A 72,089-nucleotide genomic window follows, 5' to 3' on the forward strand; every position below is an offset into this window, starting at 1 on the left:
ATATGTATTGATGTACGTACAAACTTTATAAACATAGTGCATACATTATGTTATAATGAATTTTTTAAATCACAAAGGAAGAATCACACATAATAAATTTATAGTGAAGAAACTAATACCACAGAACCTTATGGTTACAAACCATTATATGTTACACAACAAACCAATTGGGCTCTAATAAAAATATTTAATTATAAATTAATTTGATGGATTTATTTATGTGACCATTTTGTATTAAATCCTCATTCATAAAAACTTATCATATTAATTAAAAAAATTATATTATAATTACACAAATAAATCTCTAATCTAATAATAAGATTCTTATAGAATCATTAATTATTACTTGGTGATATCATATAAAATATATTGATGGTTTTATTATGAAATTTTTAGTACACGAGTAACTATGAAATCAACATTCAAAACACATCTTTTTCTACAAAATTGAATAAAAGCTTTATAACATAATTACTCTATTAAATGTTACCATCAAAAGATTAAAAAGATGCTACATGTATATACCATCGATCGATGATTGCTTAACTCAAACGCCAAAATGCATCCAGCAATAGCCTCGACGAATCTTCATAGACATATTATGGGGACGGAACCTGCATCAAGAAGGGGGGCATGTTAACCCTCGTTGGATACCTCTCCCCAGTGTCAACGCCATCCATTGGCAATCGTCACTTCATTTGGCCATTGACATTAAAAATGCTAACATTATATATTTAATATGTGCGATTGCCGTTTGTCTATGAAAGGCGCGCCACGGAATTAATTATGGAGACCAGGCAGCCCTGGATAGCCATGGACCTATATTTTATGTATGGCCGCCCAAGGTGTGAAGGTTGGGGGGCCAAGATAAGGGTAATTTTGTATTCTCACCATTCATTCTCTTATTATGCAACTAATTGAGTGCTCTTATTCTCTAATCTCTTGCTCTCTTTGTGTGTCTTGCTTGCTTGCTTAATTCAATTAGAGCTACTATATGCTCATTGTATATGTGTGAGTGCATGTGAGAGAGGGAGATTGAGTGAGGAGGGTCGAGCTTCCATTGGAGTGCGGTGGCAGTGTTAAAGTGGAGATTTGGAGTGTGGTTGCATGGCAACATCATCTCCTACAAGAATCCGAGCACAAGTGTTCACGAGGTGAGTGACACACATTGCCCATGCAATTGTGACCTAGATTATAGAAGATTAGCTTTTCGGTTTGAGCTATTTTATGCTCTTGAGTGCAGTTGGGAAAAGTCCCATGACCTTGGTTAGTTCTTGCACTCTTTCTATGGTGTAAGGGCTTCCCAATCCCCATTAATTTAAGGGTGCACATGCACATGCTTTCCTTGGGGCCCATAATTCTACCCGGTGACACCCCCACCCCAAAATCTTGTTAGAGTGTTCAGCTCAAGTTCACAAGGATTTCCTTAATTATTCCCACATGTGATATTCACATAATCTAGCTTTATTAAAGTGACTATTCATTGTATTTCTCACACACTTTCACAATCGTGATGTCCAATCTCAGGAGCTCCGATCTTGACTTTGTCTTTTCCAAGGTTCTCAAAAGTCAAGAAGATAAAATTTGAGAGGTTGCATGCCCCAGATTCATTCTTCGATGCCTAGTTTCTAAAATTTTATCACATGTAGACCTATTTACAATTTTATAAAGTCCATAACTTTAAAAATATAGATCAAATAAAGTCCAAACCGATTTTTATTGCATGTGGACCCATTTATGGTTTTTTTAAAAGTCTATAACTTTAAAAATATAGATCAAATGGAGTCCAAACCAAGCATATGCACAAGTTTCTTAAACTAAAGAGAATTTTGCAAAATGATTATATTATTCAAGAAAAATTTTCTCTCACTAACCTATCATTTTTCTCATCTACTTGTCTCTTCTTGCATTCATCTAAAATGTGATGAGGTCTTTTACTGTGGTAGGAAATTTCACCTTCTTCTACCTTCATTTGTACATGTGGAGAGAATGTAGGATCCCCATCATCTCTAGTCTTTTGATGCATATCCTCCTCCAAGAGCATAGAGCTAAACTTCTCATTGCTACATGTCGACCTTTATCATGATAATGAAAATCCATGAGATTATGATCAAAAGACTCCTCCTTATCTAAGTGCTTTATGGTTGAGTTCCTCCAAGTAATAATATTGTACTCCATGCAAACATCGCCTCAACACTTGAAAGAAGTAAACCTAGTAGAAGAGCACAATGCAAACATCGCCTCAACACTTGAAAGGAGTAAAAAATCCCCTCAACACTTGAAAGAAGTAAACCTAGTAGAAGAGCACAATGCAACATCGTAGTGTAGCACAAGTAATAATATTGTACTCAATGCAAACATCGCCTCAACACTTGAAAGGAGTAAAAAATCCCCTCAACACTTGAAAGGAGTAAACCTAGTAGAAGAGCACAATGCAACATCGTAGTGTAGCACAAACCTTCTCATCCTTATCATCCCATGAGCATTTACCTCATCTTAGCTTACATAGGCCACCCCCTTCTCTTCTTTATATTCCAGCCTTTCTTTATCCTAGAATGATTAATAAAAAGATTAATTAAACTTTTCTTTTTGTTTATTCTCTTGGAAATTGAAAATTGTGTAGATTAGAGTCCTATACATCTAATTGGGGTTAATTTAAGTTGAAAATAGAATGATAAAAATAAGAAATGGTCAGCCATACAAAGGAGGTTATGGCAAAATTTTCTAGAATTTTGTGGAAAAGAAAGTATTTTTATGTTATTCCAAAAGAGTAATTCCCACCGTTTGTGCATTCTAAAAGAAATATTCTAATTTACTCCATGTGCATATTCACCTATGAATATGCATGAATATCACTGATATTAATTATTAAAATTGATTTCTATGCATAGAAAGATGCATAATGGAAATTGTTTTATTATCTACAAAGAGTTTGATTAGTCTTCTTGACCAATCCATTTGTGCTAGGTTTGTAAGGTGTGGTAGTATTCTATTGCAAGGGAATGAATGTGTATTGCTTAATATCAAAATTGACTTATACAAATGACTAGTTGGTAACTTCCCTATTTGGCATTAAGCCGAGGGTAAGGCCACTTTATAAAGTCTAGGGCCATCTTACAAAGATGGACTTCTATTCCCTGGTCACACAGGTAAGATGGCAAAGTGCTTTATGGTAGGTCGAGTGGGGGAAACCGTGTTAACCTACAAAGTGGTTAACTCACACACACCATACAAATTCCTAAGGGCCTGTAGACCTCCACATGTTCACATGTGCTAAAATAGAAGGCTCATGTGCTTCCCCTTAAACATACACATCGTTTATCACCATAATTTTCAACAAATAATAACATTGGTAATGGTACATTTGCTTGGGGAAAATTTATTTCATGCAAACCACAATAAGGGAGTTTGGAAAGGTTAGAGTTGCTGAAAGAAGGGATAAGCGTATGCTCTTTGAAGAAGATTAGGAAGGCTTCTTCTTACAAGGCAATCCATGCAATTGCCCTTTAAAAAATGCTGCTTCCGAGGATATTTAGGCCAGTTAGGAACACATGGACTCAAGTGTGGGGTGGGCTCTTTAAAAGGTTGCCACCTTCAAAGTTTTATTTTAATCTTGGAAAAATAAAAGCCAACACAATTGCATTTTTGAAGGTAAACATGGTGATGGCATTGTCATCTCTCCGGCAGTCTCATGGTAACTTTCTAATAAGTGGGTGCTCTTTTTGGGTTCACACTTAAGATGATTCTAGAAAAAGATTTGAAGCCAAGGATTGGATGCTCTCTTGTTTTTTAGGGTTCAAATTTTGGTTTGTGATGAATAGGCTAAGTGGATTTGAAGCCAAGGATTGGATGCTCTCTTGTTTTTTAAGGGTTCAAATTTTGGTTAGTGATGAATAGGCTAAGAGGGTTGAAAGAGACATCATGGCTTATGAATGATTTGAAGCCTTGAACCTTGAACATGTTTTTTAAGGGTTCAAATTTTGGTTAGTGATGAATAGGCTAAGAGGGTTGAAAGAGACATCATGGCTTATGAATGATTTGAAGCCAAGGATTGGATGCTCTCTTGTTTTTTAAGGGTTCAAATTTTGGTTAGTGATGAATAGGCTAAGAGGGTTGAAAGAGACATCATGGCTTATGAATGATTTGAAGCCTTGAACATGATTCGGTAATGACAACGATGGCACTATAATCTCTGATCTCATGAAACTTGCTAATAAGTGGATGCTCACTTAGTCTCAATGAAGATGATTCTAGATGCTTTCCAAATTAGGTTCAACACTTGTTAGTGATGAATAGGCTCAGTGGGTTGAAAGAGACATCATGAGGCTAATGAATGATTTGAGGCCTTGAAGACTATGGGTAAGGACAAATCTCTTGTTGTGATAGCCTAAGTGTTAAATTTTTCATGGAGTTCTAGGACCAACTCTGCCATCCAAACAAAGGTGTCTCTTGGCCCCCGTGCTCTTTGTTGTTGCTTCACATACTTTACTTGTTTCTCCTTGGAACTACCTAGAAGGTCAGATTATTTGGCTCCAAATTAATAATGATGATCAACTTCTTCTTTAATGCTTTGATGATGATTCTTTTGTTGTTTCAAGAAGCCTTAAATGACAATGTTAGGAAACCTCTATTTCTTGTGTAATGTTTTGCAAATGCCTTTGGGTCTAGATGTAATATTCACAAATAAAGTCTATGTAAAGATGATTCATTCAATGTTACTTGATGAGGGTGTCGGGTGATTATTAAAGGTCGAGTCTTTAGGGATCTTGGTTGTCCTTTGGGAGTGGAGGTATTTGACAAAGCGATAGTGGATTGGTTTATGGGTAGATTGAATATTTTTTTAACAAGGTTAAAAAATATATCTACTCTTTCATTCAGGGATTGCAATATTAAAATTTTGAATCTAACAACAAGATGCAACACCATTATAATAGTTATTGTAAGTAGCATCTTCTCAAATGGGGTTGCTCAACGTGGAGTTGAGCATCTTCTCGAATGGGGTTGCTCAACGTGGAGTTGAAATATTAAAGACAAATATCACCCCTTTTTTTGTGCAGCATGTAAGACGTGCTAGATCACACCTTCTTGTTATAGAGTTTATCTTGGCCATTTCAATTTCCCAATCCCTAAACAATACCAAGGTCCTTGGGTTTTGAATGAAGTCCGTTACCCTCTTTGTGATAATAATCATGGTTTGGAGTAAGGGTTATTAAAGAAGACGTCTCTCACACACACACCACCATGAGCTCCCATGTAGTGGTTTACACCATGAGTTGATATAATCCCCGCCTAACCCCCCTCCCCTCCTCCTCTCACTCACACACGCATGCACACACGCATGCACTCATGTGCAAGCACATGAACCATTGCTTATCATGACATTCTTGAACACTTATGATAAGCTAACCACTTGAATAAGACGAGGAATATGCCTTGATTATTTCCCTGATTTTGGCTGAGCTTCATGCATACTAGGGTTCTATCCCTAATATTGATTTGTTGGATGCAGGTGAGTTGTTGGATTGAGAAGAAAAGGCCTCCAAGATTTGGTCCTAAAACTCAGAGATGGTACCGCAAGGAAAAACAGATGGATCACACTTTTGTGGCCTTTATTGAGAACCTAGTTGGCACTAGACCTACTGTCAAGGTGTGGTCAAAGCATGGGGGAATGTTAAAGAAATAGTCTCCCCAGGGCTGCACCACTGAGGCCATGATGGAGGCTTGCTTATTATTGGGGTATCAGATATCTTGGGATCAATCTCGCTTCTTGTGCGAAGATGATAGATAGGAATTTCTTTGTAAAATCTTAAATGAGATCAAAAAGGAGCAGATAATTGTGTTTTTGGGGGTGATGTATGACTGATTTTAAATAGTTAATATAAATATAAATATATATTATTGGTAAAAAAAAAGACGAGGAATGTCTTACTTTATGTGATCAACAGTCCAGTGTATTATAAAGATTCTTGCCTTTCAACAGTCTAGTCACACCAGTGTATTATAAAGATTCTTGCCCTTTCCCTCTTTTGCCAGACTCTCAACGGCCTGGATTTCTCGTCCTTCAGGGTTGTAAACCCAGTATCGTTCTGCGCTTCGCTGCATTCTGGTGAAGTCATCACTCAGGAATTAGGGTTTCTGCGTACAGTAGCTTGATTTATGGTCGGATCGGGACTTAACTTCATTGCCAGAGAAAAAACAGTGAGGTTCTCTGTTTTTTAAGGGTCTCATTCGGACATTTTCTGCATTTGTGAAGCAGGGCAGTAGCGTTTCTGTTGACTGCTGTTTGATCTCTGGCTGTTGCGGGATTCTATCTTGATCGTCAGGGCAATGGCTTCTCATCATAGGGTCCCTGATTATCTGGAGTTTGGGATTAATTAGGGTTTGGGCTCAGTTTCGTTCGGAGAGCCAAGGGAAGGGGAGAGACCAGGTAAATAGACAAGCAGAAAGTAAGCAGGGTCAATATTTAGAATTTCCATTATCGAGGGTTTCTTCTGTGTAGCTGGAAGTCAGAACAGAAGCAGGAAAGCAGACATGGCGCAGACTGGTAGATTGATCAATCAGGAAAGCACATGGGAGCTCAACCTAACAGTCCTGCAACGTATTGATCACCATGTTGAAGACATCCTTATCACTGCGGGGCATGTTACCCTGTATGAGTTTGATGTGGACAAATGCCAATGGGTGAGTGATTTTTAATTGATTTTGTTTCATTTCTACAGTCCTGGTCATGCCCCACCAGGCCCCTTAATATCTAGTTTTCAAAATGTAGCATCAACATCCGAATATCTCTAATCATGAAAATTTAGTGGAGCAAGGGGTTGCAGTTACATTTCATGCACCTCCCCCAAAGCTCAAAAGGGCTGGGAGGGGTGAGGTAGATGCTCAATTTTGGTGTAGCCAAAGAGCAACACTTGTGTATGCACGAGGGGCATAGAATGTGAGTTTCTTCTAGTTTATGGATTTTGGATTATCTGGGTTGATTCCTTGATTGTCTGATGCACATCATGCATGGTGCATCAAAACTGTAGGAATTATGAGTGCAGATTTATGCATCTTTTTGTGATCGTGCACGTGTCATGATACTTGGGGCTTACAATAACTTTGGGGTCAAAAACTTGGTTCGCCTTTGTTGGAGATGTTAAGGTTTTGTCGGAGTTGTTGACTGGCAATGAGGGGGTCTTTTTTTCTTGGAGAAGTAGTTATTGTATTAATAGAATACCAGGTTTCAAAGCAAGGCATCTCAGTACATCATACAGTAAGTACACCAGTGTCTTAGACCCCTTGACCTGTAACCAAACCAGAAGCAGCAGCCCCGCCAGCACGGCAAGTGACAGATGTACCCATCTCCAAGTTGGTACGGGTGATGAACATATGCATTCCTCTATTGGTATGCCACCCAGCAATCAATATGGATGCACACATCTCCAAGTCAGTACGGATGCATGCATTTATATCGGTTGCCATGGCCATTGTATCCTATCGGTTGCCATGGCCATTGTACCTATCCTATCGGTATGCGTACACATGTAAGATTGGTACAGAAAGACCAATGGGTGAGTAGCCTAGCGGTGTGGGTTTGTGACCTGGAAGGGGGAGGTCATCTGGTCAAATCCCCATTGGCCTGCGATTGCTATCCGGGCTGCTTTGCGGCCACAATTGTACCGTCTTCATGCGGAAGATTATGCTACCTCAGGGCGGGTTGTAATTCACCGGGTCGGATGTGAGTACTACTTGGTGCCGTCTTGTAAATAATTAACACTTAAAACACTTATGAAATGGAAACAACACAAGACAAAGACAATGCTGAAAATGAACAATTGCAGAGTGACACCACGTTGGGGCTGGAACCGGGCTGACTCCCCCCTCAATACATAGGAGTAACACCGGAGCTCTGATAGAAACTAAGTACACAGACCTTTGTATGAATGTATGTTCTTATGTGTGTGTGTGCATGGGGTGTGTGTGTGGGAGCATATATTGATACCAAGTTCTACACCCACTACTGATGACACTAGTGGAGATGTCGTAGTATTTAGTCCATACTATGCATGATGGAGTTGATGGTTTATTGTCTTGTGGATGACTACCATGAGGTTATAAATTGCACTTTCTTATAAGGTGAATTTGGGCATGTTCCTGGATTCATCTGGGTATATATATATATATATTTTGTACAATGGTCCATGGGCTCTTAAGCCAGATTTTCCATAAACAAGAAATATGAAAGCATGTACCAAACAATATATTCGCGTGTGTAGGGAGGTGTAGCAGGTCGCCCTTCTGATCAGGATCACAGATATGTGCCCTGTTTTGCAAATGGATGAGTGTAGCCATCTATTCAAGCAAAAATGATGGAGAGCTTGTGTAGAGTGAAGATGGCGATTTAGCTTGCGGAGAGGGAGGAAGAAGTCGTGCATGCTCACTTAAGTGCGCACACCCACCCTTTGCTCCTTGGGAGGTCACTGGGTGCCTAGCTCACTGTCACATGCACTCTGCACTGTAGTGCATGGTGACAAACTGGCTCATCATCAGCAGTGCAACATCTGTACATTATTAGAACCTAGTAGGATGATATTTGTCGTACGCCATGACCCCATTGTATATCCTCAGTCCAGGATAAGTCAGGCACGAGCTACGTAGGTCATTCTCAGCCATAGTCAGTTAGTCAGTCTAAGTCCCTTAACCCACTTAAAGAGACGCATTCATGCATATACAGTCAGTAGAAACCTTAGGGTTTGCATCAGAAAGCATCTTGCATATTGCACAACATTCATGCATAGCATCTAGACCATTGCAGGAACCTCAGATAGCATCCAAGATTTATATAAGATTTTTTTGGTATTTTTCCCAGCATTTTTAGCATTTTATACATCATTTAGACATTTTATTTGAACATGTGCAGTGGGCCAGCACTGTAGCTAGCCGACTGGCACATCTTGTCCATATAAATAGAGGCTTTGCATAATCATTCATTCATTCATCATATTCAGCAAAGGAGCAATCAAGCGCTTGTCATCTTCAGCCTCAGGAGCATAAGCGGTTGCAGTTTCAGCCCTCTCTCTTTAGCATTTGTCTCCTACAGCCCTAGGTGCCTCAAACGCATAAGCATTTAGCCATCTACATCAGTCAAACGCATCAGTTCAGCGTTCAGCCAGCATTCAGCCTTGCATTTTCTGCATCCACATAGTTTTCAGCATTCATCATATCATCGTTTTGCTCCAGCCTCTTGGTGAAGGTAAAACGCAGCATTCTCATTCATTTACAGCTTTCATATACAGGCTAGAACAGTCCCAAACAGCCCCTCTCTCAGTCCTAGCTTTGCATCCCTCCCTCATACCTTTGGGAAGAGTGCATAGGCTCGAGATTGGACATCTTTGGTGCTTCTACAGCAGTGCATAGTTCAGCCCAACACTTGGTCTTTAGAGGTCTTGCGTTTGGCTTATCGTCAGTCACACGTCAGTCTCTTTAAAGATAATAAAGCAAATACTATCTCGGTAACAGGATAGGGGGCCCTTCAGTGGGTAATTCGGGACCCCATATGGTGTATAGTTCTCATCTCTCTCTCTCTCTCTCTCTCTCATCTCTCTAAAGTTTGAAGTATTGAAGTGGATTGCTAAACTTGCAAAACTCAGGATACAGAAGACGGTGTGAGCATTTGTGTGACAGGATTCTCCAATACGAAGACTTTCGCTGCATGTTACACTCACTTACTGGGTGTCCATCTTGCACACCATACCATAAGGTTGCCCATATACGGTGCTCACCAAGTTGGGCCTAGGCACTTTAATAAATTGTTCACCCAAATTTTAATGTGTGTGAACTTGCAAAGGTTATAAACGTTATAAAGCATTTTAATAAATTAAAACAAAGGTTTGGGGTGCACTTACCACTTGTTCACACGCCACAAAACATGTCGGAATACAGGGCATTCTCACGGTTCTCAGAGGCGTCCCAAGCCCGTGAATTGGACATCCATAGCGAGCAATTGCACAAAAATAGTTCACACAAAAACAATTTCAAACATGCAAACATGTGGAAGCACGGAATTGGGATCCCTGATGCTCCAATCCACACATTGGCCACAAAATGGGCACGAAAATTGGGATTTCTAACAGTCGGATCCACACATTGGCCTCAATATGGGTGGTAGGAATGTTGTCTAGCCCATGTAAAAGGGCACGAGACAGGAGAGGACCATTTGGGTGGCCAAATGGTGACATCCCCTTGGCTTCTAAATAGTTGTCCTCAACTGAAAAGCATCGAGGTATGCATGAAGAAGTTGCGGAGAGCCAATGACGTATTCTTCGTCAACCCACTTTGCATCAAATAGGAAGATAGTTTTTGAATTTCACAGGGTATCGCATGGAAAGCCCTTGCCACCAAGTAGCTTTCTCTTCTTGTGAAATACTATTTGCTCTGGCTGAAGGATCTCTTCAAGCTCATCAATCTTTGATGGCTCTTTTGTGATGTGCTTCTGCGGGTCTAGCCCCATGTACTTCCGTAATAAACTCACATGAAATGCATTGTGAATCCTCCAATGATGTTGCATGTAGAAGCTCTGGGAGTCTTCTTTCAGCCCTAAACACCATCTTGGAACATGTTGATGCAAAACGCACACAGAAGAGAGAGGAGAGACAGAGAGCGATAGCTGAGTTTCCGTATATTCATAATGTACAAAAAGGTAGTACAAATCTTATAGCCATAGGCTGAAAGAAAGTGAAGCAAATATAAAACACAGATGTAGGCCCAGGTACAAGACCTGTAAATGCTGGAAACTGATGTTTATTACTGAAATCTGAGCACGAGGAAAGCCCGTAGGTGCTGCACAATGGTGAGAAGCAGTAGCAGCTGCTAATGACCTCAACTGAATGTTGAAAAATGAGATGAATTGGGGGAAAGGGAGCCAGCCCTTATATATTCCCCCAAGATGCTGGAGCAGGTCGACAGCATGGCAGTAGCATAAAATGCTACAAAAAATGCCTAAAAATACCAAAAAATGGTAGAAAAATGTTGAATAATCTCTGCTAAGATATGCCAATGCAGGGCCTCATAAATGGCCAATACAAGTATGAAAAAAGGTGATGTAGACCCTCTGGAGATGACATAATCCAACACCTCCTCTTCAGAGGGTTTGTCCAATACCAGCACGCTGAAGTAACACCTCCATAGTAGCTCCTGGAAGTGGTTTGGTGAAGATATCAGCCACATTGTCCTTGGTAGAACAGTAGGCCAGTCGAAGAAGGCCCAACTCGATCTAGTCGCGTACAAAAATGATAATGCACTTCATTATGCTTGGATCGTCCTCGTATCACAGGATTCTGTGCTAGAGGAATAGCACTCTGAGAATCCGAGAAAATAGTTACCGGGGAAGTGTCGGCACAGCACAAATGCTCTAGAATCTGATGAATCCAAAGTGCCTCAGAAGAGGAGAGAAGGTAGGATTTATACTCAGCCTCGATGGAAGGAGAAATAGTCCTCTGCTTTTGAGACTTCCAAGAAACCAATCCAGAACCAAGCATGAAGCAATGTCTAGATGTAGACCTCCGAGTATCAATACAGCCTACCCAATTAGAATCTGTGAAGCCAACCAAATCATCACGACGAGTAGGTGATGCCATAATCTGAAGTACCTCGAAGATAACGAAGAACTCTCAAAGCTGCCTACCAATGAGACCTTCGAGCGGTTGATGAGAACTGGCTGAGGACACTCATAGCATAGGAGATGTCTGGACGGGTGTTGGCAAGGTAAAGCAATGAGCCTACAATCTGCCGGTACTCTGTGGAATCCACCAAGGGTGTATCATCCTCCTTAGATAACTTGGCATTCGGATCCATGGGACAAGAGAGAGGTGTACAAGATGACCATTAAATTGGTCAAGATGGCATCCTCCATGGGGCAACCAGAGGCTAACCCTAAGGAGGCAACAAGATAAAGAAGAGAAGATCAGAACAGAACCAGATTTTGGAGCATTTACTGTGGAATATCGTGTGGAGGGACACAGGGAATATTCCTCTCGGTTGCAGCATTTATGTGATTTATTTGACAACAAGTTCTTCATTTCTTGGTCAAGATGACCATTAAATTCAAGCACATGGTGAAGGTCTTTCTTGCACAAGTGTTCAATCTGGTCTTTTTGTCCTTTTTCCCTCACAAGGCTGCCTTCATGAAAAGGTAGACACCCTAGTCTAGTCCTAGATCTATGACCCAACTCATACATAGTTGAATGATCAAAACGATGAGCCCTTGTGCCCTTTTATAGGGCATGAACTTTCCTATGGACTGGCTGACTGTCGGTCGGCCAGGTCCTGGACAAAGTCCATCAGATTTGCTGCAGCTGACATGTGATTATTTCTTCATACATTTGGCCGAGAGCCCTTGACTCTTCCATATGGTCCTTCTGCCCAAACTAACAGCAACAACTCCTAAATCTGGTCATATTCGGGTTCTTTATCTTGTTGCCCCTTCAAGAAATAGCTCTGAGAATAGCCTGCACATGTCTTGCACATGACAAATGATCAGGTAATGCTAACCTGAAAGCAACTTCATCGATCTACTTGATCACCTTGAAGGCGCATTATGCTTGGTAGAAAGCTTAGGGCATGCTCTCTCTTTCCCTGGCCTCTTGCGAAGTCTTGCTTTCTCAACTTTCAGGCTTCAACAATACCCAATCTTCTCTTTAATGTCCATTGGCCTTTTATGCTTGTCAACAGCCCTTTTATGCTTATCTTGAGACGTGGCAATGGCTGTTCCGGCGCCCGCACTTGTGTGCAAAGGCAACATCAAGATCTTGAATATACTCATTGGCATCAAATATCTCATCCTTGGTGTGAAGGATGGGTGGCAAGATCACCTTGCCATAGACGATCTCAAAGGGGGCCTTTCCCATGGATGCATGTACCGTGTGTTGTTGTAGGCAAGCTCTACAAGGGGACTAGCAGTCACCTATCCAATTGTAGTCCAGACAATTAAACAAATAAACCAGAGCTAGAGTGCTTCAAAACAAAAAGGAGAACGATACCTGTTGGCCCCAAAGCTTGGTGCCCCTTTCGGTATTTCTTTATTCAATTTCAATGGAAAAGCTTAACTGAGTACAACAAAGCCAATCAAGGAAAAGAAACCTGCATGTCCAATCTGGCAACCCTCAAGACCTCTTAGCATAGAGGATACACATACAGATCTGTGTCCTACAAAAGCAACACACTGCTGTCTCCTCTAATCAACCAAGACAATGCAATAGGGAAGCCTTGAGCATGCATTTGGCTGTTCGATGATCATAGCCTCAAACTCAGCCAAAGAACAAATCCACCATCTAACTCTGTTTCCACCCTTCAAACTGCCACACCCCTCCTCTCACAAAGGCCCAGAAGAAACAACTCTGAAGCAGTCATAAGCCAGTGGAAACAGAGAGAAAGATATTCAGTAGGTACACTGCTATCCCTCAGTCCAATCCTCCTCAAAAACACCAGCCCTGAGAGTATAGAGTATGCTGTCCTGAAATTGCAGCCACCCGCCTTTGCCCTCCAGAGCTCACATGAGGGGAAGAGAGAGAGAGAGAGAGAGAGAGAGAGAGAGAGAGAGACAGAGAGAGAGAGAGAGAGAGAGAAGGATTCAGGCTGCGCTTGCTGTCCTGACAACCGTTTGTACTAGTTGTCCCGCACCAGCTGTCCTGTATAGACCTGCACTAGCCGACCTCCTGCGCTAGCTGCCTTGTACAGATCTGCACTAGCTGACCTGCGCCAACTGCCCTGTAGCCGACTGTACCAGTTGCCCTGCGCCAGCTGACCTGCAATAGCCGCCTGTGCCAACTGTCCAGCAGCCGCCTGTACCAGTTGGCCTCCACCGCCTGTAGCAGATGTCCTGCAGCAGCAGCCGCTTGCACCAGCTGGCTTACACCGACCTGCACGGATCTCTAAAACCGATATTCTAAGCTCTATTTGACATTCTCCTTTTTAGAGTTCCTTAATAGCTCTTTGTATTCATTTCCTTAGTTATCCAAGTCCTTTGTTGTACCCATGTCCCAGGGTTGTTTCTCGCACCGGTACGAATCAATTCGTACCATATGGTTTGTACGATATTGTACGGTTTCGTACAAAAATATAAATCCTGCTCAATGAAGATCCCAAATGCAAAGTACTTTGCAACTTTCGTGTCCACTCAATATTCCGTATGGGGTTGCTGAGAGACCTAAAAAATCTGGCAAGGTAGATTGGTAGGATGAGAGAAGCTTGCTACATCACTTGGAGATCCCTTGTATAGGTAGGCTAGACAGTCGGATCCTCAAGTTATGTACGAGGGAGAAGATTTGGACAGGGCCATTTTGATCTACAGAGGAGTCCCTAAACCTATCACCCTAGATGCACTGCCTGTATTTGTGCAAGGACGGTCCCTTAGTCAAAAAGGCTACGCCGGGAGACCTTTGGTATCGCATTACCCATACAGGCTCTTTTTTGGAGACAATTGGGAGATCCAACCGGGAGACACATCTCCATATTCTTGTTCCTCAAGCACTGTAGACTCTTCCCCTCCCCAACCTTTCCTCACATTCAAGCTTGAAGCTCCATAGTTTGTAAGTGTAAAAAAAAACCGTATTTTATCGTACGGTATCCCAAAATTCCATATCGTACCAAAAGTTCCCGAACGGTATCGTATCGTATGGTATTGTATTTTCGTACCGTGACAACTATGGTTGTACCCTTGTTTTCTTCATGAGAAATCTATGAACATGGCTAGCTGCTACTTTTGAAAATTGTTCTCTTTGAAGTTTTTCCGAGTTTGTATGCTGTAAATTTATTGCATTCTTTACTCTATTTGTCTATCTTGTAACTTGTTCGCAACATAATTAATGTCTCATTTCTATCTAAACTCTATCTCATGATGACGTGTCGTTCTTGTTCCCATTCCGAGTACAAACGTCCCCGTTTTCCGATCCGAAGTTGGGCCTTGTTCCCGTTCACGTTCCACGTTCCATGTGACTATGACTCCAAGTCTTGCACCTGCTGTACAGATATGTCCACGTGGCATCCAAGTGCGGGATACCCGTGACAACCACCTTTTGGGGCAGTAAACAGCCAGGATTAATGGTAGTATTTAACCCTAGGTAGTTAGAAGCTAGAGGACATAACCTAGCAGTTTGGCATTTTACTGGTATTTTGGCATTTATTTGTCGAAGGACCTAGCTGACTACAGTCCATCTGGCCGACTGCAGCATAGGGGCATTTAGGAGCCTATAAATAGGCAAGTTCACTTCCTTTTATATTCATTTGATCCCTGATAGGTGGGATAGGTCTTAGGCTTAGGTGTTTTCCTTTTGGAGGCCATGTTGGCTAGGATCTATGTACATCTTGATACATATATAGAGAGAACACTGTATCAGCAACATCTCTCTCTCTTCTCTCTGTTCATCTTTGCGTTTTGCACAGTGCTTAAGACATGCAGTTTCCGTATTTTACAGCTAGAGATCCACGCTTCCCATTGACATGTGAATCTGGTTTTGGTTCTTGATTTCTCTCTCACATTGCTATTTCTGCTTTTATAGAGCCGAAAGGATGTGGAAGGGTCACTATTTGTAGTGAAAAGGTGAGCTATGGTTTTCGCAGTTAAATTTTACATCATACTGTGGCTTCTATTTGAATTGTGGAATGTCATTGCAGGAGGACGAAACCTCGTTTTCAGTTTATTGTCATGAACCGAAGGAGCACAGGTGTGCATGGAAGGGCATTCTTTTCTATTTTCTTTGGGGGGAGAGGTTACAAAGGGCCAGATTAAACTTTTAATATTAGCATTATTAAAATCTTGCCTAATTAAGGCACTTTATTGGTGGTTTCTCCTTAACATGATTAGCATTCCTCATAGTGTCTCAACATTTCTGCCATGGCTAAATATGGAGTAGAACCTGTTGCCTGCATTGTCATAGAGTAGCTGCTTATATGTTAATTTACATGCAGAGAATTTGGTTGAGAATTTGCTTGATGATTTTGAGTACGAGGTGCAAGTACCGTACTTGCTCTACCGCAATGCTGTGCAGGAGGTCAATGGCATCTGGTTCTACAATTCTCGGGAATGTGAAGAGGTTGCTAATTTGTTTTCACGGTACTAACAACCTGCTCAATCTCTTTTATATAATGTGGTTTAAGGCCTAAAGTATGAGAGTGTATGGAGGAGGGGGGTGGGAGAGAGGGAGAGACTTTGCATAATTATTGCACTGCAAAATGGTCACCCAAATAATTGACAAATTAGCAGTACAAAATGGTTGCCCATGCCATTTATAATCTTGGTATGCGTCCCATACACTTTAGTTTGCATTATGGCAGAATTCAAAGTGCTTTTCATCTTTCAATGTTGCGTACTGTGGTCACTGGTGATAAGCGTCGAACTTCAAGCTGATGGTTTTGACCTTGGTTTTTGTAGGATCTTGAATGCTTATTCTAAGAATCCCCCAAAGCGAAAGGTGTTCTCTCCTCAGGGGTAAGCTAAAGATCCTCATAGTAAAAGTCTTAAAGTTGTTAAATTGCTGCCAAATTACTTGCTGATAAATTATTTATTTGAATCATTTTATATTTCGTAAAAAAGAAGTGAAATACTTCAACATAGTGTAAAATACTTCTGAAAACTATTGAAAACTCCTTGACAACACTGCGAAGGTGAGAGATATTCTCCTTAGAGTGACATCGGAGAATGTGCATGATCAACTTTAGTCTTGCATGAGGTTTTGAAAATTGCATTTCGCAATTTGAGTAACACATGTTCACAAAAGGTCACATGCACCATTCCCCTAAAGCAGGTGCATGTGACATACCCTTTTTTTTTTTTGGGGGGGGGGGGGGGGGGTATCGTAAACAGTGGAGTGCTAGCATTTGCAAGCTCTGTTTATAGAGGGACAGTGGCCTTGAGTTGAGATGAGGTTAGCGAGCTGTGGAGGAAAAGTTTCGCTGGATTTTTGACTGCGTTTTGGACAGCCAGACCGACCAGAAGTGGGTGTTCAGGTGTGTACAAGCGGGGAAAACATGCCAGGAGCTTTGTGGGTGGCTACACGTGTGAAGACAGCAGGCTGGGTACAGTTGGGCAGGGGCCGACCAGCCTCTCTGTCCCCTATGTGAAGGGTATTTGGTGTTGGAAATTGGAGATCAATTTATTCAAGATTAACTAAGCCTACTCCTAATTACACAGAGCTACATCTTGATAAGCGTGAGACACACAATAAACAAGGAAAAAGTGTTCTATATATTAGGTGAGGGAAATACCCCTTTTATTTTACAAAGCTTCAGCCCAAAATAGTGAACTCGCATGACTCCTCTAACTCTTTTTGACCTTGGCTTGAGTGTCAATGCCTATTGGCTAGGGTTTATAGAGATAAAAAAGAGTGCGGCGGAATCACACATACAACACACACGTGTCCTAAACTATTGCTCTGTATTATGTGCAAAAGTGAAGTAATACAACTGAAATTCAAGTACAAGATGTGGTTGAGAATGAAGACGTCAAATCGTCAAATGACAATCCGCACATTGCCTAAGATCTCCTTGACCCACCTGTATTGCAGAGTGACTCTCTGTAGGTTCTGATTGTTGAGGAATGGAGATGAATATGATGATTTTCCTATGTGCGCTTTTCTAGGTCCCATCATTGCTGGTTGGCATGTTTTATCAATGTCGGGGCATGTTGCCCAGCCTGCCATGTCATGACCTGCCATGTGGCACTTGCGCTTGCCCATGGGTTGCGCACTCTAGGTGCTGTCCAGGACTCCACGTTTATATACGGGTGAGGCGTGTCAAATTCTCCCCTACTTGCATTGGAGCTTGAAAGAGTGCACAGAGCGGAAGCAAAGTGGCACTAGAGTGTGTTGAATAGAGAGTGCAAGAGAGAGAGAGATATGGAGCAACTATGCTGAATATACTGAAACAAAACATTCCCAAGCAAGAGACACAAGTAGTCTCATAAGTGAGGGAGCAAAAGATGTACAAGACAAGATGAAAAAGTGAGAGGCAAGCCCACCTATTTATAGGTGGGGAGAGCTGGCCGACTAGACAACAGTAGTTGGCCGACTGGGAAAATACTATACGGGCTGGGAAAAATCCCAGAAAAATATGTAAAATAGGGTGGCCAGCCCACAATCAAGGGCCATGCAAAAGGGACCAAAAGGACACCAGAAATGGGTAGAAACTGGGGATGAATGTGCTAACAGAGCTGTCCTCAGCTGCATGGTGTCCAAGGCAAAGATCCAAGCAAAGCTCATCCATGGTATCCAAAATCCTAAGCATTGCGAGATCGCTTTGTGTCTAGTGCGGGGGCTCACATTCCGTCCTCGTTGCGTCAGCACAAAGATATGCAAAGAAACCTGCGGATGACCAACTCTCGTTTGATCCAACACTTATCGTTTGTCCAACCATCCAAGAAAAAACATTGTAGACCGCCGAGTATCCTGTGGTAGTCCACGTGAAGACCACTTCTAAGAATGGCCCAACAAAACTCTTCTATCCATGATCCCGTCAGTAATGCACCGACTCAGCTAGATCACAATACCTACTTGTACCAACTTCAGTGCGCTTTGAAGGAAGAAAGTAGAACCAAGAGCAGTACTCCTTAGAAGAGTTACACCAAATCTGCATCCATTGGTACAGCTTGGCACTTGTATTCTAGATCACCATCTCCTTGTGGAACATACTCCCAAGTAATACATTTGCTGATACATCAAAGAAAAAACTCTGGACTATTGTCGGTATAGTTTCCAAGAAATTTGAGCACTATGAAGACACCATTGGCATATCCTCCCAAGGTGAAGGCAAATTTGGTGACACGTCCTCCTGCGGTGCCTCTGTGACACCAAAGGCCAGACATTGAAGAAACTCCACCCAATGCAAATGGCAAGCGAGGAGTCTTGGACTAGCTTCGAAACTGAAGCAACCGTCGCTGAGGCCAAAGATTTTCCACCTAGTGGAGACGCCAAATGTAAAGACTTTTCCTGTGAGACCATGCTGGAAACTTCCTCTGTTCAAGTGGCATGATGCAATGAAGCATCCTGGGTGTTTGCTCAACCCAAGAAATGAAAAAAGTTGTGATGCTCACACTTTCATTTCCTTCGTACTCATCCTCTCTTTCTGAAGAAGCTTCTTCCTCAGATTGCTTCTCCAAGGTCCTCGGATAATCGTTTGTGATGTGCTCGGTGGAGTCACACTTGAAACATTGACTGGCTAGTTGCTTGGCTCGAAACTACTCTTGAGAGAGTCCTCCCCGAGTTAAAGGTAACTTTTTTCTCAATTCCATTAAATCTAAATTGCCGTTCACTTTTTGGATCCTTGATCCTCTCAGGGATTCTAGATTCCTTTTCCACAGAATCTAGGAATAAATTAATCATTAGTATTCACATTCATTCAACTAAGTATGTTTCTGGTCTTTTTCGGGGAAATCCCTTTCTCGTTCAGAATGTACTCCAAGATTCTGTTTTTCACGAATCTAGACGTATACTTCAGTTAAAGGGGTTTCAAAAATTTCTTTTTTTTGAATAAAAATTATCCATGTTTTCTCGATATATTCATATGAATATTTTCACATTCTTTCTCAAATTTCTATTAAAAAAAAGATATACTCAATATTCTTCTTTTTGAATAAAAGATTCATGGGCATGGACATTTCTTCCAAAGTGAACACCCACTTACGTCCAATTTCCTTCTTTTTCTTAGGCAAAGGCACTAACTCCCATGTTGCATTTGCACCCAATGCTACCATCTCCTTATCCATGGCATCTTCCCATTTTTTATTTCCAAGTGCATGCTCAAAACAAGTGGACTCCAACTCCTACATTGCTTTCACCATGTAAGCATAATGATGGGTTGTATATCCATTTATAAGGTATCTAACCCTCATAGAACTATGTACAGTTCTTATCCTTGTTGGCATCTAGACACCATTGTAGCTATGGAGGCTTGAAGATCATTATGGTGGGTATGTGGAGAGGGATGAAACTTGGAGAGAGAAGAAGGTTTAAGCCATAGCAATGGTTGTACAAGATGAAGAGAGAGAGAGAAAGTAAGAGAGAGAGAGAGAGAGAGAGAGAGAGAGAGAGATGAGATACTCAAGCCAAGAGAGAGCAAGCTTGCATAACTCAAATGATATTCACTGTGATATTGAACTTATCTTTTGACCCTTAATAGGAGGGTGTTCACACCTTGTAAGGACGCTTGACCAGACTTCAGACTAACTCTCAAATACCCAACAAACCCCCCTTCCAAGTGATGGTGGAGTTGCAGGTTGCAATCCATTCACAAACTTACGCATTTTCATTAGTGGTGGAATGGGAGTATAAGAAGTAAATTTTAATGATACGGTTGAAAAGTTGTTAAGATAAGATGCCACATTCTCATCGACTTTCTGCTTTACCTCATCCCATTCCTTTTGCACATCTGCTTCAAAGTTTGGGGGTAGAAACTTCTTGTTGAACATAGTCTTGAAGTTAGTCCATGTCTTCGGCTCGGTCCCTTCTCGTACCACTTTAAGCCACCAATTCAAGGTGGCATCCTTCAAATGCATGCGAACCATTCGAAGCTTTGACTTTTCGGAGTAGTCGTCTCCTCCTAAATGTTGGAATTAGGGTTGCAGGAAAGCACACAAAGCTTGGAGAAGAAGAAGCAAGAATGCACACAACACACAGTGTATTAGATTGTGTCAATGTACAAAGATAAGTTAGCCCTAGAATTATGGGCGTATATACAAGCCGGGGGAAAAAACCTCCTAAGGAGGGAAAAAGTGTCCCGGCGGTCCCAAGTGTGTTCACACACATCACTGCCTATATATATGGCAACAAATCCCCCCTGGGAGTGATGGTGTGAACGAGAGCTGGCACTCATGTATAGGGAAGTGCCATGCCCGAAGTAGATTAGTCCATAAAGGGGAGCAAGCCCAAAGCTTTGCGGAAAGCTTCAAACTTCTCACGAGAAAGCGCCTTTGTGAAAAGATTGGCGAGGTTGCCCTGTGTTGGCACATATGCCAAGCTGATCTCTCCTGTTGAGAGTCTCTCCCTGACATAGTGATAATGCACCTCAATGTGCTTTGTGCGAGCATGAAAAACTGGGTTTCTCGCAACTACCAATGCGCTCTGACTGTCAGTGTAGATAGAGGTGGCAGACTCAGACTCCTGTCCAACACCCAAGTCAGCCATAAGCCGTCTGAGCCACACACACTCAACCGTAGCTGTGAAAGCTGCCCTGTACTCAGCTTCACAACTAGAAGTGGCCACAGTAGGTTGCTTCTTGCTCAACCAAGATATGCATGAGCTACCGAGCATGAAACAAAAACCACTTGTGGACACTCTTGTGTCATAGCAACCAGCCCAATGTGAGTCCGAAAAAGCATGTAAATCTGGCGGCAACGATTCCCCCTTGGGATAAAATAACCCAAGATATATGGTGCCACTCAAGTAGCGAAAGATGCGTTTAACTGCCTTCCAATGCTGAGACCCTGGGCTATGCATAAACCTGCTCACCTGTGAGACTACCAACTGAATGTCCGACCTCGTAATGCATACATAAATGAGGCAACCAACAGCTGTCTGATAGAGTGTGACATCAAAGTGATCTCCAGCATCATGAAGACTCAACTTTAAACCTGTCTCCATTGGAGTAGCAATAGGCTTGCAGTCTTCAAGGCCAAATCTCCGCAACAATGTCTCAATATACTTTGTCTGACACAAAGCAATACTCAATATACTTTGTCTGACACAAAGCAATACCTCCATCACACTGCTTAAATTGTATTCCCAAATAATGATGCAAATGCCCCAAATTTGACATCTCAAAAGAGGCATTCAAACCAGCCTTAAAATCAGCAATATGACTCTCATTTGGTCCTGTGAGCAGCATGTCATCGACATAGAGAGCAATGATTAGATGTACATCATCCCCACGTTTAACATACAAAGTGCTTTCTGTTGGACTATTCTGAAAACCATGTGCAGTCAAATATGCATGTATCTTTTCATACCAAGCTCGTGGAGCTTGCTTTAAACCATACAAAGCCTTTTTCAACCTGCACACTTTGTTTTCCTGCCCTCTTTGAACAAAACCACGAGGCTGCGATACATACACCTCCTCATGCAAATCTCCATTCAAGAATGCAGTCTTTATGTCCAACTGATGTACATTCCAACCATTATGAGCTACCAATGCACAAATGCTACGAATGGTAGTCATACGACAAGTGGGAGCAAAGGTCTCATCAAAATCAATGCCCTTTTCTTGAGCATAACCCTTTGCAACAAGTCTAGCCTTATAGCGATCAACACTGCCATCTGGCTTTCGTTTCAACTTCAAAACTCACTTACATCCAATGACCTTTTTACCAATAGGCAAATCACACAAAGACCATGTACCATTCTTCATTATAGCATCATATTCACTTTGCATTGCAGCCAACCAATTTTCTGATTTTTGTGCCTCATCAAATGAAAGAGGTTCTTCCTCTTCACACATACTAGACACAGCCAAAGCATAACAATCTGATGCATAAGAGGCATGCTGAAAACCTGAACGAGTACGACTAGAAATAGGTGCATCAATTTTACTATCACGCAAGGTTTGCACCAACCATTTAGGCATACCTCTAGCTTGCTCATTTTCAGCCCTATCCTCATAAATTACATCCTGTAAATCTGCATCAGAAATAGGCTGATCTATGATGTCGTTTAAAATCTGCATAGACTGAATATTTGCCTCATTAGGACTTACATTTGAATTCCCACCTGTAAACAGAGGCAACAACGTATCAAATACATCCCGTGAGCTCACACCTGTCTCTTTGGTACATGATAACAAAGGTTGCATAGCATCTTCCACAAAAACAATATCTCGACTAATCAAGATACGCTTTGACTGCGGATGATACAATCTGTAATCCTTGCTCTCAGCACTGTAACCAACAAAAATGCATTTTGACAACCTTATCATCCAATTTTCTATCTTGTTGCACAGGCACTAAAGCATAGGCCAAGCAACCAAAGACACGTAAGTGACCAATGGAAGGCTTCTTGCCATACCAAGCTTCGTATGGAGTAACAGACTGCAAGGCCAAGCAACCAAAGACACGCAAGTGACCAATAGAAGGCTTCCTGCCATGCCAAGCTTCGTATGGAGTAACAGACTGTAAGGCCTTAGTGGGACACCTGTTGAGTACATATGCAGCACACATGACAGCCTCAAGCCAAAACGCATGTGGCAAAGCTTGGCTCTTGACCATACATCGTGCCATCTCCATAAGTGACCTGTTTTTCCTCTCAGCAACACCATTTTGCTGAGGGGTATACGGCACTGTACATTTGTGTTTTATCCCACGACTAGCTAGAAATGCATCAAACTCTTTAGACATGTACTCCCCCCCTCGATCAGAACGGAGGGTATCCACAGTACAATTGGATACATTTTCAACCATAAGCAAAAACTATTTGAAGTTCAAAAACACTTCGGACTTTGCTTTCACTGGATATACCCATGCATGCCTTGAGTAATCATCAATGAAAGTCACGAAGTACAAGTGTTTACTAAATGATGGAGTTTGCATAGGCCCACATACATCACTATGTATAAGTTGCAATTTGCGCGTGGCCCGCACAGAACCATCCTTTGGAAACGCAAAACGCTGCATTTTGCCCAAAATACAGCCTTCACAAACATGTTTTAATGGTGTCTCAAGAGGGGGCAATGAAGCAACCATATCAAATTTTTGCAAACGCAGTAAACTAGCAAAGTTCAGATGACCAAAACGAGCATGCCATAGTTTTGCATCTGAAACTGCCTTTTCATCAGAAACTGCATTTGCTGAGTCTTCCACACACTTGTCATAAGAATTGAGCCTATACAGCCCACGAAACAAGGTGCCAGATGCAATAATCGTATCACCAGAAGTCAAATCATGAACAGTACATTTGTCATCCACAAATTTGACTACAAGTCCAAGTCTAGCAAGCGCAGAGACAGACAATAGATTCTTCTTTATGCCTGGCACATACAAAGCATTTGCAGCAGTAAGCATAATTTTACCAACGCCCTTCACTGGGCAAGAAGCATTATTGGCACATGTGATAGTATTCCCATTAGGGACAGCCTCAAGACAAGTGAACATATCACGATGCGAGGTAATGTGCTTTGTAGCACCACTGTCAAAATACCATACATCAGAGTCAACAGAAACTGCCAAACATGCATCATGTACAGATGGGTCATACTGGCAATACACGCTAAGCGCCCATTCTGTATCCTGCACAACATTTGCAGAATCTGCATTTGTAGAAGCATCCGCTATTGTGGCTGCATTTGACTCTTTCTTCTTTGCCTTTATCAAGAGCCTTCTTAGACCTATTGTTGCTACCTGTGGAAGGAGAAGAAGTTATAGACCTACTAATAGGAGAAGAAACAGTGGAAGGGGCTGCCTTACCACTTCTTCTCTGCTGGGCAGCAACAAATACCTGATCAACTTCACGCTGCCTAGCCCTGTTTTGCCTGGACTGCACTTCTTGCAAGAGCTTGTTGACTAAAGTATCATACTTGACAACATCAGGCCTGTCCTCAGTAACAAGTCTCCATGTGGAAGCAAAAGTCTGATATGACTCAGGTAATGTAAGATCCCTGTTCCCACCGAGCAACAGATTCGGGATACTAGCAGCGGAAGTAGCACTTCTCGCGCGGGACAGGGGTCCCACATTCGGGGCCTCACCCACGGATATCCGGATAAGAGACTAATCCGTCAGTTGTTCCAAAACCGAACCCGGAAAAACTTCCTTTACCAGAAAGCACGGGCGATTCCACCAGGATAACTTTTTACTCTAACGTAGTCAAGATCATTTCTGATCGAGCTGATCCAATTACATCTATAAGATACTTGGTCAGATCAAGGGAGAAACTTGTACTTGGATCATTGGGATCAACGCTTTTTTCTCCATTCAAGAGGCACAGCCGTTGATTCCTATCCATAGAACAGTTACTGTCAGGGATTTATTTTATCTATCGTAAAAACAAAAGTTTGAGTCTCGATTTACGGATCCATCAGTCCAGCCTAACCCCATCCAGTCCCATGGGTTAGCCAACCGCCCAACCACTGTAGTGATGGGATCCAATTAAGAATCTGGTTAGGTTTTGTCCCGGGTACCAAGGAAAAGAGTTCCAAGGCTCCCTAGCCGGATGTTCATGCAAAAATAAAACTAGTCACACCACTCATACACCCAATACGAAATTGCCTTTTCACAGATTCAACCAGTTTAAAATAATCCTTTAATCAAACCATAGTATCACTGATCACAATCTTCCAATTTATCCGGTTGATTCTTAATTTTCCCATCATTCCTTCATCAGAGTATCTATGGCAACTAGGACGCTCACCACCTGTCCACACAGGGGCCGTTTCCTAATCCCTAGCCCATAATACTCGGCAATATAATCTCTTATCAAGATGGACTCTCATTGAAGATCAGCAAGATCAACCAACAGATCCATATAAAGAGCCATGGACTCATCCATTGAAGACAAGCAAGGTCAATTAACCAGATCCATGCCCGATTTCAGAAAACAACTCCTACTCTTGTTCCAATATCTTCCTCGACGCACGCGTGGGTATCCTAGGCGACCCAGAGCCCGAGCACCGTATGGTCAGCATTCTCTAGGATCCTTCGCAGGTGACCTAGCGCTTCACTCATAGGCCGCTTCCTTGGCCCCTCATCCACCGTACCGGAAGCTCACCATTTTAATCGCACCGAGGCTGGTCAAGACCTCGGTCGACCTTGCTACGCGAGACGTCCTTCATTGACTCTCCGTCAGCAGTTGCAACTTTATCAGTTAGGTCTCCACGACCTTAATCACAAGACGGTCAAAATGCTCCCCCAGCATTCTTGACATAAAACAGTCATTTACAAACAGTTTACAGTACAATTTCTATTTTAACTTTCATTTTTCTACATTATCCCTCATCAATCTACATTACTTATTCCATATTCCATTTATATGTATACTCATCCCATCACATCATTTTCCATCTCATCACTTCAGATTCCTTCACATCACATATCATATATTCACATCCATACATCCACATCTACATTCATACATCTATTTTCACATCCACATCTACATGCACATTCATGCATCCACATCCATACATCCGCATCTACATGCACATTCACATCCATACATCCACATCTATATGCGTACATTCACATCTACATGCATACATCCACATCTCTGCATACATCCACATCCACATCCACATTCACCTCCATACATCTACATCTACATGCATACATCCACCTCCACATTCACATCCACATCTATACATCTACATCTACATGCATACATCCACCTCCACATCTACATCCACATCTACATCTACATGCATACATCCACCTCCACATCCACATCTACATCTATACATCTACATCTACATGCATACATCCACATCTCCATTCACATCTACATCTATACATCTACATCTACATGCATCCATCCACCTTCACATCCACATCTACATCTATACATCTACATCTACATGCATACATCCACATCTCCATTCACATCTACATCTATACATCTACATCTACATGCATCCATCCACATCTCCATTTACATCCTCATCTATACATCTACTTCTACATGCATACATCCACATCTCCATGCATACATCCACCTCCACATCTATACATCTACATCTACATGCATACATCCACCTCCACATCTACATCCACATTTACATCTACATGCATACATCCACCTCCACATCCACATCTACATCTACATGCATACATCTACATCTCCATTCACATCTACATCTACATGCATCCATCCACATCTCCATTTACATCCTCATTTATACATCTACTTCTACCTGCATACATCCACATCTCCATGCATACATCCACCTCCACATTCACACTCACATCCCTACATCTACATCTACATGCAAACATCCACATCTCCATGCATAATAAAATTCTTTTAATTAATCTAGGATGATAGTTCCTAGAATATGGTAGGAAGTCCTCTTTTTATGCTTTGAATGAAATTATTTTATGCGTAATTTCTATAAAAATTTTACCATAGCTCCGCTACTATGACTGATAAATCTCAATTTTTTCTAAGGGATAAGGCTTATCATTAAGGAAATAATTAGAATGGTCTCTAATTAGATCATCAATCCATAATGGATTGAATCATCGATATACATAAACTAAAAGCATAGAAAAAAGCCATTAATTTGGCCTCAAGCATAGCTTAATCTTGGATTAAGGAAAAGCCTTATGAAAAGCTTCATTTAGATTGAAAAGGGTCATGAGTATGACCATTTCTTAAGTGAGAGAGAGAAAGACCATTAGAATTAAATATAAATAGAATTTTATATAATTCTTTACTATCATTAATTAATTAACTTCAATAGCATTTCAAAAACCATATCAATTAAGCTTCTCAAGCTTGAGAGGGGTTGAGAAGAGAGAATCATTGAGAAATTATAGAAAAGATCAAAATTCACTATACTTATCTTATAATTTGCTTGATTCTTTGATCACGGTAGAGGTCCCCAACCAATCAATTGGTTTAGTATGTTGATGGAGCCACCAATGGGGATTGAAGAAAGAGAGAAGTATAAAAAACTAGTGAATTATTAAAGAATTCACAGTTCTTGGCTTAGGTAGAGTAGAGTAACAATGCATAAGACACTATATCTTTTTCAACAAGGAAAGGCTTCTATTTATAGGAAAAATTGAGCTCCTAACCAAACAAACTGATTTTAGAATTTTTCAAGTTAGTTTGGTTGAATTTGGACTAGATTTGGACCTAGTTTGGTTACTTTTTGATTCGATTTGGTTCCATTTTGATTTGGTTTGGTTCAAGAGATATGAGAGATAAAAATATCACATTATTTTTGAGTTTAAAACTCATTCAAGCATGTGAAATATGTACCTCCTTTAAAGAACTCCCCTTCCTTACATATGTGTGAAAATTTTATTGCTCATAGTTTTTTTACTAATAAACCTTGTACATTTTCAACTCTTCATCTTATGTGAAATATGCACCTTCTTTAAAGAACTCCCCTTCCTTACATATGTGTCAAAATTTTATTGCTCATAGTTTTTTACTAATAAACCTTGTACATTTTCAACTCTTCATCTTATGTGAAATATGCACCTTCTTTAAAGAACTCCCCTTCCTTACATATGTGTCAAAATTTTATTGCTCATAGTTTTTTACTAATAAACTTTGTACATTTTCAACTCTTCATCTTATGTGAAATATGCACCTTCTTTAAAGAACTCCCCTTCCTTACATATGTGTCAAATTTTTATTGCTCATAGTTTTTTACTAATAAACCTTGTATATTTTCAACTCTTCATCTTATGTGAGCATTTACTCATTTTTGGGTATCTTCTTTTATAAATTGGATTTATCTCCTCCCTACACATGGATTGATGCTATTGGTCCATAGGAACCTTAATTGGACCATAATCCAAAAATTTCTGAAAATCTAGACTCTTAGACTGTCCTTTATATCCATTTTCAAATTAATTCCAATTGCACATTGGAAAATTATTTTTGAATTTCTGTTTCAGGGGAACTTATTTTAATAAGATGAGTTATTTTTCTATCCAAAAATATTCATAATTTGAATATTCTCTCTCTAGAATAATTTTCTCTCTCTAGACTAAAACAGTTAGAAACAAGGTCTTTATATTTCTGAAGAGGGATTGATTACAGGGGAAGATACTAGACATCAAAAAGGGGGTGGGGGAGGAATCTTACATTCTACCCCACTTAAAAAATGCGAGATGTCATGTTCCCATGGGTTAGCCAGAGCAGTCACAATTTCAGAAGAAGTAGAAGAGGAAAGAAGGGCAGATCCTTACTGCAATTGAAAAACCAAGGGCTTAACCGACAGTTCTCAAGTCATCCATAATCCAGCAGAATACCAGGGAAAAATCGACCGTCCACTTCCAAGGCGTAACGTTGAATGTGATTGAAGAAGAAAAAGATGATGAAAGAGAGCATACTCCACCTGCGAGATGAGGACATCTCGCGTTTTTTTAAGTGGGGTAGAATATAAGATTCCTCTCCCAACCCCCTTTTTGATGTCTAGTATCTTTCCCTGTAATCAATCCCTCTTCAGAAATATAAAGACCTTGTTTCTAACTATTTTAACCTAGAGAGAGAAAATATTCTAGAAAGAGAATATTCAGATTTTGAATATTTTTGGATAGAAAAATATCTCATATAATTAAGATGAATTTCCCTAAAACAGAAATTCAAAAAGAATTTTCCAATGTACAATTGGACTTAATTGGAAATAGGTATAAAGAACCTTAGTTTAAGGGTCTAGATTTTCAGAAATCTTTAGACTATGGTCCAATTAAGATTCCTATGGGCCAATAGCATCAATCCATGTGTAGGGAGGAGATAAATCCAATTTATAAAAAGAAAATACCCAAAAATGAGTAAATGCTCACATAAGGTGAAGAGTTGAAAATGTACAAGGTTTATTAGTAAAAAACTATGAGCAATATTAAAAATATGAGATATTTTGGGTATAATGATTTTATTATGACACATATGTAAGGAGGGGGAGTCCCTTAAATGCTCACATAAGATGAAGAGTTGAAAATGTACAAGGTTTATTAATATAAAAACTATGAGCAATATAAAATATGAGATATTTTGAGTGTAAGGATTCCTTTTTTGACACATCAGTAAGTAAAAGCAGAGCCTTCAATGAGGCGCCTAAAACACATGCTTAAATGAGTTTTAAAATCATAAAAGTTGAGATATTTCATCTCTTCTCTCTCCTCACTCAAGTCTAGTTCCAAAAAGTTAGCTTAACTGACCTAAAAATGGTCAAAAAGTGACCAAACTGACTTGGAAAATTCTAGAATCAGTTTGTTTGGTTAGGAGCTCAAATTTTCCTATAAATAGAAGCCTCTCCTTGTTGAAAAAAATATAGTGTCTTATGCATAGTTACTCTACTCCACCTTAGCCAAGAACTGTGAATTCTTTAATAATTCACTAGTTTTTGACACTTCCCTCTTCTTTAATACTCATTGGTGGCTCCATCAACATACTAAACCAATTGATTGGTTGGGGGGGGCCTCTACCGTGAACAAAGAATCAAGCAAATTGTAAGGTAAGTATGGTGAATTTTGATTTTTCTATAATTTCTCAATGTTTCTCTCTTCTCAATCCCTCTCAAGCTTGAGAAGCTTAATTGGTATGGTTTTTGAATGTTATTGAAGTTAATTGGTTAATGATAGTAAAGAATTTCATAAATTTTCATTTATGTTTAATTCTAATGATTTTTTCCTCTCACTTATGGAATGGTCATATTCATGACCCATTCTCAATCCAAATGAAGCTTTTCATAAAGCTTTTTCTTAATCCAAGATTAATCTATGCTTGAGAATAAATTAATAGTTTTTCTATGCTTTTAGTTTATAATTATTTTTTATTAATCCATTAAGAGTTAATGATCCAATTAGGGATCATTCTAATCATTCCCTTAAAGATAACCTATCTTTTAAAATAATTGAGATTTATTAGTTATAGTAACGGAGCTATGGCAAAATTTTATAAAAATTTACACATAAAATAATTTCATTCAAAGCATGAAAAGAGGATTTCCTACCATATTCTAGGAATTATCATCCTAGATTAATTGAAAGAAATTCATTAGAATCATGAGAAAATTAAATTTTTATATTATGCATAAAGAATAAATTTTTATATCAAAAATTATTTTTATCATTTTTATTTTATGCATAGAAGTATGCATAATGGATAAATTTTTATATTAAAAGTGTTACTTCTAATATAATTGAATTTCATGCATAGAGGTATGCATAGAAGATAAATATTTTATTATAAAAGTGTTACTTTTAACATAATTGAATTTCATGCATAGAAGTATGCATAAAAGATAAATATTTTATTATAAAAGTGTTACTTTTAATATAATTGAATTTCATGCATAGAGGTATGCATAAAAGATAAATATTTTATTATAAAAGTGTTACTTTTAACCTAATTGAATTTCATGTATAGAGGTATGCGTAAAAGATGAATATTTTATTATTTTATTATAAAACTGTAAAGAAAAAAAAATGATTATTTTATTATAAAAAGTTATTTTCATCATATTGAAATTCGTGCATAGAAATGAAAAAAATAAATAAATTATTATTTTATTATAAAAGTATTACAGAAAAAAAATGATTATTTTATTGTAAAAGTGTTACTTTTATCACAATTGAAATTCTTGCATAGAGGTATGCATAAAGGATGAGTTAGGATGTGATAAGATGAGTTAAGATGTGATAAGAGGTGTATGAGATGTGATAAGAGGTGTATGAGATGTGATAAGAGGTGTATGAGATGTGATAAGATGAGTTAAGATGTGATAAGAGGTGTATGAGATGTGATAAGATGAGTTAATATGTGATAAGAGGTGTATGGGATGTGATAAGAGGTGTATGAGATGTGATAAGATGAGATAAGATGTATATGAGATGAGTTAGGATGTGATAAGATGAGTTAAGAGGTGATAAGATGTGTATGGAATGAGATAAGAAGTGTATGTGATGAGATAAGATGTATATGGGTTGTCATAAGGTGAAATTGGATGTGAATGTGCATATAAATGTGGATGTATGGATGAAGATGCATGAATGTGCATGTAGATGTAGATGTACGAATGAGGAGGTGAATGTATGGATGTGGATGTGGATATATGTATGGATGTGAATATATGATATGTGATGTGAAGGAATCTGAAGTGATGAGATGGAAAATGATATGATGGGATGAGTACACATATAACTGGAATGTGGAATAAGCAATGTGGATTGATGAGGGATAATGTGGAAAAATGAGAGTTAATATAGAAACTGTATTTTGTGACTGTTTGTAAATGCTGTTTGTAAATGACTGTTTTATGTCAAGATTGCTGGGAAAGCATTGTGACCATCTTGTGATTAAGGTCGTGGAGACCTAAGTGATAAAGTTGCAACTGCTGACGGAGAGTCAATGAAGGACGTCTCGCGTAGCAAGGTCGGCCGAGGTCTTAACTAGTCTCGGTGCGATTAAAATGGTGAGCTTCCGGTACGGTGGATGAGGGGCCAAGGAAGCGGCCTATGAGTGAAGCGCTAGGTCACCTGCGAAGGATCCTAGAGGGTGCTGACCATACGGTGCTTGGGCTCTGGGTCGCCCAGGATACCCACGCGTGTGTCGAGGAAGATATTGGAACAAGAGTAGGAGTTGTTTTCTGAAACAGACATGGATCTGGTTGACTGACCTTGCTGGTCCTCAACAACGGATGAGTCCATGGCTCTTTATATGGATCTGTTGGTTGATCTTGCTGATCTTCAACAAGAGTCCATCTTGATAAGTGATTATATTGCCGAGTATTATGGGCTAGGGATTAGGAAACGGCCCCTGAGTGGACAGGTGGTGAGCGTCCTAGTTACCAATGATGCCATAGATACTCTGATGAAGGAATGATGGGAAAATTAAGAATCAACTGGATAAATTGGAAGATGGTGATCAGTGATACTATGGTTTTATTAAAGGATTGTTTTAAACTGGTTGAATCTGTGAAAAGGCAATTTCATATTGGGTGTGTGAGTGGTGTGACTATTTTTATTTTTGCATGAACATCCGGCTAGGGGGCCTTGGAATTCTTTTCCTTGATAATGATGATAACTGGAATGATGATAATGATTTCAGCAAATCACTATGAGATTAGTGGGTTGTGCTGTCAGATTGCTACTGTTAACACTTGAATCGGTAGATCAAGTTCGGTAGATCAAGTTAAGGGATGACAAATTGAGGACTAGCTTAACTGAAATTCCCGTAATAGAGGAATGTTCAGAAGGGAATTTTTCGGTCTAATGGACCATTATCGTGTTAAAGATATGAATGATATGATTTGAAGGAATTGTTATTTAATGATGAGTTCTATTTAAGGGATAATTATCTCCGTATTCTGTTGGGTTAACCTGAATATAAGGAACCCCAGAATAAATTGGATCTTAAGAGAAAGAGTTGTCCTCTACTTACGAGATGAGGACATCTCGCGCCTTTTTAAGTGGGGTAGAATGTAAGATTTCTCCCCAGTTTTTGAGGTATGCAAAAATAAGAATCTCCCTTCTGATCTTATAACTATTCTCTCTCTAATATATAAATTTTTGGACAGAATCATGAGACGAGGAAACCGTAGCCGTCAGCAGCCAGACCCTATCCCTGAAGATAACGAACTTGACCCTGATGTTCGCAAGGCTCTTCATAGGACTCAGCCAGGACCCTTCAAAGGAGAAGGGGAGAACCTGGGTGAGACTGTGGAGAAATGGGTGGAAGCCATGGAAGAGTATTTTGACGTCACAGGTTATAATGAGCTGAGCAAAATGGCTCTTGGCCGGTTGAAAATAGTGGAAACAGCCAGGATAGCATGGAGGAACCACTGTGACACCAACCGTCTGAATAGAAATACTCAATCTTGGAATGACCTAAAAACCTATTTGAGAAAGAGATTTTGTCTCCCTGGATTTTTGGAAACCAAAATGAACGAATTTTTAGAACTAAAGCAGGAGAACAAAACCATTGAAGAATATCACCAGGCCTTTGCTCTTCTACTCAAATACTCACCACCTCTAGATGAAGAACAGCTCATGGCCAGGTTCATTCGGGCAATGAACGAACCTTTGGACACACTGGTCAAAAATGCCAAACCAGTGTCCATGGCTGAAGCAGTAAAAATGGCAAAGGATTTTGCCAAAGCCTTTGTAGTAAAGGTCCCGCCAAAGCCTGCACCCTCTAACTTTAAAAGATTCCAAGCCCATGAAGGTACTTCAAACAGCATCAAGAACAGTCTGCACAAGAGAATGATCATGAATAATCTCTTCTGCAGAAATCAACTGTTCCTTGAGATCTTTAATCTCAGCAAGAAAAACATTCATGTCATCATCTTCCTGCATAATCTTCGATTCTATCTCTTTACGCAGGTAAGAGATTTTTGTCTCGTTACGACATGCATACAAACTAGCTAGAATATCCCAAGCCTGTTTTGCTGTTTTAGTTGAACGAATATGTGGAGTGATGTTACGTTTGACAGAAAGTGCAATCAAGGGCATGAGCCTGCGCATCTTTACCATTCCAACGAGCTTGTTCAGCAGTGGGTAAAACAGCAGCAACAGTAGAGCTGCTAGACTGCAACATCCTCAACAGATCCTACATCCACAGAACCTGGACGTACATCCATACCTTGCACAATGTTCCACACTCCTTTTGCAACCAAAGCATGCTGTATCATGTATGCCTAATGTATGCCTAAAGTGGGTAGTTGCTCTCTCCATCCAATTTGTCATCAGTAGACAACATGCGAAATACATCATTGCTGTTATCAGCCATGGCCACTGATGTGTGGGAGAATGAAGAAAATTAGGGTTAGGTTAATTCATGTGGGAGACATACACAGAGAGAACAAGGGAGAGAGAGAGAGAGAGTTGTGGGGATAAGTCAACTCATGAATAGCATGAGTGTGTGACTCCCCTATCACACATGTATATTGCACTAGTACACATAGTGCACTTAGTACATTAAAAGTACTAAGTGTACTATGTACTATAACTTATGGGCTTGTACACACTATAAGGGTGGGCATAACGCCTTTACCCCAACAACCTCCCACTTAAAGGCAAAGTGCCCTTAAATGAAGGAAAAGAAAAATCAGCATGTACATGATAATATACAAGGCCATATCAAGGCTGAAACTGGCCTCATCCACTGCCCATCAAGTGTCTGCAATGAGCAAACCGCTCTGGAGGCAAACTCTTTGCCAACTGATCAGCCGGGTTGTCATCCGTATGAATCTTAACAAGCTGAATTTGCTTGTTCTCTATCACCTCTCTGATGAAGTGATACTTCACATCCACATGCTTCGTCTTTGCATGAAAGACAGGGTTCTTTGCCAACTGGATGGCACTCTGACTATCACGATGCAACAATGGAATATCCCCTGTATAACCCAAATCAACCACTAACCGAGATAGCCATAATGCCTCCTTGCAAGCCTCTGTGGTTGCAACATACTCGGCCTCTGTAGTAGATAAGGCAGTGCACTTCTGCATCCTGGATATCCATGACACAGCACCTCCTGTGAATGTAAACACATAACCGGTAGTAGACTTCCGGTTATCTGGATGACCGGCATAATCCGAATCCGTGTAACCATGCACTAATGCATCCTGTTTGCCAAAACAAATGCACATATCCTGTGTGCCCTTCAGGTATCTCATGACACCTTTCACTGCTTCCCAATGCTTCTTGCCAGGGTTGGCCATGTATCTAGAAACCACTCCCACTGCAAATGCAATGTCCGGCCTAGTAGCAACCATGGCATACATGAGACTGCCACAAGCTGAAGCATACGGAACCTTGGCCATATCAGCCCTGTCTCTATCCGACTGTGGGCTGTCCATAGCACTGAGTTTCACATATGGAGGCAAAGGAGTACTAGTCTTCTTCCCCCCGTCCATATTGAACCTGTGCAAGACTTTGCCAATGTATTCCTTCTGAGACAAATACAACACATGCTGATTTCTGTCCCGAAGTATCCGCATACCCAAGATGTGATTTGCATCACCCAAATCCTTCATATCAAAGGTTTGATGCAGCCTCTGCTTCAAGGTATCCATCTCCTTACGAGATTTCCCGGCAATCAATATATCATCAACGTACAAGATGAGGATCAATAGACTGCCATCCAAAGCTTTCTTGGTGTACAAGCAGTGATCTATGTCACTTCTCCTGAATTTCTGGGATTTCATGAATGTATCAAATTTATGATACCATTCCCTTGGTGCCTGTTTGAGCCCATAAAGACTCTTTTTCAGCTTGCATACAAGCTTCTCCTTTCCACTTACTGCATAACCCTCCGGCTGCTGCATATATATCTCCTCATGGAGATCACCGTGAAGAAAAGCAGTCTTCACATCCATCTGAATCAAGTCCAGATCATCATGCGCAACCAAAGCCAACACAGCTCTAAGTGTGGTCATTTTGACCACTGGAGAGAAGATCTCATCAAAGTCCACACCATATTCCTGCTTAAAGCCCTTAGCCACTAACTTGGCTTTGTATCTTGGCTTTGCATCTGGTGCAACTTTGAGCCTGTAAACCCACTTGCATGGCAAAACCTTCTTGCCTGCAGGCAAATGCACCAACTTCCATGTTCCATTTTTTGTGCAGAGAATCCATCTCTGACTTCATGGCACGCTCCCATAGAGCTTTGTCTGCCCTCTGTAAGGCCTCCTTATAACATGAGGGCTCCCCACAGTCAGTGAGCATCAAGTAGTCAACCCCTGGAACAAACCTGTCAGGGGCTCTGGAGGGTCTAGTGGACCTCCGTACCCAATGACTATCATTTGCAGGTTGCTGTCCAGCCTGCATATCACCCATTGGTGTCTCCTGTTCCATGCCATAAGGCTGAAATATCATGCCCGGTATTTCTTCTAACTGTGATATATCCATAGGGATATCTTCTGCCATCTCTGGCTGTCCATTTGGACCATTTTCAGCACCATTTAAGGGCTAGTTTTCCTGCTGTAATGGCTGATTTACAGCCCTTGGTTGTTGTCCATGATGTCCATCATCATCAAAGATGACTCTGCCAGGCTCCTGTTGCATTGCAGGCTCCTTATACATGCATGTTTCATAAAAAATGACATCATTGCTGCGTATGATCTCTCTATTCATGGGATCCCAAAGTCTATACCCCATTTCACCTCTGTCACCATATCCTAGGAATATGCATTTGTGAGACTTAGGATCAAGTTTGGTGCGCATTTCCCTGCGTATGTGCACGTACGCAACGCATCCAAACACTCTCAAGTGCTTGTATGACGGAGGCTTCCCTGTCCATACTTCTTTTGGCACTTTCCCACCAAGCCTCGTGTTAGGTGACCTGTTTATAAGGTGAACGGCTGTCATAACAGCTTCAGTCCAAAAACCATGAGGTAATGAAGCATGTGACAACATAGAACGGACCTTCTCCTGTATGGTCCTGTTCATCCTCTCTGCTGTCCCGTTTTGTGGAGGATCATAAGGAGTAGAGAGCTCCCTCTTGATGCCTTTAGCATCACAAAAGTCCTGAAACTGTTTGGACATGTACTCTCCACCATTGTCGGAACGCAAAGCTTTCAGTGTTTTGCCAGTTTGATTCTCAACAAGAGTAACAAACTTCTCAAACACTGAGAATGTATCACTCTTCAAACGAAGAGGATAAACCCACACCTTGCGTGTGGCATCATCAATAAAAGACACAAAATATTTTGTCCCTCCCAAAGAAAGCTGAGGCATCTCACATACATCTGTATGCACAAGCTCTAACTGAGCATCTTTCTGTCCAAGAGCTTTCTTGTGGGGGCACTGTAGTTGCCTACCATATATACAATGCTCACAAAACTGAAAACTTGAAAACTTTAGAGAAGGCAAGTAACCCAAACGAGACAATTGCTCCATTCCTTTGACACTCATGTGTCCCAGCCGGCTATGCCACATAGAGATTTCCGGCAGCTCGGTTGCATTTACATTAGCATGGTGACAAACACCTGCATGCATGAAATAAAGAGTGTCCACCTTAGAGCCTCTGGCAACAACCAGTGAGCCCTTACAAATCTTCCACTTTCTACGACCAAATGTGGTAACATAATCAGCATCATCAAGCTGTCCAGTAGAAAGCAGATTCTTCTTGATCTCAGGCACATGCCTGACATCATGGAGCATAAGCTGTGAGCCATCTGAAAACACAAGCCTCACATCACCTCTGCCAAGAATCTTGCATGCATGGTTATCACCCAAATAAACCACTCCTTCATTGCCAGCAGTATACCTGACAAACAAGTCTCTGCAACCTGTGACATGAAAGGAGGCACCTGAATCAATGATCCATGAGTGCATACCATGACCACCTGTAAGAAGTGAATGGGCATCAAGTGAAGACGTAAATAGGACCTCATCCTCACTGCCACCTGCATGTGACACATTGATTTCTTCAATCTTGACTCCACTTTTGCCCTTTGGCTTTACATCTTTGGCTTCATCATTGTCTTTGTCTTTGCCTTTTCCCTTTTCTTTTTGATCATTTTTCCATTTGTAGCATTGCTTTTTAATGTGTCCCTTCTTGCCACAATAATGGCATTCCAAATCCTTTTTGGAGCGAGACTTGCTCCTTCCCCTTTCTTGGCTTTTCTCCCTTTGCTGGGATCTCCCACGTGCATTCATTGCATTGGACTTTCCAACAGAGTTGTTTTTCCTGTTCATCTCTTCTTGAAGAAGAGCACCCTCAACATCTGCATATGACAGCATAGCATGCGAATTGCTAGTGGCTGTCCTGAATGTGTCCCAACTCTCTGGCAAAGTGCATAACAGAAAAGTGGCTTTGAACTCATCGTCCATTGCCAACTTTTGATTTATAACTTGGCTGACAATACCATTAAACTCATTGAGATGGGCTGTCATAGATGCCCCTTCCTTCATCTGAAGACCTATGAGTTTCTTCAACCAATACACTTTGCTTGAGGCACTTTGCTGGGCATACAAGTCCTGCAATCTCTGCCACATTCCCCAAGCTGTCTTCTCTTCACGAATGCTGAAAAGTAATGAGTCTGACACAGACAACATGATAGTAGATCTTGCCAGCTCATCCATATCTTCCCACTCTTCAGCAGTAAGAGAAGCGGGCATTACACCCCTTTCTTTGATAGGCTTGTGCTGCTTTTTCTGGAGCAACACATTGTAGCACTGGGTTTTCCAAATATCATAATTATGCGAGCCTTCAAGCTTCTTGATGTGAAGCAATGAAGAGCTCTCACCTGTGGTTGCCATAGCAATATGCAACCTGTCAATGCCTGACTCCCTGCAAAAATGTGCAAACACTGCACCAAAAAGCACACAAAGTGCTCACAGTTGTTCTCCCAAGCTTTATCTCCCACTGCGGAAGCACAAATGCAACTTTTCTTCCACTTTATGTGATGAAATCACCAAAATCTGGTTGCTGCAGATTTTGGACAGCACCTTAAATGTGCTCTGTTGCCCTTCCAAAGTACTGTACAGCAGTACCAAGTGCTCACCAAAGATGTACCAAACCTGTACCGGCAAGTACAGCAGCTGAAATTGAGCCTTTTGGTCACTCAAAACAGTGTACAGCCATGCCAAAACTTGCACAAAGCTGTGCCAAATCTGTACCAGCAGGTACAGTAGCAATAAATGCTATCCTGGCTGTCCAAATGAGTGAAAATCAGACTTTTACAGTCCCGAACACTGCATACAATAGTCCCGAACAGAAATTGGGCAAAAGCCCCTTGACTGCAAGCTGATTTTTGAGGATTCAAGGCATAAATGTCTTGCCTGCTGCTTTGCCAAGCTCAACAAGCATACGAACTTGAAAAACCCCTTGATTTAAGATCAATTTCTGATCATACATGGTACATTGACGCACATGAAGGCATCCAGAGTGTTCATGATGCTTCCCCCTAGCCACATATACATCCAGTACATAAAACCCCCTTGATTTACAGGCACATTTAGTGCTTGTCAGGCATCAACACATTATCCACAGCATCAAATGCGATTGCCTGCATGCAAATCAATCCAATCGGCATAAAAGCCTCTTGATTTGCACTGCAATTTGCTGCAATTTTGCCCAAATGTGCGATTTTTCACATCATACAGCATGTATGAGTGCTTAATTGCACAATTACATCAAAAGCCCCAAATTTCGACATCCAATTTCTTGCAAATTGATCCTGATTGTGACCAATGTCACCCAATTTTGCCAATTTTGCTCAAAAAATGAGCAATTGGGCACCTGTACCTGCTCAATTGATTACTGTACTTGCTCAATTGCAAATCCCAAATAAAAAATTGAAGCAAATATCTCTGAAATTCCTGCAGAAAAGGGGCGTTGAATTTGCTGCTGTTGTATTGATGCTGCTGCTGCTGGAAAACTGTGCAGATGGAGGGCTCTTCAAGCGTGCTGTAGAAGTCTGACTCGACCCAGGTCAGCAACAAAGGGTTGCAGGAAGATGCGCATGCCTACAGGCGAGAGCTTATCTCTCAAGCACAGGTTGAGGCAGAGATGGAGGCGTTGTGTGAGCTTTTGCCGATGACGTATGGAAGCGTGAGCAGAAGCCGTGACAGAGATGGCGGTATAATAGCCTGCACTGCAGCGCCTGCAGAGCGACGACAAACGCAGCGTAGCTTGTAACAGTGTTACCCTCGTAACTACCCTGCTTTACTTCACTTCGCGTGTACCCTGTAGCCCACGTAAGGCGAGTTACGCTATCGAGTCGGCGTAAGGCGAGTTACGCTATTGAGTCGGCGACGATGGAAACAAAGACTCTCCCGCACGTCGCCCACGTTTACGCTGGCAAATCCGCTCGTCGTCACCCACGTTTGCCTCCCGGCAGGGCGACGCTAGTGCTAAGAGAACTGCCGCCGCTGGTCAATGTGTAGTAGAAGCGATGACGTCGTTGACGCCCAAGGCCCCAAAGGAGAGAGAGATCGTCTGCGCATACGCTGACAACTCCCGGTTCTATTGGCTGGCGCCTTCTCGCTTTCTCTTCCAGCGGTTGGTTTCCTCAACCTGTCACCTGCTGGTGTTTGTTGTGGGCATGGCTTACAGGTCAGCAGGTTTGATCACCCCTGGCCTTCTTCTTGGCTCTGATACCAGTTGTGTGGGAGAATGAAGAAAATTAGGGTTAGGTTAATTCATGTGGGAGACATACACAGAGAGAACAAGGGAGAGAGAGAGAGAGAGAGTTGTGGGGATAAGTCAACTCATCGATAGCATGAGTGTGTGACTCCCCTATCACACATGTATATTGCACTAGTACACATAGTGCACTTAGTACATTAAAAGTACTAAGTGTACTATGTACTATAACTTATGGGCTTGTACACACTATAAGGGTGGGCATAACGCCTTTACCCCAACAACTGACTGAAACTGATGCAAAAGCTACTTGTAATGAAGCAAAGACTGAACAGAAAACAACTCGTGCTATGTAGCACGGTCCACAATAGAATACGTATGTCTGTTTTGCAGAAAACTGCACTGTCGAAATTTTTGCACAAAATGACGAAAACACGTGTACAGAACTTGTAATGCAAAAACGGAGCCCGAAACGACCTCAGATGCAATTTCTGAGAACGCAAAGCCCTATGGGCCTATCTGCAGAGTATAGGGACCTGCAAGCGCTCGTGAAAGCTCACCTCAATCGGAGAACGTGAGTCGGAGGGTGCTAGCGGCGTAGCCCTGGGAGCCGATGCCTGCTTTGATACCAATTGTTGGAATTAGGGTTGCAGGAAAGCACACAAAGCTTGGAGAAGAAAAAGCAAGAATGCACACAACACACAATGTATTAGATTGTGTCAATGTACAAAGATAAGTCAGCCCTAGAATTATGGGCGTATATACAAGCCGGGGGAAAAAACCTCCTAAGGAGGGAAAAAGTGCCCCGGCGGTCCTAAGTGTGTTCACACACATCACTGCCTATATATATGGCAACACTAAAGCAGCATCAAACTGCTTAACAAAAGATAATGCTTTTTGTGTATCCCGCTTTCTATGAAAAGCATCAAACTTGATGCTCTTCTCTCCCAGCTTAAAGTCCATCTTGATGGTTAATGAAGGCTCCTTTGCCTTCCCTCTTGATTACTTGACCCGAAGATGCTGCATCCGAGAGAGCGGACCTAAGGATAGTCTCCCTGTTTTCTCCTTGAGAAATGGAACGGGTAGCTCTAGATCCTTCTGCAATGGTGACTCCTTTGGAACGAAGATAAGCTTTAGCAGCTGCAACTCCTTCAGCTTCGCTGGCTCGATCCTTGATGAAATCTTTAAACATTTGAGCCCTTCTATGGTCTTGTTCCTTCTTGGCTCTCCAAGCAAGGAATTCTTTGTCTTTGAGAAATTGTAAGAACCGCCGAAAATCTAATGACATGGCCGCGGTCTCATGAGTCATTATGGATTGATGGCCTTGGTTCCCATCTTGAAGTCCTGGATCAGCCTGATAGTTGTTCGCTTCATTAGGCTCTTGGTTTCCCTCTTCTCTTGACATGGCTCTATCACCCCAAGAAGTTTCTTGAAGAGAAATCTTGCTCTGATACCACTATAAGCCTAGCAGGGCATGCCGTGACAGATTCAACCATGTATCCAAGAGATATAAATATAGAGAGAGAGGGAGAAGGGTTAGAGAACTTTGCATAGTACACCACACTGACCAGGGAACATGCCCCGCTCCCTTTCAGGAATTTATTCAGGAACAATCCACGGGCACGTTGGCTAGGATCAATACAATAATGAATACAAAAGCAAACAAATATGCTGATGTAGAATCCGAAGTCGAAGTTGATGTCGAGGCATGAGATTTCTAATGCCGAGCATACCACGAGGATGACCCACAAGAATCTCTCACCGGGCTAGTGATCCAAGTCCAAGTCCAAGTCCGGATCCAAGTCCAAGTCCAAGTCCAAATCCCAAGCCCAACGTACTCCAAGCTTATAAACAAGATGCATAGGTGATTCGTGTAGATGATGAAACTTATGGTGGTCAATTATAGTCTTGTCACCCAAAACTGGAAAAGAAACAACTCACCAGAGGTTTTACTGGGGAGTATAATCCAGGACCAGTTCACGAAGCAACAAAGTATGGACCAGTCAGCAGTAGTAAGATATAGCGAAAATCAGCTTGTTTGGCTAGGTTCAGTTGGTGAAGATCAAGCTACAACTGGTCGTTAAAGTGGCGGCCAGGTAGCTGGCAACAGATGGTGCACATGAGTTCAGTACAGATGGCGGGGCTTGGCCAAACAGGTGGCTGGGTGACGGTGCTGAGTAGGTGGCGCAAGTGCTGTAGGTGGTGGCCACGCCGGCTGGGCTGGCAGGCGATGCTGGTTGGCTGGCTGTCGACAGAAGTGCAGGGAGCAAGGATGGCGCAGGCGGCAGAAGCTGGGGCAAGCGGCACTGTGCTGGTTGAGGCTGGGCGTTGACGACACTGTTGGAGCTGAGCGGTGGCAGCGCTGATGACTGCAGGTGGAGCTGGTTGTGCAGGTGGCTGATACAGGTGGAGCTGGTTGTGCAGGTGGCTGAGACAGGTGGCACAAGGGCATCAGCTTCAATCGGTGGCAGCCGCCCGCAGATAGGTGGCGATGAAGTTTCAGGCCCCAACGATGATGATCTTCTCGCACTCTCCCACAACCTTGATGATGATGTTGATGAAGGTGAGGATAATCAATGAATGAGGAGAAGGTAAAGAGGTTCATGCTTCTTTTATACCTTGGGGAAGCCTTGCTTTTTGCCAAAAGCAATGCTTTTGCTTTGTTTTCTTCATTTACTTTGCTTTTGGTCTTTTTACTCTTTGCTCTTCCTTTTGCTTTTTAATAATAAATATTACTCGAATTTTGTCAAATTTCTTTAACTTTGCTTTTCTAACTTCAAGGCCTTGCTTTTTAGCCCTGAAGTTTCTTTTTGAAAAAGTGGCTTTGAGCTTTTTGGTCCAGCTCAGTCTCCTCTTGCTAGTGTGGTCTCTGGCTCGCGGTCAACCTAGTTTGACTTTTTGCTTTTTCTTGCTTTTTGACCAAGATTGGTGCTTTTTCTTGAGCAAACCTTATGGTCCCTTTCCCCATGTCTTCTTCCACATGTCTGGTGTCCGGGCATGGGTTCCATCATGTGAAACAGTGCTAGGAGGGCCAAATAGCTACAACATGGCAACAGTCACAGGTATTGTGGAGTGTGTGGTTCTGTCGTCTATTGGTAGATATTGGTATTAGATAGCCGCCTTCTACAACCATTTTCACTGATAGCCAGAGTGCATTGGCAATGGCGTGGAATCCGGTTTTTCATGCGCGGAGAAAGCACATTGAGGTGCATTATCATTATGTCAGGGAGAGGCTCTATGTAGGAGAGATAGCCTTGACTTACGTGCCTACACAAGCCCATTTGGGAGATGGGTTTACCAAGTCTCTTTCGAGAGAGAAGTTTGAAGATTTTCGCAATGCTTTAAACTTATTACCTCTACCAAGGTAGTTTTTTACACCCTGTACAGGTTCACACCATTCACTTCAGGGGGGTTTGTTAGCCATTTGGCCTGTGGGAAGTCCTGGTGTGAACACCTCTACCCATGGGCACTTTTTACTTTGGCTGGATGGAGGTTTTTTCCCTATGGGAACACACCCTTGTGTGTTGGGCCTTGAGCCTTAGAGTACTTAAGAGTACTTTGTACTTTCATTCATAATATAGTACATTTTCCAGCCTGAGTATCTGTCATGTTTTTTCTCTTAGAGCTCGACTGTGTGTGTGTGTGTCTGTGCGTGTTATCTTGCAGAGCTCCCCCACCATAGTCAACAAGGGAAATAGAGAGCAAGAAGTGGGCGTGGGGGTGGGAGGGTTGGGCATGGTGGTGCAAGATTCTCCGTCAGCAACCCGATCTGCCTCTTTCCGTAACACACCTACCAACAGCCTACAGTGTGCTAGATTCAGCCCAAAACTCATCATGATGATGTCTTTATCTTGCAGTAGTTCCGGTAAGCTGGAGGAGGAGGAAGTTAGGCCTTTTGGGCCTTTATAGCAGGGAGGTAAGGATTTTCAGCCTTTGCATTTGCAACTTTTGTTCTATATTATCAGTAAAGCAAATGCAAGCCATCTCTGAGAGGGACATTTAGGTCTACCCAAACAAATGGTATATACAAATTGCATGCCTTAGAGAAGGCCAGTCCTCTTACTTCTTATGGGATAGCAGGGATATAAAAATTGCATGCCTTTGAGAAGGCCAATCCTCTTACATATAGAATTTAAAGCAGGGAGGGCTATGTATTATACTTAAGATTGTGCCTTCTCGAAATAGCTCTCAAGTATCTCAGTGACATGTCGTATTACCTTGCCGTCATGATAGGTAAGGCAAGGTAGTCTTCATATTCTTTGGACACGAAATAATGAATTATGCAACGGAATGCAGGCAAAGGCAGGCGGGCAGTTGGTGAAGTGAGTTTTTATTATAAAGCAAGTTTAGAAAGGACATTCTTTTGTGGAACAAGGAAGATGGCTACATATAAGGTGCTATGTGCCTAACACATGTTCTCGTTGACTTGCAGTGATGAGTTCCAAGAGCTGGAAGCAGTTCCAACATCAGCAACTGTAGAAGGTCCTCTGGAACCATCATCAGCCCCATCAGCTGCAGGCGTTTCAGAGGATCCCTTAGGGCGCTTCTTCAGTGTACGATTCACAAAAACACGTTGCCCAAGCTGGAGACTTCAAGGATCCTAAAAGGGATATTAGTTCTTATGTATCTCCATTTTAGTTTTGCTCATGTAATTGATTGGATTGAGTTCCTTGGATGCAGAATGCTGTGCACCTTAATGTCCATGAATCTGTAGCTTCCATGGGTATGAAATCGACTGTTCCTATCCACCCATCTCCTGTGCATCCTCCTATCAGCACTGTTCCCACATTCTCACCGGTGCTTGCAATGCCACCTCCACCTCCTCCACCACCAGCTCTGCCACTATCCACAAACCAACCTGCTGGTGAGACTAGGAGCACTACTACTTCAGAACTTCCATTCAAGCCTTACTTTTTTGTGCCACCTCCTTTGCCTTCATCTCAGCCAACCACTCTTCATCCTCCACCTGCATTGCAGCCCTCTGTTGGAGCTCCTCTGCTGCAGCCATTCCCTCCACCTGCCCCTTCACCTTCTTTAGCACCAAGTCCAACCTTGCCAAACAGGTCAAGTATCAGCAGAGACGGACTTCGTGATGCACTTATTCGTCTCGTGCAGGTGACTCCTTTCTGAGTATTTATCCCTTCGTGTTTGTGCATGTACTGTCAGGATGCATTGGCACATGCTTAACACGAGAGAGAGAGAGAGAGAGAGAGAGAGAGAGAGAGAGAGAGAGAGTTTTGACTAATTTGTGATACCGCTTGCAGAATGATAACTTTATTGACATGGTCTATGAGGAGGTGTTGAAGGCACATAGGTTGCCAGCATAGCATATAAGTTGTGCTTTACAAATATCAGTGTGCACTATCTAGTTTGGGAATAATATCTATGTACATTTTTTGTAATATCGCAAGAGTTGTGCTGTCACTTGAATGGAGAGTTATAGAGTTGAATGGAAGCCCCATGAACATGCCTTGTTTTTGCAAGATGAGCAGTAGGTATTTTCTAAAAGACTAATGCTCTTTATGATGGTTTTGAAAGAGACTCTAATGTTGCTATAAATTGATGAAATATGGGCTTAAAATGATCCCAGTAGCCAAACATTAAAGCAAGCTCTCTCTCTCTCTCTCTCTCTCTCTCTCTCTGTATGTGTGCCTTCTTCGAGCCTGGTACAACATTTCTAGCTCTCTCATTATCATTGATGCCATACAGGTCCATACAGGTCTTTAGGAAACGAACAGAAATGATCCCTAGTAGCCTTTGTGCACATGCTGTTGATTCTCGAGAAATTATATGCACATGTTATGTTCTTGTGACTCTTGTCCCTAGTGTGTAGAGAAGATATAATGTAGAATGATTTCTTGTCTCAGCTTTAATATGACTCACGAGATTATACATGCTTGAAATGGTTGTTACAGGTCTACTTAATAATCTTTTGTATGTTTGATGAATCTTTTGCCTGTATAGTACTTTGATCAAATTACAACATGTTTGAGCGACTATAAGGGTAGAGCTTGGGCCATGGCATTTTTATCTGCTGTTGCAAATTTTCAGTTTCATAGGTGCAAGCATGGGCCTTTTTGGGTTGAAATGAGGAGTATCCACTTCGTCTTAATTCTCATGTCTTCTGATATTTTGTGAATATGAGATTATTCATAGTTGTTGTGAATATGAGATTAGTCGTAGTTGCATGAAATGGTATCACAACAAAACGAGATATAGTATTCATCAGTGTTGATGGTGTCCATTTTGAAGATGTATACATGTAAGGATTCTACATTGATTATTTTGCTCTGCTTTTTCAGTGAAGTCTCTTTTGCACATGTACAAAAGAATCATTGTGTCAGGAACCATGAAGGAAAATGGATCCTTTTCATCAATGTACGTTTCTGATGGCACAATAATGACTCATTAAGAACCTTTGTTATGAGGCACCACCACCTGTGTATAGCTAAGAAACCTTTGTTAAGAGGCACCAACTTTTGTATGGCTTTTTTTAACCTCAGCTTGTTTCTGGCAAACGCACCACCTGTTGCATGGCCAAGAAACCTTTGTTAAGAGGTATGTGTTTATGACCTTGCATAAGTGGGCCTACACGAGAGGGCCTTTAGGTAGTTTGTCATATCCTTGTGGATGTGGAAGGCCTAGTCATCCTGCTGGTAAAACTTGTGGAGTTTGTTAAGGTCCATGAGTTATACCTATCTAGAGGCTTGATTTGCATCAACATAGACGTTGCCCTGCCAGCTCTTTAGTTTGACACATCAACAATGACATTCTTGTATTCAATACCATTGCTATTGAGGTCCTTTTTGTGATGTTAGATATCTCTTGACCGTATACTAGGCACCATATTCACGGTTTGAAAGTGTTGATTCAAAGGAATTTTTGAAAGTATGCCGCTTTCATCTTTTGCATGTCTTTCTTGCCTACAATTAATGAGCTTTTTAACAGAGTGCATGGTCAACCTAAATATATGGTTAGTCTAGAATTAGCCTTGACTTATCAGTGGTAAAAATCTTCAAAATTCTCAAAGCATGTAAAATTTACTTGCATACTTTCAAGTGGAGAGTTTTTGGGTTGTTTTTTCCTCCTACTCACACCAATCTTGCTTATCCCAACCTACTGCAAGAATATTGATGCAAACAAAACATAGAAATCAAGCAAATAAGCAAGTAAAATATGGGTTTTCACTCTCCAAAACCAATACATAAAAATGAACATTTCCCAAGGAAAAAAGGATGAAACAAACACAACACATTCAAAACGCTACTACCAAATATTTTGAGGTGTGATCCTCTAATCAACACTAGACAGTATTGGATGTGCTCAATAAGTAGGAATCAAAACAAAGTTAGGAATAAGCCCTAAGGCTATTCCCCAACATCGAATTCTCGATCAATTCCTGATTTTTCATAGCTGTGAGTTTTCATGGTCGTGAAAAACCAGAGATTTTCACACTAACGTACCGATACAATGTCATGGAAACTTTGTGAAAGAGCCGCAACAAATGCAACTTCCGTTGTGGATGTGCTAACTCCTTACCCAGATCATGTCTTTGTTGTCACATTGGAAATCTCCATTGCTAATTGGGTGTTGAGGGAGAGTTGATCTCGACTTGATGAAAGCAAGAAGAGATCCCAGCACTTGTTCATTTAAGCAAGAGGAAGAAGAAGGAAGTTTGTGCAAGGAAGCCTAGACTATCATGCAATCATCCATCAAGCTAAGCATGAATCAACACAAAGCATGCAAGAGATAATGGAGGAGAAGAGAGCCCACACACCATGTATTGTCAAGGAGAATGACATATTCTATTGAATGTATATGAAGCTAGTTTTCATAATTGATTGGCCAAGACATAAAAATATCATTGGCACACTATTCTAGCTTCTAATAAGTATATGTAACATAAAGTCTTTGAACTTCCTCAATCACTAAGCTCATGTAAGGCTGCTTTATATACTTCAGTGCCATCTTACAAAAGATACACTTTCAATAGAAAGAAGATGGTGCATCACCTTACAAAATAGGGCAAGGGGAAGACATGTTAAGTAGTTAAAACTACCTCACCTTCTAAATTTTAGAGTTTAATTTTTTTCCCACCTTCATGGTTTTCCATCCCCAAAACCATGGATTTGTTGTACTACATCACCTAGACACTAGGGGACATAAAGGTTGTTGCTCTAAATTTTAGTTTATGAGTGTTATGCCAAAGACTAGTGAATTTCTCCAAACCATGCCTTGAAAGGCTTTAACACTTGCATTTTTGGCCTCTTGCATTATTGTATTTTCACTAGAAATGAAAAAGCCATAAAAAGTAAATAAATTAAAACCATCAAGCATTATTTCCTTTCAATCCACTCTTCTATTAGGCGTAAGTAGCTTAGCATAACCTAAAACATGAGGCTAGACATGAGCTCTATGAAAAAAGCAACGTGAGTGTCTAGAGTTCCCCAAGCCATGATCTAAGGTTTGAAATTGTTGTGAGGAAATTTTCCTTGTGTACATACTCATTCACTTATGTCTTGGAAACTAACTCACTGTTCACACTATACCGTGTAGTAGACACACCGAACCATGGACTTGGAAATTCGTTTCACACTAAAATTTCGTCTTGGTTCTAGTCTTTATGCCAAATCTTGTCATGGCTAATAAAAGGGCAATAATGTCAATATTTCACAATCAATTTCATGAGAATTATTGTGACACCATACTGCTACAATAGTTGGCTATTTGTTTTTGACAGTCCTGAAAACTATGCTTACAACCCTAGCTAAGGACTTTCACACCACTAGGCTCTAATAAGGGAGTTATAAACCACACGAGATAAGTACTTTCATATTATGCCTTGAACCCATGCCTTAAAAAAAACAAGCACAATGGTCATGAGGACCAGGACCAAGCTAGCTGGTCCAATGTCCATCCAAACTTTAATACCACATGTAGTAGTACAGTAACCATGGAAGGCCACTTGCCATTAGAATTTCGTAGAGACGAGAGATTTCATTGATGTTGAGTGACCTTCCTACTAATTTTTTATTTTTAGGTTAGATGGTAAAAAGTTGACGAGAAGATTTGAGAACTCCTTCAAATACACATAGTGTATCACCTCTAACATCTTAGAGATTGTGGATTGATGTAATTGATAATTTACTAATGCTAATTGTTTTGGTCTTTCTTAAATTTCTATTTTTATTTACTTTGCAATCAAAAAGGTCCATCAAAACATGTGATCTATAGTACACTTTTAAAAGCAATAAAACTTTGTAATAAAACCATGACATCTAAACTATCGTGCCTTTCGAATGCACCAAGGATTTGTAATTTAAAAAAAATATAGGTCATGAAATCTTAACTTTGTAATCTAAAGTCATCAAACCATGCCCTCTTCCTCCCCCCCCACATGTGAAATAACGAAAAGAAAAGAATAGTTTATATTGAAAAGCAAAAAGGTGTATAGGCAAAGAAATGTTCGCATTGGGGAAGCAAAAAGTCGCTTTGGTGATAGCAAAAATAAAATAATAATAACATTTGCATGGACAAAAGAGAAATTTGCATGGGGAAAAGAAAAGTATCGGGAAAGTAAAAAGGTTGCATGGCCTAAAAAAGGGAGTGAATAGAAAGATTGGAGCAATGATACGAGAGGATGAATTCTAATGATTCAGACATGCAAACTATCATGGTAAATGCTCTAATTAATTAACATAATACCGTGCTAATAGTTTGGAAAAGTACTAAAACTTGATAATTTTTATACAATTTTAAGGAACTAATAGAGAAAACTTTTAATACTACTTGGGAGACATGAATAATCCAACACAGATAGTTCATCCAAAGGATGAAGAAAACAAAAACGCTATGCAGAAAATATCACAACTTGGAATTAATGTTGGATGAGTGAATACGTGCATGAAGTGATCTCTAAAAACATAGTCTCTAAAAGCATTTGTCTCAAATGTAATGAAGTAGGTTTGGGTGCACATGCACATGGGGAATGGGGCCTAAGCACTTGGGCTTAAGGACATTTACATGTATACTTTTGGGAGCCTTGCGCTATATTAGGCATAGGGCTCATGGACATTGTACCCTTTTAATGATATTCACTCTATAGACATTCATGTCTTCTTAGTGCTCATGCCCAAGATTTCATGGCTATTATCCTAGGATGGTGACCCACACCTATGTTGTCACTCCATGCTTTGAGTGGCCAACCCTAGTCTCTTGCATTGGTATCAGAGCTATTGGCTTAGATCCTTGCTTAGGAATGATTAATGAAAATTATTTTCGGATTACTACTAATCTATTTTTTTGAAATGCATTTTCTTAAGCTTGATTAGTGTTAATCATTTTTGAAATTGATTTTTACACAGTTTTCAAATTTGCTAATTTCTTGTTTGACAAGATTAGTAATGAAATTTTTATTAATCATTTTCGAATTTGTATTAAACACTATTTTCAAAACCCTAATCCACTTTACAGTTTGATTTCTTGAACTTCTTGATCTTCTTGATCTTCTTGATCTTGATTTTCTTGATTTTCAAAATTAGGGTTTGTAGAGATTTCAGCAACTAGTTTTTAGTGAATTTCTTGCAATATATCCTAATTAGAGAGCTTATATCTCCAATTATTAATCCATTAAGCCTCTTACTCTGTCTTATTTTTCCAAATCTTTGAGTTCTTAGAGCAGATTTACAAGAAGTTTGGTTATAAAGCAATTTTGTAAAAATTTCATTGCAGTTTTCAAAGACTTATGCAAACTGTACAGATTAATATTATAGATTTCATAGTTTATGCAGAGTACAATTTGTTGTGCAGAGTATTACAGATTTCTGTGTGTAGAGTTTTTCAGATTGCTGTGCAGAAATTTGGTGCATTTTCGAGGAGGTGCAGAAATTTGGCAGTTTCAAGAAAGTATGCAAAATATTAGTGCAAATTTTAAGATTATGTGCAATTGATACAGATTTTTAAGGATTGGTGCATATCTATAGTGCAGAACAAAGCAATTTACAAATTATGTAAAGTTTATTGTGCTAAAATCAAATCTTGATGCAGAAACAAAATAGTAAGTGATTCTTGATCAAATCTTTCTAATCTTGACACTTCCTTATAAAGAAGATAGACAAAGATTTCAAATCTGTTGCAATAGTATAAATTTACACAAATTAGTATAAATCTTGATGTAGTATAAGTAAAGGAAGCAAGAAAAGTGTTGAGAAAACATTGTTTATAAGCACATACCCAGGTTTACAACATTTTAGCACATTGCCATCAAAAAGATGTATAGCATGTTATTCTATTCCAAATTTGAGCATCAACATTATGCAGAGAGCATGTTGATGAATAGTTGATACAAAAGTGTATAAGCTTTACAATTTCGAGTGCGAAAATTCAAATTGAACCCAGTCCACTAGTGTGAGCGAGTGTGCCCCATACACCACACATGGTTTTCCTAACTTGCATATAAGGTTCCTTGCATGTGAAGATCTCTTGCAAATTCTGTAACGAACCAGTTCTTTGAAAGGAAAGGCTGTCAAAGAAACAGAGCACAGTGAAGAATTTGTCGATGACCTTGTTCAATTAGCTCAGCATAACAAGCTCACAATCCATGCTGTGCAGCTTAACACAAATGCAACGAGTTATATCACAACAAGAAATTTTATCTTCTCGGTCATATCATAGTGTACATGAGCCTCTTATCAAAGCATCATCGAACAAGCACTTCATGCTTTAGTGATTGCAGCATTCATCACATATCCGTACTATCCAAGTTTTACTTCAACTTGGTCAGCAATGGCATGCTTTGTCAATGACCTGTGGCATCTACCAGACTTTGCTACGTAGCATGCAAGAAGCTCAGAAGCATCCAACCAACCACTGCAACTCAGCTGCTATTATCTCTGGGATTTATAGCAGAGGAATTCAAACCCCATGTAACATGAGGCTGACTAGTGCTAGCTTTAATCCCATTGGCAGAATTATTCTCACCATCCCCAAAAACAGAGATAGTAAGAGTGTGATTCAGCTTGGAAAGCAGAGTAGCGCCTTCTGCTAGAAAGCTTGAGAGAAGCAATGACGAGAACTAGAATGCAATCTTGAGTTGGAAAGACATCTTTACCTTGGCATGTGAGGGCAGTGCAAGACTCTGTGCTACTGCAGGAGGTCTGAACACTAGGTCTGGACACTGTGGACCATTTTTTTTTGCCTTCACATTGTGTTATCATTTACACTTGGACCATTTTCATATTGGGTGGGATTCATTCTCCATTGATTCATTATCCACCTACACCTTCTTGGACCATACATTCTTCCGCACATTTTTGCTTGCTACATGTGTTTGAGGGGAACTCTCACACGTTTCTGAGCTTTTCATATGCTATGTGTGTGGGACATTGGAGATTATTCACATGCTTGGCTTTGATGGTGAGTTTATTCACGCATGATGGTTTGGGCATGTTCACACATTATTCGGGGCTTGTTCACATGCATTGAGCTTCGTGGAGGTGGTTTGTGTGTTGTGTGACCAATTTGATGCATTTTGGGTGTTCACGTGCACACTTTCAGTCATTTAGTGTATTTTGGGCATTCACACGTGCATCTTGACCCTTGTTTAGTGTATTTTGGGTGTTCACACGCGCATCTTGGCCCTTGCCATTTGAGCATATTGGTACTTTTCCACACGTGGTGTGACATTCTTAAGCACATTATGACATGGGGATCCATTCTACCTCTACCCCACCTACGATCGTCGTGCTGCTGCCTTAAAAGATGCAGGGGAGAAGAGAGCTTAAGCTCTTGCAACAAGCACACACACACACTCACAAAACCCTAAAAGAGAACACACAAGGTGAGAGGCTGAAAATCTTCTTCTTCTTCACTCAACACTCAACACACCATATACAAAGATAAGAGTACTCCATATGAAAAGGTACTTAACCAAATACATACTAGGGTTCTCTGTACTGTGAACCCAACTAAATGAGCTGGCGCTATAACTATGCCAGTCTCTAGAATGGCTGTCACACAGCCTGTCATCCCACTGGCCGCATATTACCCATGATCTCACCAACCATGCTAGTGGTGTAAGTGTGGGGCCTATCCCGCGGCCGGATCATCAGTGTCCACCGCCTGTCCATTGCCTCACTAGATGAGCTCGATATCTCAACACTCCCCCTCGAGCTCAACTCCATCTCATGTACACCAAGTGAAGCCCTGAATCTGTGGAGCTTCTCTGTACCCAATGCTTTGGTGAAGATGTCAACCACCTGATCCTGTGTGCTGACATAAACAAGGTCAACGTCTCCTGCCAAAACCTTCTCTCTGACAAAATGGTAGTGGACCTCTATATGTTTCGTGCGAGCATGAAAAACTGGGTTCCTGGCCAACTGTATACTACTAATGTTGTCACAGAAAATGACAACTTGTCTATCCACTGATCGACCCAAATCTGCAAGTAGCTTTCTCAAGCAAGCTACCTCACATGCTGCCATAGCAGCACCTCTGTACTCGATAGAGTAACTAGAGCAACCGTAGGCTGCTTCTTACTACTCCAAGTCACAATAGCACTCCCCAAAGAAAACATGAAGCCACTAGTAGATCTTCTATCTGAGATACTACCAGCCCAATCAGCATCTGTGTACCCATGTACACATATCTATGTCCCAGTTTCATAAAATAGTCCACAATGCAAAGTAGATCTCACATACCTCAGTATGCGTCTCAATGCATCCAAATGCGGCTTTTGTGGAGCCTGCATAAATTGACTCACCAACCCAACAGCATAGCTCAAATGTGGCTTGGTGATCGTCATGTAGATCAAGCTTCTTCCTACTATGCGCCTATACATAGTAGGATCCTCCAAAATCTCTCATGAATCTGCACTCAACTTGCCATTCTGATCCAATGGCACTGAGATAGGCTTACAGCCTGTCATACCATACTTGGACAACATGTCCAAGCCATACTATCTCTGCAGTAATCCAATATCATGTGGTGACCTAATCACCTCAAATATCTGAGCTCCCCCGGATCCTTCATCTCAAACTTTTGTCTAAGCAAGATCTTTACATCAAAGATCTCTGCATCATGGTCCCCCGTAATGATTAGGTCATCTACATAGATGACAACAAGCACAACCCCTCTATCACTGTGTCTCACATATACAGCGCGAGAAATCTGCAAATAGTGACAAGATATTCAGAAATCTTGTCAGACCATGCTCTTGGTGCTTGTTTTAAGCCATACAAGGCTTTCTTCAACTTGCAAACATGCTCGGGGTGACTCACATCCTCATAACCAAGTGGCTACAACATATACACCTCTTCCTGCAAATCCCCATGCAAGAATGCATTCTTTACATCCATCTGATGTAAAGACCATTGCTTTGACGCAGCCACTGCTATCACAACTCTCACTGTTGCCATCTTGGCAACTGGTTACCAATCTAGCCTTGTACCTGCTTATGCTTCCATCACTTATGTTTTACTTTGTACACCCACTTGCATCCAATGGCTTTCTTGCCACCATCAGGCAATTGCACTAAATCCCAAGTCTCATTTTCATATAGTGCATCCATCTCCTCATCCATAGCTTTCTCCTAACACACATTTCAAGTAGCCTCATCAATGCATGTGGGCTTTACAACTTGTACAACTTTTGCCATGTATGCATAGTGATGTGCCACATAACCATCATAGGTAAACCTCTCCACAGGATTCTTCACTCTCCCAGATCTTCGCAGCTTTACATTCATGGCTTCCATAGCCTTCTTTACACCAGGTGTTCTCATAGTAGTTGGTATCCCAAGATCCTCATCAAGGCTCATCTCTGAGCCATTGGACTTTCCATCAACATGAGAATGCCCTGCAGAAATGTTAGGCATACTAAGGGGCTCAACCACTTTCTCTTTGCCTTTATGTGATGTAATAATCACATTTGTAGGACTAGTATTATGATGCAGCCTGCCACTCCATGGTTTATCAACTGAACCACTAGATGAGGACTCTCTTGGTCCACTCAAAGACTGTGGATTGCTGACTTACATTCTGTGCAACCACACTTCCACTCATATCAGCCCCCCCAATAGCTTCTTTTTCATAGCAGCATACTAGCTGCTCATCTCATCAAAAAACATCCCTGCTTACCCTCAACTCATGTGTAGCAGGGTTATAACACCTGTATCCCTTTTGCTCAAGGGAATACCCAATAAACACACATTTTTCAGCTTTTGGATCTAGCTTCGTTCTCAGCTCATCTGGCACATGCAGATATGCAATGCATCCAAAGACTTTTAGATGAGACAAATCAGGTTTTCTGCCCCAGTAAACCTCTCCTCTGGAGTTACATTGCAGTTGGAGTCTTGTTCATGATGTAAACTGCTGTAGAAACAGCCTCAGCCCAATAGCTATGCGGCATATTCTTCTCTCCCATCAATGCTCGCGCAATCTCAGCAATGTACCTATTTTTTCGCTCAGCAACTCCATTTTGCTGCGGAGTGTATCTGCATCATGTAAACCGTCTCCGAATACCATTCTTCTTAAAAAATTCAGAGAACTCATTAGAGAAGTACTCTCCCCCTCCATCTGACATTAGGCACTTTACATATTTCCCTGTTTGCTTTTCAACCATAACTCTGAAATTCTGAAAATGAGTGAACACCTCACCCTTCTCCTTCATGAAGTATACCCACACTTTCCTTGTGTGGTCATCATCAATAAATGTCACATAATACCTGTAGCCTCCCATAGACATGGTCTTCACTCAAAGGACCCCATACATCTGAATGCACAACATCTAGTGCATTTCTGCTCACATTTCTGTCACGTGGAAATACATGCTTTGTTTGCTTTCCAAATTGGCATGCTTCACATATTTTTTGCATACCTTCAACTTTAAACTTTGGTAGCCCTGTCACAATTCCTTTAGTCTACATAGACTTCATTCTCTGCACATTCACATGTCCAATTCTTTTATGCCAAATGTCTGTGTCTGCAACAATTTTGGAACTATTTGCAAACATCGCAGCACTCACTTCAAGCATGTTTACATTCAATGTAAACATTCTGCCCACTTTGTTGCCTTTTGCAACCAACCTGCACTTGTCTTTAAAGTCTTCAACATAACAACCATCATGGTTAAACCGAACCTGCAAACCCTACTCAATCATTTGGCCAACTGAAACCAGATTCCTTGTTATGTTCGGAACATGAAGTAAATCTGTAAGGTACTTCACTTTGCCATCCTGCATAGACAATGGCACATCTCCAACATGGGCAATTGGATGAGCAGTGTCATCCCCTGTTTTCACAAAACTTGGTCTTTTAAGGGTTTTCATCTCCTTGAACCACTTCCCATGACTTGTCATGTGATTCGAAGCACCTGAAATCAACATACCATACATTATCTTTATGTGCTGCTTCAACATTTTCAGACATGGCATTAACGACATACTGCATAACAAACAACCTTTCATTATCCTCATTGTTTCTGCTCGAGGAGGATGCATAGTTGTTTTGCTGCAATTTGGGCCATTTTGCATGTCAGCCTGTCTCTTATATAACAATCTGCCTACACATGTCCAGGCTTACCACAATAAAAGCATCCACGTGTATCATTATATTGCCTTTGCCAATTTCCAAGACCTCTTTGACTCCCCCTACCTTTGAATTGGCCTCTTCCACCTGCGTGTTGTTGTTGTTGTGAATTCTGGGACTGTTGTTGTTGCTGGTGCTGCTGGCCATAATTTTGATTACCTGTTTGCGGCCACCTCCTTGGCCGCATCCACGGCCTCCTCTACCTCGTCCTCTTCCTGAACTTGTGTAAAAGGCCTGTTGCTCTGAACTATTTTTGTTTTGTGAAGGATGTTGGTCTTTACCCAAGCTCTTCTCTTCTATAATCAACATAGACACCAAATCTGTGAAATTGGGAATGTTTTTCGGAGTCTGAATAGACGTCTTGAACGCCTTGTATTGTGGCCCGAGACCATGTAGACAGACTTCCACCTTATCATCATCATCTACTGAAACGCCAAAAGATGCAAGGGATTCCACAATACCCTTGATCTTCAATGCATAGTCATTCACAGATATACTCTTTTTCTCCACAGTATGAAGTTCATTCTTCAACTGTATCTTTCGTGCCTTGGTATTCGTTTCATAGAGTTTTACCAAGGTGTCCCACGCCTCCGTGGGGGACTTGGCATCCTGTATGTGCCCAATCATGGTGTCCTGTATACTGATGGAGAGCCAATACATAACTTTTCTAGCTCCTTGGTTCCAATCCTTGAACTCTTTCACATCATCTGCAGCAGTCGAATTGATCTCTGGTATCTCCGGTGCCTCTTCATGCTCACCTTCTATGTAGTCCCAGTAACCCTTTCCCATCATGAAATTTGTCAATTTGAACCTCCAACCATGGAAGTTGTTCTTATCAAGCTTCTCAGCAATAATCTGGTTTATGCCATCATTTGACATTTGCCAGACACACAAATTTTCTAGAAACAACACTCTAGTTTGTCCTGCACAAACTATTGTATTTTTTACAACGATACTGTACTACTCTCAAATGTCACAACATGGGGCCTCAATGTGCATACATACACCCAATGGCAACTGTTGACCTCCTTGCAGCACACACAATGTCTGCACAACCAATCTGTCTTCCTACAGTTCTTAAAATAGAGTTCCGCAGAGAATCGATGACTTACCCGCAGCAGTGCTCGAAATCGCCTGCTTTTTGAAAAATGGAGGTCCTAACGCGCCCAAAATACGTTTTTGGCCCGAAAAGTTTTGTCTGATAGGACAGTATAGTTTCCCTATAGCTTTACTCCCGCTAAGAAAGCTCCTCAATCAGAGATCGTTTGCCACTGCCTCCTATAGAGCTCCCGACAAGGGTGTGGTCGCCAACACAAATAGGGAAGAGTAGATGAAGCTGTTACCCTCGTACCGCTTCCCGTGCTTCTCTTGCTTGTAGCTCAGCCCTTAGCATGAACCAGGCTCTAATACCATGAAAAGATGCAGGGGAGAAGAGAGCTTGAGCTCTTGTAAGCACACACACTCACAAAACCCTAAAAGAGAACACACAAGGCGAGAGGCTGAAAATCTTCTTCTCCTTCACTCAACACTCAACACACCATATACAAAGATAAGAGTACTCCATATGAAAAGGTACTCAACCAAATACATACTAGGGTTCTCTATAGTGTGAACCCAACTAAATGAGCTGGCGCTATAACTATGCCAGTCTCTAGAATGGCTATCACACAGCCTGTCATCCCACTGGCCGCATATCACCGATGATCTCACCAACCATGCCAGTGGTGTAAGTGTGGGGCCTATCCCCCAGGCGGGTCATTAGTGTCCACCGCCTCAGTAGATGAGCTCGATCTCTCAACACTGCCCACCATCATCGTCGTCGCATCACTATGACTCCATCTCAGATCGTGTTGCGTCCTCTCATACCCTATCACTGTGGCTGTATGATCGTCATCTTGATTTACCATTTCATGTGAAGAGATGCATATCATTTGCCGAGTTCATACATACATTTGGCACATCACGGCTTTGACCTCTAGATCCTTGTTCACTGATATCATGCTATGATGACACATCATATTCATGTCACTTATGGATGTTTGAGCTTGAGATGTTGTTGCCTAGCTAGTTTAGACACTTATTTGATGAGGGGGATGTCCATGCCAGCAGATGGTCCAAACGTTGTACATCTGGTGATTTTGTTGAGGATCTATGTGGTTATCTTTATAGGGATGGTTTGGCATTGCTTGCATGGGATGATGTATATGCGGACTTGATTGAGTGTCCTACATTTGTGAACATAGATGACTATATACCTGAGGATGGGTATCATTATGACATGCATTCAGGGGGTGATGATGTGGATAGTGATAATGATGTTCATGCTATGATTATAGATGATTATATGGGTGATGATGATTGTAGTGATCATTCATGGTTGAGTTATGTCATGACAAGTTTGGATCCTTGGAGGACATGGATTGAGCATGTTGCCACTTTCGTTGCTATCACAGTGGTGTTCGCATGGGCCTTGAGAGCTTCTACTAATCACCCAGGACATCGACTAGCCATCATATCATTGATTCTCATTTACTTAGATCGACACATTCATTGTATTATGATGGGGATGATGTTGTATTGTACACACACACATGATGATATTGATGTATCACACACATACACATGATGATAGTGATACATGGCACATGATGCCATTGATACATATGCACATGATGATGATGTATGTGATAGTGAGGGTGATGTGTGTGAGTAAGATCATGTGGGTATGATCTCGAGGGCAGAGATGGCAGTGAGCATTACGAGCATCATAGAGATACCTATCTCTATTCCTAGTGATCATAGGGATACATTAGATGACCATAGTGATGCATTCCATGATCTTGATGGGCATTTGACTAGTCATGATCATTTGACTAGTCATACATCCCTAGTTACACATGGGATTGACACTTCACATGTCATTGAGCACAACATAGACCATGAGGAGCATAGACCCGAGGTTCTAGTATTAGATGTGTTGGGCTACTCATCTAGATTTGTTACATGTGGAGAGATTTTGGATACAACCACTACTCCTAGTTTTCATAGCATTCCTAGCAGCATTTGTGTGGATCGAGTTGTTGTGATTGAGCAGTCAGGGATAGTGCATGAGAGACGTGATGAGGTCGTAGAGGTGAGACATCGTAGGAGTATGCATATCGATCATATTTTTAGCATATCCTATGACATTGACCTAGAGAGCTTTACATTTGATCTAGGCATTTTCTTAGATCGTGTTATTGGAGATTGATCTATCATGGGATTTAGGTCATATAGGGACACCAGTGATAGAGTTTGTCTATACCTTTGGGGATGACCTTAGTGGCCTTGGAGATTTCATTGATAGTGAGTTGGCTGATACCACTTATCTCTCTTGTGTAGACACTTTGTTTAGTACTTAGTGATGATGATCTTTATGATGATCCAGCTTTTATTTTAGAGGGACACACACATATAGAGTGTCTTGCACATGGAGATATTGTGCATGGGTCGGATCATACTCATACATACATTGATATGGTGGATCATGCCTTTGACTTTTCGAGTGGTGTTACATGTGATGGTGGCATGAGTTCACATCTGACTCTACATGAGGCCGACCTTGAGATATGTTCTTTTGTCTCCTACGGATGTCGACATAAGCCTATGTTCTTTTTAGCCCCACCAGGACATTTTCCTTTGGATGCATTCTTTGCCATTTGAGGAGCATAGTTTTTGGATATGTGGCTTAGCATTCAGATGCATCTATGACATATTGGAGTCTTGGCCTACACGATGATTCTTTTGTGCTAGGACCATTTGACATTCTGGCTAGGAGTTTTGAGCTTCTTTGATGGGTACCTTTCGTGCCAGATTCACACTATCGTCATAGGATGGGTTTATGAGTTTTCCTTTTGATCATGGAGCTACTATGTCTTTGGAGTTCGAGCTTTTCTTTTGATCCAGGAGCTACTACCATTTCAGCTTCGACGGTTCGAGATGTATACCATACATATCCCTTTGATCATGGAGAATACTCGACTAGCTTCATCATCGACAGTGATTCCTTATTCTCTCCACTTGCACTAGATTATCATGGGACCATTGCCTTGGATTTTACATGCCTTGGATTTCCTTTCGATCCAGGTGGTTTCATAGATAGCTTCATCATACAGGAGCCCTTTATTCTTTCGATTTGACCCAGGGGTTTATATGATTCATGTATGGGTCTTTTGCTACATCAACATTCAGTCATGGATATGATTTTTGGATTTTGTACATAGCCACTTGTACATGCCTTTTCTTTGGGCACGACCACCCTTTGATTTCGAGAATGAAATCATTGTAGGAGGGGATGGTTTGTAATGAAGTAGGTTTGGGTGCACATGCACATGGGGAATGGGGCCTAGGCACTTCGGCTTAGGGACATTTACATGTGTACTTTTGGAGGCCTTGGGCTATATTATGCATAGGGCTCATGGACATTGTACCCTTTTGATGAAATTCACTCTATAGACATTCATGTCTTCTTGGTGCTCATGCCCAAGCTTTCATGGCCTTCTTGGGGCTATTACCTTAGGATGGTGACCCACACCCATGTTGTCTCTCCATGATTTGAGTGGCCAACCCTTGCATCAAACAACCTTAATACATTAATATATGGTTTTGACAATGTGTTATTCAGAATTGTTTTCCAATAAGCATTTTTCTATAATGAAAAACTATTTCTTGGAGTTTTTACTTGAAGATTTCTTTTGGTGAAACTTTTCTTTTTGGGGGATCCCCTTTTGGGGATTGTTCAAAGAGATTAACCCCTACCTTTTTTTAAGACAGAGAAGAAGTAGAAGGCATTCCTTTTCTACTCTTTGGTGTTCTATCTACATTTGGTGCATGTTGTTCTCCTTACTCCAATGCTATAGCGATAGCTATCATTTTTGAATTGATGATGCTCGAGTTAGCCACACGTACTCATGTGTATAAAGATCCTAAGAAAATTAAATAAAGCAAAAAAGAAATAATATTAAGGGCATCATTATTCAAATAAAATACCAAGAAGAAAGATAAAATTATCATGTGATTGCTTACCTTCACATAATTTATTTTATTGGAAAAATGATACTGTAAATTTAATTACGTTGGCAATTACTCTCCAGTACTATATGTGAGAATTGGTCTAGATAGGTACCTCCTAAGCTGAAAGATTTAATAATATAATAATGTCAATAAGTTAACCAAAGAATATAAAAATAAAGACTTACAAGTTTGTTAAAGTATTTTATTGATCCATGTAAATCTTCAACTGACGCTATATGCTCTATTGTTGTTAATGTATGCTTCAAAGATATGTATATGGTAAATTAAAAATGAGAAAAAATTAAAGTCATTAAGAGAGAAAAAATTATGAAAGATGCCATAGTTTCCCATGGTGTGATGGAAGGAGGTGCATTTGCAGGATGACTTACCTTGAAAAACAAATACATACAGTTTTGTATCTCCATGAACACCAATAATTAAATTCATGAAATATAATGCTTTTGTTCAATTTAAATCACTATTAAGCTCTAATGTGGATCTTGACATAAAATATACTCAATAAGGGACATTTTAATTTAGGAAATACTTTTCATAGAGAAAGAAAGAGAGGGAACACCTTTCATGGATCTGGATGAATGTAGATGGATGTGATGTGATATGAATGGATGAGATGTGATGTGGATATGTTGTGATGTGATGTGAGGATAGATGTGGATAGATGTAATATGATGTGAGGATAGATGTGATATGATGTGATTAGATGAGAATGGATGAAGGAGGATGGAAATACATATGACTGGATGTGGAATAAGCAATGTGAATTGATGTAGAAGAATGTGGAATAACGAGAAATGATGTGAAACAATGTGGAAAGATGAGAGTTCGTTAGAAACTGTATTTATGAAACCTGTTTTTAAATGACTGTTTTATGCCAAGAATGCTGGGGAAGCATTTTGACCATCTTGTGAATGAGGTTGTGGGAGACCTAAGTGATAAAGTTGCAACAGCTGACAAAGAGTCAATGGAGGACGTCTCGCGTAGCAAGGTCGGCCGAGGTCTTGACCAGCCTTGGTTTGATTTAAATGGTGAGCTTCCAATATGGTAGATGAGGGACCAAGGAGAGGCGGCCTATGAGTGAAGCGCTAGGCGACCTGCGAAGGAGCCTATAGGGTGCCATGTGGTACTTGGGCTCTAGGTCGCCCCAAAGATACCCACGCGTGCATCGGGGAAGAAAATGGAACAAGGAGTTAGAGTTGTTTTTTGAACTCGGGTATGGATCTGGTTGATTGGCCTTGCTGGTTCTCAACGGATGAGTCCATGACTCTTTTATATGGATATGTTGGTTGATCTTGCTGATCTTCAATGGAGAGTCCATCTGGATTTTTCTTATGTGATTATATTTTCGAGTACTATGAGCTAGGAAACTATTGAAAAGGCCCCTGAGTGAACAGGTGGTGTGCGTTCTCATTGCCAATAATGCCATAGGTACACCGATGAAGGAATGATTGGAAATTAGAGTTCAAGCTAGATATTTTGGAGGATTATGATCAGTGATACTATGGTTTCATTAGAAGATTATTTTAAAGACAACTGAATCTGTGAAATAGGCAATTTCATATTGGGTGTGTAAGTGGTGTGACTATCTTGAAGTTTGCTTGAAGCGCTGGCTAGGGGGCCTGGGAACTCTTTTCCCTGGTACCCGGGGCAAAACATAACCAAATTTCTAAATGGATCCTATCACTACAATGGTTGGCTAGGGTGGTTGGCTAACCCGACTAATGGATCTCTAAAATGAGACTCAATTCTATTAAGTTACGATAGTTGAAGTAAACCTCGGATAACCCTTGTTCTATGTAAAAGAATCAACGGCTGTGCCTCTTGATGAGGAAAAAAGCGTTGGTCTCTATGATCCAAGTGCAAGTCTCTTCCTTGATCTGATCATGTGACCTACGGGTTTGGTCAGATCTGTTTGGTTAGTTAAGACCTTGACTACGTTAGAATAAAATATCCTGGAGGAATTGCCTATGTCTGCTGCTGCTGGTGGGCAAGGGAAGTTTTTCCAGACTCAGTGTTAGAAGAACCGAGGGATTAGTCTCTTGTCCGGATATTTGTGGGGGGTGAGGCCCTGAGTGAGAGGCTCTGACTTGTGCAAGAAGTGCTACTTCCGCTACTAGCACCCCGGAATTAGTTGCGCAGAGGGGGCAGTGATATTTCTCTCTCTATGTGTGTGTGTGTGTTGTATTCATGCAACCCTGATTCCAACATTTAGTATCAAAGCATATGCTCCTTGCTCTTGTGCTGCTGCCTACCCTTCACCTTGAGTCGTCTGTCTTCTTGAATCGGATCAAAGAGCCCTTCTAGGAGAAGAAAGAGGACCTAGAAGTGTGCAATACTTTGTACTATGGTTTTTGGTCCAATTTGTGTTTTGAGTGCGTTTTGGGGTCTGTTCACGTGGTTTTCGATTTTCTGTAAACATCTTCAAGAACCAGATTTGCACTATTCTTCATTGAATTCTAGAGTAGTATTTTCAGATCTACTATAAATGGGTGTGTAGATACACAAAAAAGCATCATCAAACACTCACCACACTAGATCTTGTCTCTACAAGCTACACTTTAGTGACATCGATCTCTGCATCTAACAAGTCACAAATTTCTACTCACTTTACTCTACATTTCTTTCATACACCTTGCAGGTCTCCATTTTATCATCAGTGGCCTTATTAAAAGCCACCTTGGTTGTATCTAAGGAAAACTTATTACAGGTTATGTGATTACTTGCTTGGGTATTATAAAAAATGGCAGACAGTGATGTATCTGCTGAGGACAAGCTTGACGGGACCAACTACCCGTTATGGTCCTATATGATGCAACATGTATTAGTAGCCAAAGGGCTATGGAATTTTGTGGTTTTGGTATTGAGAAACATCTTGGCTCCTTTGATAAACATGATGTAGAAGGCACATCTACAAACATAGACTCAATTTCACATGGTTCATTACCACATGATAGCATACCTCCTACATAGGAACAAACAAAGTGTGATGGAAGAGATGCATAAGCACATGCATTGCTTGCTTTGTCAATCAAGAGGAGTATCATTCTTCACATTTGATCATGCAAGATTGCTTAACATACTTGGGATGCACTTGCATCATTGTACCAGGTACATAATGAATCACGTGTTACTTATCTACACAAGTAATTAGAGTAACATCATATGAAAGAGGGAGACTCTACATAAATTTTCCTTATTAAAATCAAGAATTTTAAGGAGTAGTTGGCCAATGTTGATGAAGTATATCATGACAGTTCATTAGTGCCTACTATCATGAATGCATTGCCAGACTCATATTAAAGTTATTCTTCTACCATAAGACTCATGATATGAGAGGCAATCCAAATACCTTAAAGTTTGAGGAGTTGGTTTTTGTGCTCTTGTAAGAAGAGTGATCGAGGCAAAACAAATCTATCATGCATATAGGAGATCAAGCTTTTATTGTGAGTCAACAAAGAGATAAAGGTAAATCCTTTCCTTAGGGTAGTTACAAGCTGAAATCAAACTCATTGAGCAAGCCTACAGAAAAGGAAGGCAACAAGACAATGAAAAAGGAAAAATGCAACTATTACACATTAATAAGTGTAGGAAGCAGTTGGAGGAGGAGAAAAAGTAAGCCTCAGGTATGGTTGTAGTTGATGCTTCAGCATCTAATGTAGAAAACAAAGAATCTACAAACTATACATATGATGATTGGGCTTTCATTGTGCAAAATGTAGTTTTGACCCTTCACATAAGGATGTATGCATGGATGTTTTATAGATGTACATGTCTAGTATTTAGTGATACTAGTAAGCACATTACTTTTGATCGTAGTTTGTTCTCATCACTTGAATCTGATCCATAAGAAAACACTGTTACATTTGCAAACAACTCCTTATATCACGTAAAAGAAGTTGGTAAAATTGTTCTCACTACTACAAATGATGGAAAGATCATGCTCTCAAATTTATTATATGTACCAAGGATCAAGAAAAACTTGAAATCTATCTCTACCATTACTAAGACTAGCTTAGTGGTTCGATTTGTAGATGACATATGTATTGTTCATGATCACAAATGGCGATACAATTGTTGCTTTTGGTCCTTTATAGGTTAGATGCATATGAAAGACAAAATCATGTTGTATATATAGTCTCTACCATAAAGGCAATGGGTGATGCTAAGCTATGGCATGCATACTTTGGTCACTTGAACTTTGGCAATTTGCTGCATTTTCATAATCATGGCATGGCGTCTGAGCTGACACATCTTGAAGCCCCTATTAAGCATGTTTGTGAGGGATATATTTTTGGAAAAATGCAGCAAGCATCATTTCCCAAAGATGGTTCAACTAGTGTTATCCAAAAATTGTAGCTTATACACAATGATGTATGTGGTCCTATGAGGATACCATCTATTGGGGGATACCTATATTTTATTATGTTCATTGATGATGATTCCAGACATACCTGGGTATATCCATTGAAATAAAATTCATAGGTTTTTATATGTTTTAAGCACTTTGCTACTATGGCTATAAAATGTTTCTACATGTAAGATTAGTACCCTACATACTGAGCAAGGAGGGGAGTGTATGTCTAAGGAGTTTCATGCATACATGGCTGATTATGGGATAAAATACCAATGTATTGTGCCCTATACATTTCATGCATACATGGTTGATTATGGGATAAAATACCAATGTATTGTGCCCTATACACCTCAGAAAAATGATATAGCTGAACATAAAAATAATTCTCTCATGAAGATGGCACGTGATGATGGCATTTATGCTACAAAGTAAATACATAGATGCATTGTTGAAGAGATTCAATCTTGAAGACTATAAACTTGTGGCTACACCTATGGAGACGGGTTTATGAATAAGTCTTGAAGATGTAGGTGACCCTTTTGATGCTGGCTTGTATCAAGAAGCTGTTGGATGCCTTATCTTTTTGTGTAACACAAAGCTTGTATGTGATCTCAATATTGAGAAAATTTATGCATAGCCCAGGCACAAAGCATTGGCAGGCTGTCAAGTGTTCCGTTACCTTAAGGGCACCAAGCACTTTAGGTTGTTTTATCCCAAAGGGGGTGGTTCATATTTGCATGCATTTATAGACTCAGACTCGGCTAGATGTTACAACACACGTATCCACCAGTGGTTTTTTCTTCTACCTTGGTGATTCATGTATATCATGGCTCAGCAAGAAGCAACCCACTGTGGTCACTTCTAGATGTATAGGACAACATTTATAGCTAGGGTTGAGTATGTTTGGCTCAAGCACCTTATTACTGATTTGGGTATTGGCGATTCCTCGTCCACTACCATCTTTCACTGATAGCTAGAGCACTATGGCAGTTATGAGGAATCTAGTTTTTCATGCTCGTGCAAAGCACATTAAAGTGCAATATCATTATGTCAAGGAGAGTTTCTCTACACGGGAAATCAGCTTGGCTTATGTGCCAACATGGAACAACTTGGTAGATTTATTTACAAAGGCTCTCCCCACCACAAGAGAAGTTTGAAGCTTTCACAAAGCTTTAAACTTACCTCCCTTTGGGGACTAGTCTGGGCTCCCTATCATAGTCCAAAGAGCCTAGCACATCTCTATACTTCTAGTGCCAGTTCACCCCTTGTTCACATCATCACTCTAGGTGGGATTTGTAGCCATATTTGGCAGTGATGTGTGTGAACACACTAGGACTAGCCCGGAGACTTTTTCCTTCTTTAGGAGGTTTTTTCCTTGTTCTAGTATACACTCATCTTGGGGTATATTATCATCTTTGTATAGCACATATTCATTATCTATCTATCATCTCATTGTGTGCTCCCTTAAACTTCTCCATTGTGTGTGTGCGCGCATTCTTGCAACCCTGTCTCCAATAGTGTTAAGAGTCCAGTGATAAATCAAAGAAATCCTTAGCATCCACATTAATACTAATATCTCCAAATTGGGGGGGATGTCCTCTTACATGTCCATATTTATGGTCCTTCTTTTTCCATGAACATAACATGAATCTTTTGGTCACTTTTGCTATGATGTTGAGAAAAATTGTACCACTACTCAAAGGAAAGGCCTTGCCATGGTTTTCTAGTATGAAACACTATACCACTACTCAAAGGAAATGCCTCGCATGGTTTTATGCTATAAAAAAGCTTCCAAACTATTTGAGGCTAACAAATTTGTGTTCTTTGTCGACCATCAAACTCTTCTTTAAACAACCTTACACTATAGGTTACATCACTAGCTGGCTTGCTTTTAATTCTAATGGAGTTAGATTTCATAATCATAGTGAAAAAATGATCTAGCCATGTACATATGGACCATTTATCAAGAATTGCAAATGGTGAACCTCCCAGTGGAAGTGGATAATGATCTTCTAGATGCTCCTTTATTTTAAGCGGATATTATTCTAAAATGAAGCCTTGATATTATTATTCCAAAATCAAGTGGATATTATTCCAAAATGAAGCCTCGGCATTATCAATTTTTAACTAATGGGTTTTCCCTTGATCCTAAAATGACCAAGGAGAGAGTGCAATGGGAAACTTTCTAGTAGGAAGACATCTGTACAAAATGGGAAAGGACAATGTCCTTTGTAGATGTGTCCTTGAATTTGAAAACATGACAGTGCTTGAAGAAGCTCAACCCCCGAAGTGTAAGTTAGTTGAACCCCTATGGAGGTTGATACAAAGTTATCTTGGAAAACGACACTTCTCCACTGAAGGAGTACATAAAGATTTTGGGGTGTTTAACTTTCTTGTGTAATACATGCAAAGACATGATATCAAACCTTGGCTAGATATTGATATTTAAATGAGGTAGGAGATTGAGATAGCAAAAAGAAAATTTTAAGATATTATTTTGCACTTGGGTTTGGATTAATCTCATGGATCATTGTAAGAAGCAGCCTATATGTCAGGATCTTATGACAACTTGGAGAAGAATTACTCAAACTCAAACATAAAAAATAATAGAACATAGACTTTTCACAAAGTGAAGACCAAAACCATACATAAACAATTTAACAAAATAGCATAAACCATGAAAGCTTGAAAATAGAGAAGAAGTCACAGTCAACACAAGGTTGGATTTAATCTCCCCTAGGTGAGTGTAGCCCATCGTACTCCCGCTCACCCATATTTAAATATATTGATGCTTTCTATTTACAACAAGATACTCAAAAAATAAAGCCTAATAGTTTTTTGAGTCTTTGAGCGTGCAAGCTCCTTCCAAAAATATAGCAAGCCTAGTTATAGAGTCTTGGACCTACCAAAAGCATAAATATACTATTTGGTATATACAAAGGTTTAAGGCTAAGGCCTTCCAAAAAATATAGATGCTAAATAAAAAAACCTAAAAGGTGATCACATGTCTTCCAAGATATCTCATTGTGGTCCAATGTATGTTTCACTCGCATAACTCATAGTCCACCACTCAATCATCACCTACACCAAAATAGTATTAGTTAGAACACACAGTTGATTAATCACATTAATCCTTGCTATATCATACCAAGGCACACACAACGGACTAATCACATTAGTTCTAGAAAATGATATAAATAAAAAGGTGCATCCCATACAAAAATATTGACCCGATCTATATACTTCACATATGGAATTAAAATAATGGCATCACCCACATTCCTATGTGAAAGCAATTCTTGCATGGGCATCCCCACGTGACAGTAGAGTTCATGACTAACATTCCCTCTTTATTCAAGTTGCATGGTATGAGTGGATGAGATTCTTGCCATAATAATGGAAAAACCTTTCCGGCATCCATTTAGCATCTTCAATAGGATGGTTCTTGAAGGTCGCAAGATACTTCACATAAGTGTTGCTAGTTCATGTAGTGGTGGTCTCATGGTTAATAATGGACTCCGGTTCTAGACGTTTTTCTTCATCTACTAATTTGGGAGGTTCTTGTATCATAGGATGAGAGCATAGGATGAGAAGGTAGAGGTCCCCTAAATGGTCTCAAAAGATTAACATGGAAAGAATTATGAATATGCCAATTAGAATTTAAAGCCATTGTCATTAATCTTTGAAATTATCTTGAAAGGTCCATAAAATCTAGGAGCTAGCTTAACTACAGGGTTGGTCTCTACAGACTTGAGTCTCCTTTTGTCATTGCGAAGAAGTACATAGTCGCCTTCGTTGAAGATGACATGCTTGCATTTATGATTCGCATATTTCATTTACTTTTCTTATGCTTTTTGAATTTTCTATTTCACTAAACTATGGATTTGGTAAAAGTCTCTAACAAATGAGTCTATAGCCTCTATAGAATGCCTCTATAGAATGTGAAAGAAGAGTTGTAAGAGTTGGCAAAGCCTTTTCATAGACTATCTCAAAAGGTGCTTTCTTGGTAGCAGTGTGATGTAAGATTCCTCCCCAGCCTCTCAGGATGTCCAGTATCTTCCCCTGTAACCAATCCTCTCTTCAGAAATATAAAAGATCTTGTTTCTGCCTGTTTTGGCCTAGGGAGAGAAAATGTTCTAGAGAGAGATTATTCAGATTTTGAATATTTTTGGATAGAAAAATTTCTCATCTTATTAATATAAGTTCCCCTGAAACAGAAAGTCAAAAAGATTTCCAGAAGGTGCATTAGAAATCAAGTATAATTTGTTCAAGAGGCATTATCCTGAGGGTCAAGGTTTTTTCTTTTCAAAATTTTAAATTAAGGTTCCTATGGGCCACTAAGATCAATCCATGTGTGGGGAGGAGATAAATCTAATTTGTAAAAGAAAATACCAAAAATGAGTAAATGCTCACATAAGATGAAGAGTTGACTATGTACAAGGTTTATTAGTAAAAAAACTATGAGTATTACTAAAAAAATGAGATATTTTAGGTATAATGATTCTATTTTGACACATGTGTAAGGAAGGGGAGTCCCTTCAAGGCTTGAATGAGTTTTAAACTAAAAAATAATATGATATTTTTATCTCTCCTCTCTCTTGGGTCAAACCGAATCAAAACCGAATAAAAAAGGAACCAAACTAGGTCCAAATCTGGTCCAAATTCAACCAAACTGAATCTAGAAAATTCTAGAAATTAGTTGGCCTTGGTTAGAGCCTCCCTCTCCTATAAATAGAACCTGAGCCCTTTGTAAAAAAATAGGAGAATTATACTATGCTAGAATTATGTTGAAATAATGATAATTTTTACTATTCTCTAAAATTCTCTCCTAATTGAAGAAATTGGAGCTTCCCTCCTTCTTCAATCTCCATTGGTGGCTCCATCAACACACCAAACCAATTGATTGGTTGGGGGCCTCTACCGTGATCAAAGAATCAAGCAATTTGTAAAGTAAAGTGTGAATCTTGATCTTTTTCCATAATTTCTCAATGTTTCTCTCTTCTCAACCCCTCTCAAGCTTGAGAAGCTTAATTGGAATAGCTTTTTAATGCTATTGAAGTTAATTGATGAATGATAGTAAGGAAATGCATAAATTTCCATCTATGCTTAATTTTATGGTTTTTTTTATGATTTTTATCTTCTTTAAATTGAAAATGATGTTATGCCTCATTGAAAAAAGGCATTCCCCTCTCTTCTTTAGTAAATCCAACCATTCTTTATCCTAGATAAATGATTAATGGATAAAATCAAGTTTTTCATAATGTTTCTCTTGAATAAGTAGAAATTGCTTACATTAGAATGAATTAAATACTCTTGGTGAAATTCTAGTTGATTTTAGAAAATTGAAAATTAAAAATTAGTCAGCCAT

The 72,089-nt window shown here is 40.5% G+C and overlaps 1 protein-coding gene and 1 long non-coding RNA gene across 3 annotated transcripts; both read left to right on the forward strand.

The window, feature by feature from the left end:
* Window positions 1–5,979: 5,979 nt before the first annotated feature.
* LOC147625744 (mRNA-decapping enzyme-like protein) lies at window positions 5,980–46,312 on the forward strand. 2 transcript variants are annotated; one of them, XM_086817294.1, is made up of 9 exons: window positions 5,980–6,106; window positions 6,257–6,681; window positions 15,537–15,577; window positions 15,652–15,701; window positions 15,946–16,090; window positions 16,409–16,465; window positions 45,147–45,267; window positions 45,395–45,829; window positions 45,979–46,312. In XM_086817294.1, the coding sequence occupies exons 2-9, from the start codon at window positions 6,532–6,534 to the stop codon at window positions 46,039–46,041; spliced, it is 1,062 nt and encodes a 353-aa protein (XP_086673420.1). In that variant the 5' UTR covers window positions 5,980–6,106; window positions 6,257–6,531; the 3' UTR covers window positions 46,042–46,312. The 2 variants fall into 2 exon arrangements, with proteins under 2 accessions (XP_086673420.1, XP_086673421.1); XM_086817295.1 differs by having other exon boundaries at window positions 5,986–6,427; window positions 6,500–6,681.
* LOC147625745 (uncharacterized) lies at window positions 40,207–44,439 on the forward strand. The gene is made up of 2 exons (XR_015268723.1): window positions 40,207–43,089; window positions 43,121–44,439. It is a non-coding gene; the product is annotated as an uncharacterized LOC147625745 (long non-coding RNA).
* Window positions 46,313–72,089: the final 25,777 nt, after the last annotated feature.

Source organism: Cibotium barometz, chromosome 23 (assembly GCF_041138505.1).
Source record: "Cibotium barometz isolate CiBa-2024 chromosome 23, ASM4113850v1, whole genome shotgun sequence".
NCBI classification, from domain to species: domain Eukaryota; kingdom Viridiplantae; phylum Streptophyta; class Polypodiopsida; order Cyatheales; family Cibotiaceae; genus Cibotium; species Cibotium barometz.

Excerpts from the sequence above, each read along its gene's own strand:
- LOC147625744 (XM_086817294.1), top strand. The coding sequence starts at position 6,532 with ATGGCGCAGACTGGTAGATTGATCAATCAGGAAAGCACATGGGAGCTC. Across the intron at positions 6,682-15,536 it reads ATGTGGACAAATGCCAATGG|AGCCGAAAGGATGTGGAAGG; the intron begins GTGAGTGATTTT and ends CTGCTTTTATAG. Across the intron at positions 16,091-16,408 it reads GTTGCTAATTTGTTTTCACG|GATCTTGAATGCTTATTCTA; the intron begins GTACTAACAACC and ends TGGTTTTTGTAG.